The sequence below is a fragment of the Sardina pilchardus genome, chromosome 17 (genome assembly GCF_963854185.1).
Source record: "Sardina pilchardus chromosome 17, fSarPil1.1, whole genome shotgun sequence".
NCBI lineage: Eukaryota > Metazoa > Chordata > Actinopteri > Clupeiformes > Clupeidae > Sardina > Sardina pilchardus.
In genome coordinates, this window is record NC_085010.1 from 29,510,659 (window position 1) to 29,580,441 (window position 69,783).

Sequence of the window (69,783 nt, forward strand, 5' to 3'; positions counted from 1 at the left end):
TACCCGATCCCTAAGCCTCCCTGTTAGAAATACAATTTCTAAGCTTTCCTGGTTATGTGCTAACATTATGTTCAGGCTACGTCAGACATGAAATGGCATTTACAGCATCCAATCACAAGAGAGAAACAGTAACGAATGTTGGTTCAAACCAATCAGACTTGGAGGCGTTGGTGGAGGTCGGCTGATAGTCAACCTATGAAGTTGCGTGCTATTTCATCTTAGGCTACTATTATTATTTTTCGTTAATAAAATTTGGAAAATAGGAGAAAGGTTCAGTTTTCCACGAATATCTAAATGGAAGTTTGAAATCGAGAGGCACCTAAAAACAACAAATAGGCTAGGTGACTATCAAACATTGTATGCGCATTTGTTTGCAAAAAAAGAAGAATATAATTATCATGAGAGATGGCTTTACTTGGATTTTATGAAGGCCTAGCCAAGGGCCAATACTTTTTTTTCAAATTTCAAATTGTTTTCTATAAGTTAATACAATAAACATAAACCTAGTCCATCCCAATCATTAGTTTATGGTTGTCTGAAAACACCTTTTACATATTTTATAGTGACTGAAAGAGAGCGACTGATGAAATACAGAAGCCTGCTATTTTGGCACAGGGTTGTTTCCCAAATGTCTGTGCTTGTCCTAGCCTTATAGGGACTGCTCCTATTGCCTTGGGTTGTTCCATTCCATGGATGAGGTCACTCATGCCAAGGCAATAGGTCTATGCCCAACTAATACACTGGGTGTGCCTGCCTTTCCCCCCTCTTTTCCCTGTCTTTTTTTCCTGTTTTGAACCTCCTGATTCACACTGACCATTATTAGCATGACTAGAGAAAAGCAATGACACTGTTGCTATATTTAGAATCTGAGAGAGCCGTCTCTGAGGGCAAGGCGTGCTAGGGTGACGTAAATGTTGGGCTTTTCTCAATGTTGTAGGATTTGTTTTTCTCCCAACATGAGTACTTGAATTATACTCAGCAGGTGGATAAACAACAACATTATGACCAATGACCAAGAAAGAGGGACAGAGAGAGAGAGAGAGAGAACAGCAGTGTTCGATAGACACTTTTACCTGCACTTGCTTCAGTGCAACATAAAAAATATAATTTCATCAATATTATTACAGTAGCATTATTCTGTCTAACGATATCAAATATTAAACAGATCTTGAATATCAAATATCTTAAGTTCTACAGTACTAGCATACAATCAATTTTGAACAGACCTTAGACAATCAGTACAATTGCTGTCAAAGCAGGGCATCAGGTCAACTTTGGGTCATGCAAATTTCGGCAGTGACCAGTCATCAAAAGTACATTTTGCATTTTGACTGGTCTCACGCCCACTCTGTCTCTCCATGATTGTTCATCTTACACAACGCTACATCCTCATATCCCGTTTCAATATATCTGGACATTTTGTGGGTGTGAGGGACATGCGGAGTGCCTGGTTTACCTGCAGGCCATGTGGGATTTCCTTCCTGGTCCTCACGTAGCTTTGGCTCTCAAATGAGCAGTTACGACACACACATGACAGTCAGATTGGAAAACTCTGTTCTGGATGGGTACAAGAATATGGCAAAGGTCAGCTTTTTAAACGACCCACATCAGAGGTACAGCATCACAGGGGTCTACCACAAAGGACTTTACAGAAGACGTCACTGACAACAAATACATAACTAATATTTCCTTTAAATAAGGAAAAATATTTTGTCCAATATTTTTTAATAACTTTGATAGCTTTTTAAAGCTATAAACAAAGTAACTACTTTTTACATGTGTCCTCCATACAGAAAACAATTGAGCAAAGTAATAAAATCATTGCCAAGAAGACTTTGTGGTATGCTGTACCTCATTACTTCAAAGGCATTTAAAAATACTAGATAAAAAGACTTGAAAAAAAACTTTTATGCAAAACATTACATGCGAAATAGAGGTAATAGGCTTTAAAAAAAAAAATCACATCTGTATGAGACCTTCAGTCAAGGCCTGAATAAACATAGTGTGTGTGGTGATGAAACACATACATCTAGGGAGTCGGTGCAAAAGAATGGCAATAAATATGTTATAAGCTTCAGTGAAGGTGTCTAAACATCTGTCGCCGGTAGAAGTGGGTGGCAACAATAAAACCTTTATTGAACAGTTGGCACTTCTTCACATTCCTCAAAGCAAACAGCTCACCAGATAGAAGCTGTGAGTTTGACAGCAGCACTTCAGTTTGCCGTTCAGTTTCAGCTACTCATGGAATGGCACAGGCTGAGAAGAACACTATAAGGGTCATACATTCACTCAACTGACTTACTCTGATTTGAAAATGTGGGTTGACACATGATGCTCTTTCTTTGAAGACATTCACAAAGTAGCACATCTACAGAAGTGTATTAATAACTGTCCTATACTCTACATCCTTTGATCTTTCTGTCTATATATACCAAACATCGCACTTCAGATTCACCTCTTGAATGGAGTCGGAAATGTTCAAGGGGCTCCAGCTACTGATCTAAAGGAGATTACTGCCCTCTAGTGGAGACGGGAAGTCCACTCAAGGCACAAGGCCTGATTTTATTCTTGTGCATGGGCATTACAATGCAGGTCTACATGTGATTAAGATGATAATAGCTATGGCGGCAACTGCAAAAAAAAAAAGGAAACGGTACACGTAGGACACAAACAACTGTTTTTACAATTTTATTTCTCTCGCAATTGCTCCTAAATTGCAGGAGGTTCAGTAATGACATGATCATTCAGTGAATGTGAAGATCAAATTATTCACAAAATGACAGTCCTGTGTTGTGTGTGCACACACACACATACACACACAAACAGGTGATGGCAACAATGATTTTCCATGACTGTAAACCAAAAGGCAAATAAGTACAAAAATCCAAAGATACGCTATATTTTACAAACTGTACAAATTACAGAAGGGCACACATCATTCAACCCAAAAGAAGAGTCCCTGATAGACCTCCTCAGTCCCCCTGTAGTCATGACTCTGGTGGCGAGGGCTGGCTGGGAGCTCCACTCCGGGTGCGGAGCTGGGACTGAGCGATGTCCGCCAAGGCGCTCTGGATCTTCTCAAGCAGCACGTCCCCGCGGTACACAACCTCCTCCAGCCGTGCGGCCGCGTCGTGGTTCTCCTCCTCCAGCTGACGGAGGCTGGCTGCCTACAGGGCAGAAGGCGGGAAAAGTCAACAGGAGGGAGAAGAATGCAGAGGACAAGAGAGTGTCAGTGCTGGGGAATACTGGAGATGCCATTCATGGACTATTTATACAAATCCAGAATAGAATAGAATAGAATAGAATATATACTTTTTTGATCCCGTGAGGGAAATTCGTTTCTCTGCATTTAACCCAATTTAACCGAATTAGTGAACACACACAGCACACACACAGTGAGGTGAATCACACACTAACCCAGAGCAGTGAGCTGCCTGCCCAACCAGCGGCGCTCAGGGAGCAGTGAGGGGTTTGGTGCCTTGCTCAAGGGCACTTCAGCCGTGGTGGACTGGTCGGGGATCAAACCCCTGGTCGGGCAATTCTCCGGTTACAAGCCCGAAGCCCTAACCAGTACACCACGGCTGCCCCAAATCCAACAGACAACAACAAAAAACAAAAAAAACTGACAAGAATCAATGGAAATGGAAAAATGGAAAATGAACTTGCAATGGAAAATGTAGCAGTAAGGACAACTAAGATTGATGTCATTAAACAGAAGACAGCTAAGGTACGGGGAGTAGCTGACTGACCACAGATAACAAATTCCCAACATGCCACGATGGCTGGCAACGATCTCATGAGCTGGACTAGGAACTAGGTGTGTGCAAAAATCCAATTCACATTTGTATTGCGATTCAAGCTATCGATTCAAAGTCGATTAATAGAATTCCAAAAATCGATTCATTTCCTGCGTTTAAACTATTATCCTAAAATGAGTTTAGCTCGCCATTGCCATAGATGGTGCCGTGTATATTTCACCCTCTTGACGCCTGGGCACTCTTTACTTGACATAATGAAAAGAGTGAGGTCAGCAGAGGTAGCCCAGAGCTCACTAGAGAATCCTATTGAGCACATCTGGGACATCATCAGAGAGGGTTAAAGCGGAGCGAGAGGCGCAAACGTTCGATCATTTCCGCATTCTGTCTTCGCAAAGGGGAGGGGGGCTAAATCCCCCTTTAAGCAGACCTGTTAACATTCGAACTGAACTGCTTGCCAATCTGACAGAGATCGATATCCCACTATGACGTCTTTGCGACACGCCTCTTTAAACAGACAGGAACTGTTCGAATTTTTCTTCCATAGAGATGCATTATGTTGCTCTATCTTGTCAGTAATTAAGGATCTTTGACATCATGTCTCGTTCCATACACCAACGCCACTGCACCACGGACTGTCCAGGAGCTGACTGATGCTTTCATCCAGGTCTGGGAGGGGATCCCTCGGGAGACAATTCATCCGTCTCATCAGGAGCATGCCCAGGTGTTGTAGGGAGGTCATACAGGCACGAGGAGACCATACACACTACTGAGGAATTTCCACTGAAGTTGGATCAGCCTGTATTCTGAGTTTCCACTTTTATTTTTAATAGGATTCCAAATCCAGGCCCCTATGGGCTTATTTTCTTCTCAACACATCAACATTTCATTAATTGATGTCTAGGATTATGTATTATTTTAGTGTTCCCTTTATCTTTTTGAGCAGTGTATTATCATCAAGTAGGCCTATAGTAAATGATGTAGGCCTAGTCAAAATTATAACTTTATGTTGGCCATCCTTATGAGTGGACAGAATGAGAAATCTTACTCAAAACGAACACTGAGTAGTACTAAACTATATTTAATTTGTGTTTGTTTTCTTTTAAATTGTATGTCTACTGCAATCCTATGGGGAAAGTAATTATATACAGCAAATAGTTTTTGTAAATCGAAAATCAATTTTGAATCTAATCTTAAGCCTAAAAATCAATATTGAATCGGATCGTGACGTTTTCTTAATCGTGCACCCCTACTGTAGACTGGGTAAGACCCACCTGATCTGCCAGCGATTGGATTTCACCCTGCAGTTCTGACTGGAAAACTGCACCTTTCTCTCTCCTGCTTCCTGTCCACATTTGCTGACAACAGTCACAAACAACCTTATCAACCAGCTCGTTGGTCTGATTGGATGATGCGTATAATCATTTTAACTATGCCCATTGATCATGCCTCTTGTAGAGCAGAAATACAGCACAGACTCCTCAGACTAATGTTCAATCTAAAACGATTGGGCTTAGTCTGGTGATAGCCAAACTATCCCTACTAGGAACACTAACTGAAGTGGTCTTGTGAGCTGTATGTAGGTCCTATGATGGTGGTAAGATCACAATCATTGATTTGGTGAAATAAATATGTTTTAACTTGACATACCTGGAGTGCAGCAGTAGATTCTTCACTAGGTAGAGAATCAATCAACACATCCACGTCTTTGGCTGTCCTTGCGATCAGAGCAGCAAAAAGCTGTGCATACTCTGCAAATGCATAACATCCACTTTAAAACTGAACATTGCAGAATGACCAAACTGGCAATCCAAATTCATTTATTTTTCGAGCTAACGCAGAGCTATTCAGCAGGCTTAATCATTGTCAACACATTTACTTTAACGAGGTAACATATCTTACCTTCAGTAGGGTTCGATGGTTGGTCTCTATTGATGGCTGTTTGAATATTGCTAAAAGATGCTGGGGGAGCGCACTGCTGTAACACCCCGATTGCGTTGCAGAACTGATCAGCAAGCTAGAGACAAGGGTGTAAACAAGAGTATGAGTGCCATAACCTGAAGTGTGGGATGGAAGTATGCCCAATAATAGTATGTAACACAGTATGGTGCTAAAATAGCTATAAAGGTTGATGTTAGCCATAATCCAAAATTCACTTTAACTTAGCTTCTCAGTGAGTTGACTAATGATAGAGGACATAATTAGTTTTCAAGGCCATCCATACGGAACAAATTTTTATATGCAGATGCGCTTTGCTCGTGAATATCAGAATCATTACTCTATGAAAATGTATTTCAATCAAAATTGTAGATTTATCTTACTGAGTTGACAGCATCTTGTAACTGCGTTAGCCTGTCCGCCATCTTCAACGTCGTCAATCAGCCAAGCAACATCACGCTTTTCTATTGGCTTCACCCAGTAACAATATGACCAATAGAAAGAAAGCTACAATATAGCGCATTTTCCATATTTTGTTGTTTCTAATCCACCATGAAAGAAATTCTACATTGTTAAATAGCTCATTAATTTACATTTGCCATTACCGAATTTCCCAGGCCTGTCTGATGTCAATCTTTATGTAAAATAATAAGTCAGTCCGCCGATCACATGCACTGAGAATGTATCTATTTTTTTTTATTTTTTTTAACTAAATTAAATACATACAAATAAACAAAAGTCAGACGTGTGAAATACAGACGTAAAAAAAGATTAAAATACACAAAAAAAATCCCCCATCACCAAATATTTGATGGGGAAAATGCAGGAAGAAAAGACGGAAGTAGTGCAAGTTCTGACAGTTCACGAGGGGTGGTGGTGGAGGTGAAGGGGGGAGTTGCAGTTCGTCTTCAGCTGTGTTTACCGCGCGGCTGCGAAGGGAGAAGACAAGGAACAGACGGACCTCACGCTATCAACATACACGTCAAATATCTACTTCTCTTTAAGCTTCTTTATGGCAGTAGTATGTGATTTGCGGCGGAAAATTCGTCGGAGAACGGCCCACAATGGGAAACCAAGAGGCATTTGCACATAGAGGAACCGTAAGGAATTACACCGTGGGCCCTAAGAAAATGCCTCATTTTTGGACGTTTGTTTTCTTCATCTTCTCCCTCCTATGTGATGGGTTCTTTGCGCAAGACGAAAGTAAGTACTTTTGTTTTGGTTATCTGCGCTAGAGTAGACCACAGTTTGTCAGCAGTGATCTAACTTTACAGTTTTGCGGCGGATTTAATCAAGATGTGACAATGAGATAGCTAGCAATTGGCTAACATAAATATACTTTAAATAGGCCTACAAGAAGAGTTGCACACCTTCTAAATCTCATTATTTACAGTTACACCAAGCGTGGGCAATGCCTTGTATAATGCCTTTTCGACCACCGATGCTACCAAAACGAAAACACATTGATAGGCTAGCCTACCTGTTTTCTTTAAAACTCCACTGTTATAACCTGTGAAATCGTGCAACCTCTCAAAGTTAGTAGGCTAGTCTACAGCACACTAATTGGCAAGGAGCTGCCATTCTGCGATTTTCCATAAATCGTGCACGTTTTAGGGAGCCATAAAGATAGTAGGCTATGGACCGAGAGCTGATATTTTCTTCACGAGTTAATGGTTTTGTGTGTTTTTTTTCCTCATACATTTTACATTTTTATCCGAGGTTTCTTTTACTCCTTTATGATGGCATGGCAACAAAAACTTGACCCCTTTACAGTGTGAGTAATCAATGCCACATAGGTCAGTGTCTCAATTTGATATGTATAGACACTAGGGATGTAACGATACACTCAACTCACGACTCGATATGGATCACGATTTTTTGTTCACGATACGATTTTATCACGATTTTTTTTTTATATTGATGCTGTTTGAAGAGGTTGCTCTAAAGAAAATCAAATTGCACCACTCCCTCTCCCTCCAAAGTATTACGTACACCTCTCCTCTTAAAATAAATGGCAGGCCCTACTCTGCCCTGCAAAGCAAAAAGGCAGTAACTATACAGAGTGCAAACTGAAAAAAAAAAAAAACATTTTAAAGTTATGCTGTTGCTTAGCCTTATGGTTGTAGTTAATGTAGCAGTTATTGGAGGTTTATTTATTTTTTTTACTTTACATTAGCTTATTTTTACTTATCAGTCTTCATAACAACTTTAATGTCATGAAAATTATAATAACTAATTTTCGACCAAAAATGCAGTTAGGCCCTACTGCCTTTCTGCTTTGTAGGGCAGTACTGTTATATGCTACATCATTATAGTTGTTCAAGTGCACACACTAAATGGAGAGAATAAAATTCAGACTGTGCCTTTAAATAGGCAACTTTTCCCATCCATCAGCACAATGCTACAGTAAGCCATTTCCACTAAAAAATCAGCTCAATATTATGTGCAAGACTGATGTTTACCAAGCATGCAAACGTGTTAATCTGCACGTATGACGATAGTGCACGTGTTAATGCACTATCGTCATACGTTTTCTCATAGTGACATGGCTATCCCGACATATGTTCTGATGTAGCCTAATGGGGCGCACGGAGGTGACCGGCGGGACAAACGCGAAATTACAAGGTGTTAACTAAACAATTGAGTAGACCTAAGGTCGACAGGCTTTGTGGTTAAAACGATGAAACCAGTAGGTTAGTCTGTCACAGCTAACTTCGTTCAAGCACAGTAGCTTAGACTAGTTTACACGCGCAGAAATTAAAAGTCAATATCAGCATCACAAGATTGCTGTCATTATCGGAAAATCCAGACACGTCAAACTGGACGCGAACGCGTGGCAAAAACAAAACAACTTCATAAATTATGTCTTTTTCAAACCTTGAAAACACCACATTAAAATCCAAGCATTTTCAAGGATTTCAAGCACCCATACGAACCCTGACACACACACTCTAGTTCAAAGTTGTTGCCTACCGTCGTCTTCCCTCGTTCTGTGCCCCGTACCAAGTGACATAAGTCACGTGACTTATCGCGATTCATTTTTTCTATCAACCGGTGCGAATCGTCACGCATTTGTATCGATTTTTATTCGTGTCACGATGCATCGTTACATCCCTAATAGACACTGTTATCTATTGACAGTGTTTTGCTACAGTATCAGCAGTCTGCCCCATATTCTGTAAAATGATAACTTTCCACTTTACCCTGGCAATTCTCATGGTGAGGAGGGCAGTTTCAAGTATTTGGGAATTTGGCCATTGTCGAGGACCAATGTTGTCCTTCTAAGCTTTGACCGTGCTTATGTGTGATATCAAGATAATGATCTATATTACCCTATTAACATGGCGTGAGGTACTGATTGGGGAAGAATTGTGGCATCAAGGATGGCATGGAATCTTTTGGTCAAAGGCCTGTAGAACCGGCTTGGTAATCTCTGTGTTCGATCAACTACCAAATTTAAAACTGTGTTTTATTTTGGAGACAACTAATGTATACAACATGAATATTGGTCTTGTGCACATCTTGAGAGGGTGGATGGATGGAAGAACTGTGTTGAATGAATCCCATGCATGCGGTGAGAGAGACCTCTTATTACAAAGAACTACCCATGACCCTAGGAGAGCTACGGTTGAGCTGTAGGCCTAATGGATGGTCATAACAGGCAGTAACAGTTTCAGAGCTACGGTTGAGCTGTAATGGATGGTCATAACAGGCAGTAACAGTTTCAGAGCAAGGAATTCTGACCTGCAAGGACAAGTCATGAGATGTAAAAAACGTCAGTCTGTTGAAGATCTAATAAATTCCTTGAGGAATACTCATCTTCAAAACCTGGCCCCCTTCTATTAAGACCGGTGTGTTCAAATGGGCGGAGGAGTCGCCTGATCGCCTGATAGGTTAAATGTTGGGTGGTTAGATTACAGGTCTTGCTGGATGAACAACCAAAGCAAAGAAATGTAGAGAATTCCATCGTGTAGCCTCATCATTATAGGCCATTATAATGATACAAGACGTGCAGTATTCCGTTCATTTGTTATGGCCGGTGAGCATGTGACAAGAACAATAGTTCTCAGAGTTGCATGCTACAAACAAGCATTTTTTCACTCGCACAAGACTGCAGAAAAAAATCATAATGGATCAAGTTTGTCCAAGCAGTTGGCATTTGCCACGCATGAGCTGAGCCTTCCGAAAGCGCTGTGTGTTTGGCTTATGATCATGATGTTGCCGTAATCATATTAGCTCGTGAGCTGGTGCTTTTCTTGGTCGTTACAACTGCCTGGATTTGAGAGGTTTGCAAATTCCTTCAGGTTACCCCTGCGTTTCTACTCCACACACACACACACACACACACACACACACACACACACACACACACACACACACAGATTGCACACACACATACAGAGACACACAGTCTGCATTAGTTTGTTCAGGAATTTTCTGCTCAATTTCCTCCCCACACTAGGACTTATAGAGCAAGACAAAAGCACTGTTGTGTCTCACACAAGCTGAGCTCACACTGTTGAGATCCAGTATTGAATTGAAACCATTTTAAAAGCTATCCCTGTCACACATTCGACATTGTGATGAAGTCATTTCTTTTAATATTTAGGTGGGTGAATCTGATCAAGTACCGGTAATTAACGAGTTTCACATCCCCTATCAGCAATAAACGTCCATTTTAAAAAGGAAGTTCTGAGATTCTCTCAAACGAAAGTGTGTCCTAGCTGCCTCCCATCATCCCTCATTTGTATCCCTTTAAAATGTCGCTCATTAATCGTAAGTAAGTAAAATACTTTCTAAAGCACATTTGTACACAGCTTACTCTGACCAAAGTGCAGTCTACCTTGCCTGGAATTTGTCCAGACATCACACTCAAGTGTACCAGATCTAATGCCACTTGAGATGGCTTAATGGCCGCTGCAACACACTCTATGTGAACACACGTTTGACATTTCTGGTGACTGTAGTGGAAACTTCGCATCAATATTCTAGGCCTACAGCAGCTCTTCCCCAGGTTGGGAAACCTCAACCTGTGTCTTTGTGTCTCTTGACAGCCAACATTGAACAGAGTGCATGTCCTGCGGCAGGAAGCAATTAGATCATGATGTGCGTAATATACAATACTCTTATAATTGTACAATGGCAACCACTTTTCTGAACAAATGACTGGGCTGTGGAAAAGTGATGGCCTGACTAATTATGGTGAAAGAGGAAAAGCTGAGTCACCAGTATAAAGCAGAGAGTCTTCTAATGAACGAGAAGGTGTGAAGAGCCTTGACCACATATGTGGTTCAGTAAGCTATGTGTAATCACAGCCACAGAACGGCAGTAGTCATTGCTGAGGTCTGAGGATACCCCAGATTCACTGAGTCAGAATCAACTTCCTGTTTCACCAGTGAGTCCCTGTGAGCAGTTACTCTTGCGACACGCTTTTTTTTAAACAGGTCTCGCACATGACAAAATCAGGGTCAATACCCATGTCATGCCAGAAGACTCAGTGAAAACTCAGAGAATCAGAGAATCTAGGCATCCCAACTTTAGCCTCTTCCCTGTGCTAAGGTCTGGGAAATATTGCCGGTACTGAGAGACTGAGGATCAGCTTCTGCTTCTCTAGCAGAATCTAGCCACCTCACGAATGAGGACAGTACCACTCTATAACACTTGTCTTCTATTTCATTTTTCCCCTTTATTTATTTATGTCTACATTGATATTAATATTGCACATTTAAGTCAGACGACTAAGCATTTTATCACTGCATGCTATATCTTCTATAAATGTATGTGACAAATAAATGCCTTGAATCTGATGTGAAGTATGCATTCTGTATGATAGTATCTTTGCATGTGACTGTATCTTTACAGTTGCTTGACATTGGTCCTCTCTGTCCTCCTCAGATCGCGTGGTGTTCTCCTTCGGAACCTTCCAGAACGTGAGTGTCCCTGAGAACGGGACGGTGCAAGCGGTGGTGTCCAGGATCCCCGTCGACGTCTCCTTCATCACGCTGCAGTTCCACACGCAGCACCGCAACGCTACGCTGTCCTACACCAGGGTAGGAGGACGCGCCGCGCCGCACGTGTCTGTTGCAGGCTAGACGGAGGCTGTTCACACCACCTCCCACACATGCATGCGCTACACAGACACATAGCCGCATCACCTGTGTTTTGTGTGACCAGTGTCTCTCGCTGTTGTGTTGTTTTTCCTGTTGTGATCACAGTTGTGTGAATCTTAGTATCCATTACCTAAAACCTTAAAGTCTTAAAGCCACACAATGAACTTTTCAAAAGCAACGGAAATGATAAACAGTAATGTTGTTGATTTCATATTATTCCATTCTTAATATTCCAGTCCACCACTCTAAATGTTAGTGAGCGCTGTCATTTTTGGCTTTTTCCTGTGTCACCCCAATCAAAACAGCAAAGTACCCTTAACAGTTAAATGCCATTGCTCTTTTATAGCACCCAATCCAGTATTTGATGTACTGTGGAACTAATGGAGGGCTGATATAATGGGTGACCTATTATTAGCCAAATGTCATGAGTTTTACTGTTGCCAAACACCCCCAATATATTTGATTCTGACTCAGAGAGATTGTCCCTTTTTGTGTAATTGTGAAAGGGATGAAGACAAGAGGAAATGAAGTGATCGAGTCTTTTTGAAGCTATTGAGAAATGTAGCGTGTGTGTGTGTGAGAGTGTGTGTGATGAGTTGTAGGGAGGATATGAGCCTGGTAGCACATGGTCAGCCACAGTCTTGTGTAGGGCACATGCTGAGGATGAAAGCCTTTACGCTCCAGGGCACTGCTTCTTGTGATCAGCCATGACGGAAGGTCTTACGTGACTCGGCTCTTTTGTGTGAGGGAGAGGCAGATGTAGGTAGTGTTTACACACACACACACACACACACACACACACACACACACACACACACACACACACACAGGCTCGCTCCCTCAGAAACAGACAGTGGCACAGCTGACCCACTTGTGATGGAGTCTTCTGACGAGGGCTCCGGATGGCAGACTCAGTTAAAGCCGTCATGTGAGGGTGAGATCACAAGTTCCCGCTCAGAGAGGGCAAGAGAACTCAAAGGCTGGTCACGCTCCTGAGAGGGCAACAGAACTCAAAGGCTGGTCATGCTCCTGAGCGGCCACTCTAACGTGAACACAAGCTCTCTGTGTCCACCAGCAGGAATGTGGACTAGCGCTTTATGACCATACCTAGGCTAGCCCACATACTGTATGGTTAGAATGCAAATATGTCAAAATCATGAGAACATTTAGGTTCCCTCCAGACGTATTGGAGCAAACAAAAAAGGCACTGAAAAGGAAAAGAATTTGAGTGGTAGGCCTAATTTCTCTAAATGAGAAACCACACAGAGTATATTTTTTCCTTTTCTGCAGTGCTGTGCTAGTGAGCTGGTTTGTGAAGTAAGCTATTGAAATGCCTGTCTGTTTAAGACTGCTTGAAACAGTGGCTGGCAAGTATAGGTCAGGTGTTGATTTAATAATATTGTTTACACTGGCATAACAGATCAAGTACTGCTGTGTCTGCGCAGGTTCCCTTGCCAGGATTCTCCACCACCGCTGCTGATACAGGCCTGCTGTCCCCGCTCACGCCCATGCAGTCCTCGCTGTCCTGGTTCCTGCTCTCGCCCGACGGAGACACGGTGGCCGGGACCGGCGTCATCCTCCCCTACAGGAGCGGAGGTCAGAGCAGCCCGCGGTCGCTCAGCAACGCCGATTCATCACTAATGACCACGATGCGGTTTCAAATCACGTACCCCTAGGTGTCTCGAGTAGGCAGAAATTCTGTTCAATCAATTAGATCAGAGATTCGCTGATTGAAGTCACTCAGTAGAAATAGCTGATGGAGAGAACGGTTGAAGCTAAAACCTGCTCAGACACCAGTAATCTGAAGCATAACACTACAGCTGCAAATACATACATAGTAGTAGGCTTAGCTGCCATAATGGCTTCAGTATGTGTTGACACATGTGTTTTTCACTCACGTTATTTCACACAGTTGGTAGAAGTTGTGTTGCCTAAAGATATAGGGCTCGGGCACACGCGTTGCGTTCTAGGAATATTGCCGCCATGTTGGTAGCGCACCGAACGTAATTATCCATTCATTCAGATGCAGAAGACAAGAAGCAGAAAATTGATAGTATTAGCGATTCTTTTCCTCTTGCGATCGTGGGTTGCGCTGTTACACCCCACTACACAGCAACATACGACCAAGAAGGCAAACATTAAGTAACAGGAACACACTAACGGGAGTAAATCCATAGTAATCCATAGTAAACTAAGGAGTGAGGCTGCCAGTATGGCTGCCTGCGAAGTTTTCACATCACGACCCCAAGCCCTATTGCTGGTGTATGTGATTTGTTAATCTCTTACAGATTGCTGTTATCATGGAAGTGGTTGCAGCTGAGGTCAGAGGGTAGACCCTTAGTCATGTCCTGCAATCTGAGATCCATTTCTCTTCTTCCGCAGACCCTGTGCCTGGAGCCTGTAACATGGAATTTGCCCTGGACATTGACCCAAACGTCTATGTGCGCTACAACCTCTTTGAGACCATCGTCACTTTCGCTCCAGCAAATGTTGGATATGATCGGTAATGACTTGCAGTTGATATACAAGCTGTAGAGAGAATGTTGCCATGTCAGTTTTGAGTGTGGGAAGCTTTGATTACAGTAGAAGCTCCGGGCCGGGTTTCCCAGATTCGTTAAGAAGCTCTTAAATAATAATAATAATAATAATAATACATTTTATTTATATAGCGACTTTCTAGACACCCAAGGTCGCTTAAGTGCTAAGATCTTCCCAGGAGCATTCTTAGAACATTCTTAGAGCGCCCCTAAGAAGTTCCTAGCACTTAAGAGCTTCTTAACGAATCTGGGAAACCTGGCCCTGAGCTCCAAGTGAATACCGGTAAACTTTGAAAGGATTTCCATATGGCAAACAACAACCAGCAGCTCCTATCTAAAGAGATGGCCTACATTGCAGGTTACACGTGAGTGGTTAAGGCTAGGCCTATCTGTCGTAGGCTGTATCACGTTCTTGTGGTGATTAGGAGGGCGTCGGTGACCAGACTGGTTGGGTTTGTTGGGACAGTTGAGTTTGTAATCTTGTGTGGTGTTACTATAGGTCAGTGAGAGTAAAGCCAAACAAAAACAATGGCAGAGTTCACCTAAGGTCAGTAGTGGAGCCATCCAGCCTGCCTTTCTACAGATGTAGGAACGGGTCATGGGAAAGGGCAGATTAGGGACCGGAATATCCTAAAGAAACAACCAAGGACTACATTTGCTTGCATGAGACTGGCTAATGACATTGGTTTAGTTATGACAAACATAAAGCAAACATAGCAACAGGTCACATGGAATAACTTGATGTCACTCATCATGAGCTGGTGATGGGAATAGCTTGCTAGACAGCTCTGGTAAAATACTACATTTAGCCTCTGGCTGTTTTTGGATTCCTTTCTCCGTTTTTTTAGAGGGTCCAGTCCACCTGAGTGTGACGTGTCCACGGGAGCAGGGACGCGCTGGCGCCTGGTGTACGACATCTACCAGTACTTCCTCCCAGAGAGCGACCTCTCGGAGCAGAGCCTCATTGTGAGCCTGGAGCGCGTGGCCAACGTCCCCAGCCTCAGGGAGCATGGGAAAAAGGTAGGACCCCCGCTCCCACACGTCCCCCAAAGATCGTTACGGGCGTAGCAAGATGCTTCATGAGAAGCCACTTCCTGGAACCCGAATCGCAAGAGGGGGGGGGGCAAAATCCCCCTTTATGCAGAGCTGTTCCATTGAAGTCTATGGGCATGACACACCCCTTTATGCAGAGGAAGTGATCCCCGTTTTGCACCCATAGACATGAGCTACGACAGAGTATCGTGCTCCGCCTTAAGGATCTTTGCAGCCCCTTACCAGCGATGGGTTGGTAGGGCCAATAAAAGAGCCACCTACAGTATATTTAACGCACCAATGGGAACGTTTCACGTTGGGTCATGTGGGTCAGCGCTCCTGAATACCAAAAGACTAAATTATTTTATCACCAAAATGCTGTGGTGGATGTTTTTCGCAAGGTCCCACCAGTTTTAAAATATCTTACTAGCATAGATTTGCTCTACAATGCTCTGACCATTGAATAGCCTGCTGAAATGGCTTTAAATTAAACAAACAATCAAACACCATGTGGGCCAGTAAAATAAGTTTAGTGTGTGTGTCCATCATGACTGTCTTCATCTTTCCTCTAAATATGTCTTACACCCTCCTATGATTTCTTGGGCTTATTTTTGGCCTCCAACCTAAAATGGCTAATAACCGTGCATTTCTATCTCACTGTGTAATTGTAATTGTCATACTTTGTCAGTCGATTTGAAAGGTTTTCCCTCTTTCATTCACGTCTTTATGCCTTCCAGGTTGCTTCTCTTACCTCCAACGACAAAACCGCCATGTCCTTCTCCTCTATCCCGGGTCAAGGGGTCATCTACTCGGTCATCGTGAGGGACCCTGTAAACAACACCTCAGCCTCCTACATTCCAGCACACACGTACGCCTGCAGCTTTGCCTCCAAACTAGACGACTGCAAAACTTTAGGTGAGTCTCTATCACATATCGCAGGTATTTCAGGACCGCAGGGAAACAGTTGCAGAGGAGAGCACATAAACAGTTAAGAATGGCTAAGCGTTGTTTTATGTCACAGATGCATGATTCACTTCCTGATTAGTGTCCTACTGATTTGATCTGAGATCTCCTTTTTTGTGATCAAGTGTACGTTGAGTTCATAAACTGGTTGATGGGGGTGGTGGGGGGTCTGAGATCTCTTGTGGCCTTTTCTGAAAATAATTATTTTGTTTTAACCTTTCCAGGGAAAATATCGACCAAAGTGTTCTTCACCTTTGCCGGCATGGCAGGACTTTTTGTCTGCTTTTTTGGCCACCGTTTCTTCAAGTGTGGTGAGTAGTCCTCTCATTTTTATATTGTTTCATTTTATTTCAAAATGTCTCAGATGTTTTGTTCTAGATCCTTAAATTGAGCCCACTGGTTCTTTCAGTTCATCTACTCTCTATACTGTAGGTGCTGACCATTGTCTGTAGATTATTAATGGGCCTTGTGGTTCGCCAGACAACAATGATTTGTGGTAATTGGGAGCAACAATATGAGGAGTTTGTATGAAATTATGCTACGTACAAAACTCCCCTTTGTCTTTCCCCTTGGGATTGTTTCACTGTTGGTGTCATTGGAGTCACAGTTTTAACCTGATGAAATGTTTTTGCCTTTTGCCTGATGAAATGACCTGCATTCATCACAAATACATTGTTTTGGGGAACCTTTTTAAGGGGCCTCGGTGGAAGTTGTGTTGTGTTGCCAAACTCGGTTGCCTCTTGCATGAAACCAAACTCTGGTATTGCGTGTGAATGAAACCTCTTCTCCCTTTTTCCCCTCCAACAGAGCTGTTCTGCATGGGGTTCGCCTTTTCTGCTTTCTTCTTCTTCGTCCTCATCACTCGGACCACCACACTGGACTATGACAGTAAGTGCTGCCGCGAGATATTTTAGAGGAGCTTCTCTCCTCTCTGATCTGTTTTCAGTGACAATCCTGAATGTGGTCTATTCATTTTACCCTCTTTATAACTGCCAAACGACATCAGTCTTGGTCAGTGGAAGGCCATTGATCTGTCACTTTTTAATTAGAATTCATGTGGTCATGCTTGCCCATTTATGTCTTGTTGCCATAATATTTCCAAAGCAGATTTGAAATGAAATTAGTTGCGCAAACTGGTTTTGCATGCACCCAATCACATTATTTGTCACGGGATGTAGATATTTGTGACCAGAAACATCCAGACATGCTTGTAAATGATTTTTACGATTGTCCCTTTTTGTGACTCCAAAACCCTGACTCCGACTCCCATGTGCAGTTTGGTTGTTTCGTCAGATCTGGGAAAAGGTCAGCACTTTTCGGTTGATACATCCTGACCTGCTTGCAAAGAGCAAATGAGGACTTGCAAAAACCTGTCTCCGCGTGTATTCGATTGTGCGGGCGGGCTCGGAAAAGATCAGATACGCTCTTTCAGTTGCTGCACACAGCTCGTACCCAGATCAATTGCACAGCTGGTGATGCTCATTTCCAAATGCAAGGCCTTCAATCAGATAACAATCTCCTCTGCTCTGCTATTCTGAGCTCAGGCTCCCAAAGATGCCATCTGAACAGTGCGTGTGAAGGAGTCTGGCTGTGTAGACGATGGTAGCAGTATTAGATACGCTGGGCAGATTATCTGGATGTGTTTCTGTTTAAAGTAGGCTGCACAAAATCAGGTATGTGACTAGCAGCCTCAGCTGTGGGGAGTTGGCTGTACGCCACATCAGTAATCCGGCCCAAATTCAAGGCCCAGAGTCTACGCAGATAGTAGTTATGTAACTAAAACTGATCTTGTTTAGTGGTATCAGCGACTAAGTAAATCCTCATCCCCAGTAGTTAGCGGTTCATTTGTGAACATTCAGCCATCCATACTGTACTGTATACTGTGCATGCAGTCATTCAAGTGAGTCCAATTTGGCCTTGTTTGTGAAGGAGCAGGAGGGGATTGGAAGGACCTCCTAATGTGATTTGTTTTTGAGACAAGCCAGGCCAAAAGCCACTGGCGAGGGATGGCAGCAAACCCTCCCCACCATCTCATTGAGAACTTCCTCTGATTTTCCATCTGAAAAGGCTCTCTGAGATTCGGGCGGTTGTGATTGTATCAATGCCCAGTCATTTCCGTAATTCGAATGAGCCTTAAAGACTCGACTGCTTGCACACAGCATGCAAGCACATTTCATTCGTCACAGTTTGATTAGACGCCTCCAGAGATTGTTGCTCAATATTAAACATAAATGTTGCCAAGTTGGTCTTTATCAAAGGAACTATGGACCTGTTGTGTAAGGCAGATGGACATAAATGATTACTAGAGTATTTCAAGTCATAACCAGCATACTGTGTATTATATGGTAAGATACCTGTAAGAACACGGATAAATGAAAGCCTTGGACTGATTAAAAGCATAAAATAATCAAGTTGTTATTCTAGATCACCAATTGAAAGTGAGAACTAATGGTCCATTTCAATATGATTTTACATTCTTACTGACTTTGGTACTCTGATGGACAACATTTGGATCTATTGTTGACAGCATATTCACCCCTCTGTAGCAAATATCCAGTCCTTTTATCTAATATAATTATTGTGATTAAAGGCAGCTATGACGCACACAGAGCTGAACTCCATTTGATCTCTCTCTCTCTCTCTCTCTCTCTCTCTCTCTCTCAGTTCGCCTGGCCCTGGCGGCCCTGATTGGCACGGTGGGCGGTGTGTTCCTGGTGATGTGCTGGTGGCGCTTCGGCTCCGTGATGGCCTGTGTCATGGTGGTGGGACTCCTCCTGGGCTTCCTGCTGGCCTCCACCATTTTCTTCACTCCGCTGGGTAAGAGAGGAAACAGAAGCCCACTCTTCGTTTAGACAAATGCTGCTTAATCGCCAGAAGCTATCCTCTTGTGCAATTACTTATTCCTATATTGAGTGGATTTGTAGATGAGACCTAGGCATTTTAGGATGGAGCCCGAGGCATCTATATTAGGTGAACTAAAGTATTACCACCACAAGTCTGTTGTAGTGAAGAACAAGCATAATTCAAACCTTAAAGGTGCTCTAAGCAATGTTATGCTATGTTATGCAGTTTCTAAGCTAAAACATTTTTTGTTACATACAACAAACATCACCTCACTATCCACTAACTGCCTGTCCCCTGACTACACTATAAAAAAAACGGGGTGCCTGTGGACAGTCCAGGCAACAAAAACAGCCTGGTCCAGCCTGGAGTGGACCATGACACATGAACTGTTCCCTGTTCCGACGAGTTGCACGTTCAGGAGAGTTTCAGTTGCAGGGAAGGGATCTGGAGAGAGGGAGAGGGAGGGAGAGGGAGGGAGAGGGAGGGAGGGAGAGGGAGGGAGGGAGGGGCGAGCTAGCTCTCTGTTTTGTTTGAACGTCAGTAGAAGTGACGTTGCCCAACATCGCTTAGCTCACCTTTATTTTTGCAGATGTTGGGTTTTTAATTGTCACTTGATCAGAAGTCCCTATGATGCTCTCTGATTGATACCACCGATAACAAGCAGAACACAATTCTGCTCTCCACCCACCACGTTGCCTGGGTGCGATTTGATTTGCTTGTTGACTGAGCGAGACAATGGACCGTGGCCCTTAAGTCACATGCACTGTCCCATTCATGGGTCATCTGGTCAGCCTGTTGTAGCTGCTGCATTGTGACCTGTGTGAGTGAGTAGCTGCCACTCAGAGGAGCCTCACTCTGCCCCACCCTGCTCCCCCCACTCTACTAATGACATTACACGGCCCCACTTCAACACTCAAACACACACTACATCAGCTCATGCTACACTTGCCCCCCCCTGCTTGCTATACCGTCATGCCGCTTTGACCCAGATATTATGGTCTGTCACCAAATTGAGATTTTGTACAGTAGTAGAGGAATGCATTCATGCTGCCATGATGGACACGGTGAGAGAATCACTGGGGCCACATTTATTTATTTATTTTTCTGTCTCCTAGGTGACCTGGAGGTGTTCCGCTCTGATGTGGTCTTCTGGGTGACGTTCGGCTGCATCGTGGTCATAGTGCCCATCCTCTTTGTGCGCTGGCCAAGAGAGGTAGCCATCTTGCGCCATTTCAATTCCCTTTTTTTCCCCTCTTGCTTTCAGTTTCTCACGGAAACGAGTTGATGTGCTTTATGAGAGCAAACAGAATAGTGAGTGGATTTGAACGAGCAGCGATTGATTGTGTTTGTTCCGTGCCCCTGTGTTTGTCCCCCCCCCCCCCCCCCCCCCACAGGGTAATATCGTCACGTGTGGGGTGGCGGGCGGCTACGCCGTGGTGCTGGCCGTTAACGCCTACATCTACACCAGCCTGTCCTACATCACCCTGGACATCCTGAAGCGCTTCCTCAACAACAACTTCAGCCGAGCCTTCGTCTCCGTGCCCTTCCAAGACATCGGTGGGTGAAATAATCCCGCAGGAATTCATCTGTTATGGAGGGCCAAAGGCCACGTTCCCACAGACAGTGTGACATTGTGTTTTATTCATGCCGTGATAAAGCAGCCTCACTGTGCTAGGAATGTAGCAGTTTAGCTGCTATTTGTTTGGTAGTGAACATGGTATAGACTGCTAGTAGGTTAACAAAGCGGGTTGTTGGTAACGAGATAAATAAAAAAGAATGTAGACAACTGTGAATCATGTCTTTTAGATGTAAACACTTAACACTGTAACTGTGCATTCAGACTGAAACCGTCAAAAGCGTCAAAATCACTGGTGAAGCTCATAGCGCGATGCTCAACCCAGTTCAGCGCCGAAAGCCAGGACGTCAAACATTCGAACAAACCACAAGCAGCAATCCTGAGAGTTCGACATTCTGATTGGTTTACGCCGAACTGTGTCATAGCTCATTACCGTACAGTTAAGTGAGGCTCAACTTTTGTTTGACGCCCGTGACGCCCATGAAGCCATGCTCTTGACGCTTTTGACGCCAGTAATGCCAACTCTCTATAGAAAATGAATGATTTCCGGCACTCTTGACTCTTGACGGTTTCGGTCTGAATGCACAGTAAGGATTTTGAGTTGACTAAGAGTTTGCGTTCCCCTTGCAGACTTCATCCTGCTGACGGTGTGGGTGGTGCTGGGGGCGTCGGGCGTCGTGCTGCAGCTGTACCGCGAGCGCAGCCGGCCCTTCTTCCCGCCCAGCCCGTACCTGATGTGGCGGCAGGAGCGCGAGCGCCGCAAGACCAACGTGCTGGACCCCAGCCACCACACGCCCTCCTTCCCCGCCCGCTTCCTGTCCCGCGTCCGCCAGCTCACCTGCCGCCCCGAGCCGGCCGGAGAGCGCACGCCGCTCCTGCTGTGACGAGCGCCGGTGTGGGGATAAAAAAACACGTCTGCGTTGTAGCAGCCTGTCCAGTCGTCGGCCCCCTCCAGTCTCTCCTCCACTAGCCTCGGGGCCCTGCTGATGCTGCCCCTGTTTCAGTCCGCAGAGGTCCGAACCAGCCCCTCGGCTCTGGGAAATATGGGCCACGTTCAAGATGGTGCTGATAGTCCGTCTCCTTCTGTGTAGAGAAAGGGATGAAGATGAGGACCCATGTTTGTACCGCAGAATCTGCTCCAGACAAACTTGTACCCGGCCCCGTGTGTTCCTGTGTCACAGGCCACAGACAAGACTCAGAGTGGAAGAAAAACCTCAACAACAACAAGTCGGCAGGAAGTCACAGGCCATTCCTGTGTGCGCTGGAACTTTCGTTTTGACAGTGCGTCGTCGTGTGCTGTGCCGCGTTGGGTTGTCACAACCGAGGTCTGTCCTTCGAGCGGTGCCAAGTTTCGCTGCGCCTCAGCTTGGGTTTCTGGTGCTCTGCCTACTCTGTCTTTTGTACAGGCCTCCAGGGTCATCTTGCAGTCAGCCATCAAATCTGCCTAGGCAGCAGAGTTTGATCTGAGGGCAGCCCTGACAAAAAGCCTGTGCGTCTGCTCTGTTTTAGCGCCATCTAGTGGACACTGCCATGAAACACTTCATCTTGGCACTAGTGCTGGCATTGCAACATGAAGCCACTAGTCCACCATGACTCCAGTTATTGGGAATAGGAGGAGGCATTTTGACACTCTGTCAATCTTAGAACTCGGACTAATTATCTAGCTGGTAATTAATTAACATGTACCCTCAGAGTTTTAAAAAGTGCTGTGTGTATCTGGGGCCCTTCTCTGCCAAAGACGACGGTTGGTTTTGAATTGACAGTACCTTACTTTTTTTAACTAGATGTGGTGAGAGTGAAATGAAAGTCTTGTTAACCAAAACTCCATAGCCACATCACACAGGATGTGTGTGTATATATGGCAGGAGCCAGTGTACGTTTAAGAGAATGTGAGGTGATTAGGTAGTGAAGGCATCATTAATGCAAAAACTAGCCATCAGTATGTACATGAACACGTACATTCATCATGGTACAACAATAGTGATCAGTGTAGCATAAGCAAAACTTCAAAAAGGGTTTCACTTTCTAACAGATGATCACTTGAAATCACAGAAAAAGCCTAGGCTTTTGAATTGAGGTTGTTTTAGTGAAAGGTCAGTATGTTTCTAGTTCACATCACTACTATGCCTAATTTTGTTTCATGATGTGAGGCTTTGAAGGGTCAAAGTTTTCCCCTGTGTGGCACTGTTCAATTGCAATTCACCATGTCCACTGTGACTACCAGTTCTAATGTGTCAAGCACAGGCATTTGACAAATATTTTTTAAAACGTCTGGTGTGATTTTTAATGTTCTGCAGATCCACTTTTTTAAAGCATCATGTTTTTACAAGGCCTTGTGCGCACTATAAAGTGCCGTTATTTTGATGATCGTCATGAATTCTTCTCTCTAGTCTAACAGTATTTTCAAACCAGTAGAGCAAATCCACAATGTTAACCTTTTCAAGGTCTTCAGTAACTCTCAGTAACTTCAGTCCTCTTGAGGAAGTGTGGTGCACTAGACTTGTGGTGTAATCAAAACCCCTGATTTCAGTCTATAGATCGTCATCAAGATCGTTTGCCCTGTGGAGAGGGAGAAACATGTTATTACTACAATACTGAAATCACGCCTGCAAGGTTGTTGCTGCTGGGACTTGATCTATACTCCTTTAGCACTAATGTGTGTAAATGTGCTACTCAGGGATGTGGCCTTCGCTCTCCTCTCTAACGCCTTTAAACAGAGATGTGCTGTCCGGCACAGCTGGACTTTTCTCCCAACAGGATGTGCCACTATGTTTGTGTAACTTGCCACCAGCTCAGGCGTGAAGCCACCTAGTTATCTTCATCAGTCCAAAAAGGAGCTGTAGTCCTGAGTCATAGTACACTGCACCCCACCTACACAGGAACAATTCAGCGTGTATGTTGCATCACGTAAGCCTGCGTACAGTCATACAGTGGTGCGTTTAGTAAATGTTGCACTTTTTAGAACTTTCATGACAAAAAAAAATTGTGAAAAGTAGCAACTCCTTCCCACTTTTTGAAAGGGGCTCCTTAGCTCAAAAGTGCCTTTAACCCCTCTTTCAGTGTTTCCTCACAGTTTGTGTTCACTATTCGTTTGTGCCCCTTAACTTAATAATTTACCACTTATATTGTTTCTTTGCACCTAAATAGATTCTGACAGAGTCTTTAAAGGCATTTCCTGTACGTCAAGCAGTTCTCCGAGTCCCATTCAAAACATAACATTTTTAATGAAGTGTTTTACTTCTTTGTGTCTTTGTAACTTAGCCATTTTACAGTGTTTTTCAATAAAGGTGTAACTGTTTTCTGTATGCATGGGAATTTAATGTTTCTTTTCCTGAGAGTTTGGCACCAAGGAGAACATTCACTGGCACATAGAGCCGCAACATGCTAATATTGACAGATATTCAATGAATCCCCAGCTATTCTGAACTCAATCACTGTGAGTAATTTTTTTAACAAAGAAAAAAACAAAACAGTTCAACATCTGATTCTTGCTTTTTGAAATTGATTATTGTCTGGTTTCTTTACTCTAAATAACTGAGTATCTTCAGTTGAACAACACAAGACACTTGAGCAGATGGTATTGGTCTTTGGGAAGCAATATGTTTCAACTTGTTCTGTCATTTTCTATTTCAAACATCAAATCAATGAATCAAAAAAAATAATGTGAAAATAACTGTTAATTCTATCCTTATGGTTACATTATGACCACACCTTTTAGATTCAATAGCAACATATGGGGCAGGTAGAGCCATCTACAGGACCACTTATACTCAAATACATAATTAAGATGCAATACATTCTAGATGTAGAATCTCAACAATACTACAGTAAATGCTGGTTAACAAGATACTGCTACTACTACTACTACTACTACTAAATACAAATAAGTGAAAAACTGCCTGCACTGATCATATACTGTGGCGCCCCCCTCCCCCCTCTATTCATTGCAAATTGCTTCAGACATCACTTCTATCAGTGTTTACTGTAGTTAAACATTACCTTAATCAAATAACACTGAAGACTAAGACTTGTGATAACATCATCCTAGAAGGCTTTATTGACAAATCAGAACCAAAATTCATTCATTCACAATCAAACAATTAAACAAAAACAAACCAAGCATGGTGCCTGACTAAAGAGCCAAGGAACAGGTCACTGAGAGACATTGTTGCGACTGCACCACCTACCACTCCGATGTCTGTTGTGCGTTTGCTCAGCGAGAGCGATGGGAACTCAAACACAGCACACATGCACACACATTGACTTTACTTATCCTTGGCTCCATAGGTGAATGTTGCAATGGAGGAGGTGATTGTGTCCATGCTGAGATGTGGTATCTGCAAACTAGGCTCCACAACTAGCCTTGCAAAAGACATTTTAAGGCCAGACACTTGTGCAAGGGATACGTGATTGACATCCTGTTCCATGCTTATGTCACATTCTACTGAGCACGTTCTTTGGGATAAACACCCCCCCCCCTCCTCCCATCGCCATCACCACCACCCTGATTCAGCTTGAAGCTGTCCTCCCACTCCACATAACGTAAAAGGCAGTTTGGAGCGCAGCTCTTCTGCAACTCCTAATACTATAGGGAGGAGAACACGGAGGTGGGAAAGATCATGAAATGTGCACAGGGATGGGTGGTATACATTTGTGGAGGTTGGCCGTTGCCATGGCATTGTGCAGTTGACGTGGTAGGGCTTTTTGTGTGTGTGTGTGTGTGAGGGTGGCCAGTCTCCCGGTTCATGGCTGTGGTCAAGGGAGACTGGGAGACTGCGAGGAAGCGCCTCACCACCACCCCCCCCCCCCCCGGCTAAAGTGTCTCAGTAAAAGCGGAACGTCCAGCGGTCCCGGTCCTCTGCGGCCTCCCTCCAGGGGAGAGACTTAGCTCTTCCTCAGGCTGAGGTCGGCGCTGGTCACTAGCGGCGAGAGCGACGTGCTGTCCGAGCCCTCGTCCCTCTTCAGCACCTGGAAGGCCTCGCGGCTGATGCCCAGCAGCTCACGCAGGCCCTGGTTCTCCAGCTGGGCACAAGCACCGGAGAACAAACACACAGTCAGATACACGCAGAGGAGAACGTCGGAGAACACATCAGATGCACACACCAGAGAACGCTGAAAAAGCACATAGTAGGCACACACACACATGCATGTACGCGCACTCATACACACTTCTGTACATACACACACCAGAGAACGCTGAAAAAGCACACAGGCACACACACATGCATGTACGCGCACTCATACACACTACTGTACATACACTACACTAAACACTACACATACACTAAATGCGAGCTTACAGTATGTACACAATGTGGTTTGCTCTAGTGATGCATTTAGCATATCCTGTGAGATGTTTAGTTTCTGTTTTGGTTTTTACAGGCATCATAGCTGAACTTGTGTGTGTGTGAAACGTTCAGAAGATCTCTCCATCGTGACCCGTGCGTCAGTCTGTCTCACCTCCAGCTGTTTAATCCTCTCCTCGTCTTCACACACTTTGCCCTCGTCCACCTCGATGGCCTTCCGCATCACACTGGCCATCTCATTGATCTTGTCTAGGTGAGCCTGCATTTCCTAAGAGAAAAAGGGAGGGGGTGGGATCTTCCATTAGTTTATTGTACACAATGCACATTTACGCAATATTTGAACATGGACTGAATCAGAAGGCAGGCATCCAAACTGAATGTGAAAAAACAGGTTTAGAGAAGGTGAGGTCACGATAGTAAGTGCACCAAAAAGAAAGGAAGAGAACAAGAGCACAATTATGCACAAAATACTTCACATAATGAGTCAGTCAGCACCACAGGGCAAACCAGAAGTGAAAAGGGCACATCATTACAATACTAGGTGTGCTGTGAACTGGAAAGATGAAACCATGACGATAACACACAAAACACAATCATGCTGACAGACCTAATTATTCAGTAAGCAGTTGTTTTAGTCAAAGGAAAGAGCTACCTACAATAATATTTCCCACAAAGGATGATGACACTAACTCTTTCTATGTGATATTCACTAATTGTGCATCTGTCTGATACCGCCTTCTGATTATGGCTATGGTTGAAACAGTAGTATAATTATTCTGCCAGAATGTAACTAGAAGGCATTCTCAAACCTCCTGAGAATAGGAAGCACTTGCTTCCCTAGATCACTTCTGCTATCTGCTCGCGGCACACAATACATTTGGGTGGGAACGAGCGCATCTGCTTTCCATCTTCTCTCATGATATTTTTAACTTGGCTCCAGGGGTGAACTCTGCCTGAATTTCTGGCGAATTTGGATTTCGCCCGGCAGCTCAGGCTGGAAACCTGCAGATCTATCCCCTTGTTCCCTGCCAGAACCTTTGGCTCCAATCAGAAACTAGCCAATCCAAAAGACGCACCGGATCGGTCTGATTGGTTGAAGGACTATCCAAGAGTCATCTGAACGATGCCCACTGATCACGCCTCTTGTGCAATAGAAACAAAGCGCAGCCTCCCCATACTAATGTTCAATCTCAAAAGATTGAGCTTAGTATGGTGATAGCCAGACTACTTTTTAACAGCAGTTGGAACATGAATCTTTCAGGAGCGCTGTATAAGGGCAGAGGCCCAGAGCCACTCACGCTGGTGTGCTGCTCTTTGAGCTGGGTCACAATGGCAGGGTCATCTCTCTTGCTGGCCATCAGCAGCCTGAACACCTGCTCTCTGTATTTACTCATGATCAGCTCCAGAGCCGACTGGTGCTCCTCAAGGGACGTCCTTAATTCTGGGAGAATGAGACAAGTAGAAAAGCTGTTACATTTCACTCGTAATGGATACCATCCTGTTCTATTATTTATTGGGTGCATTGAAAAGTAGCAGCTGGACATCACCAGGCAATTGCCATGAGATCTCAGAGTTCTGGTTAGTTTCATGTATCCACCACTGCCATGGCAAGTTCTTGTCTTTCTACCATCAAATTTTAAACAGTGATTAGCAGCCAACAGATGTTCACATAAACAGAGAGGGTATACACTTACCTTTGTTTTCATGCTGCAATTCTCGGATCTGACGATTTTCCTGTTGGATTCCCATTACTAGAGTGGAGCGAGGCCGATGCCTGGCCACAAGGTTAAGGGCTTCAATCTCTTCCTGATACTATATGAATTCCCAAGCACAGGATACAATTAATATCAGACAGACAAAACAGTGTTGGTTGCAATAAATATCAACCTACTACTCTTCAAATATCTAATATCTTTTAGCATGTTGACAGGCACAACTACGAACTTATTCGTCACCTACCTGTTTCATGGCCTCCACTCGTTTGTTTAGAGAGGTGGTCTGCTCAATTAACACTTCAGCTGCATTGTCATGGTCGCGAAGCCGCTCCACCAGCGATTTGGCATCTGCCAAAACTTTCTCAAGAGTGCACGCCATTCCTGACAAATACAAATAGGCATCAAGCTTATACGTTTGCATTAAACAAACTGCTTTACAGATATGCTATACTTTAGTTATATGATGATGATAATAAACCTGACTATCTTTAGTTAAATCATTAACAAGTCACATATTACAGATTAGGGAGAACAGTCGGATACAAAACAAAATCAACTGTTTGACAAGAACAAAACAGATGGAAGTAATACATCCAAGGAATCGATATGGCCATTACATGACCCAAACATCTACAGGTAGCCTGTAAACTTGCAGCTGTCACTCATGTCAGAACAAGTGGAGCTGTCATTCGAACACCTAATCTTGGCTGTCTCCGCCAGGCCGATTATACCAAGACACCTCGGTGAAAAAAAATGCACCAATAGCAACGCTTACCTTCTCATTTCCAAATGAATATTTGTTACCAGTTATGCTAGCTAACCATTCGAATTTTTTGGCCTTCTAGTAACTGCTATTACTAGCTGCTAAATGACAATCAAGGCGTCAACAACAACTTGGCATGAGATAGTAACGTTAGCTAACTAACATTAGCTTGCTGATTTTGTGCAAACTAAGTGTGACTTGTTAGTAATACTCCTTTAGCTAAACGGTCTTGGGCTGCCTTATCAAGCTTCAATGAACAGTGATGACTTTAGATGCTACTACACCCCAAGGTACCGTTAGTCTTATTAACAAACTACTCAGCCAAGCTAGCTAACAACCTGTTCTTAGCCACATAATAACTAGCTAACGTTAGCTAACGTTAGCTTGCCTGTTATAACTGTAGACGTCAACTTTACACCTTCGCCAACCTAAGACCGTCTTGTGAGCTGTTCTTATGGATGTGCAGAACACTAAAAAAGGATGTTCTCAAAAGTATGCTCTCAAATGAACTTACCTTCAATACATCAAACACAATTGTAGAATTAATTGTTTCCCAGCAAAGATAAGATTCATGTACCCAACTCTTCCTGTTGTTACTGCTGTAGACGTCATTCTACGAAGAGCATGATGGGAAACGTCATTCAAATTGAAGGAGCTCCATGTATGGGGCAAATAGGCTTATTATTGTAGGAAATTTGTCATGATACACATAAACACAATATAGGTATTACATATATTTACTAAGTGACATGACATTTTGACAGGGAAATAATTTCATGTGAAATGTAAGTACCTGAACTTACACAAGGTGGAGCTATTGTAAATAACCTACAACATTCTGGATGCACAGCACAACGTCTCTGTAACTCCTTTTATTATCGGCAATGGTAACTGTGTGTGTTGTGGGGTATGTAGACATATGAAACAATAAAGAACAGTTGTATTGTCACAGTATCCCTATTGGCAAACTCAATGGCAATTGAGAAAAGGAGTAAGCAAAATATGAATAAATAAAATATGTAGTGTTTAGTGAGTTGTTATCAATAATATTCAGAGCCTGAGTCATCTAAATTACCATGGACATTGGACAAGTCATTTCGGTGGATAATTTCCACTGTGGCCTATGCAGGATCATAATCAAAGCATTATACAATCACAAGTCATATAGCTACTGATGTACACCTCTACAGTATGTTAGGCTAACCATATAACTGATGTGTGTGTATTGTAAAGTAGTGAATAGACATCTTATCACAGATGTCTTACCAATGTCTAAATCTCGACTGGCTTTCCTCCTGATCTAATGGCCTTGTTTTACCTTGTGGGTTGCCAATTTACACATTTAGTTAAAGTAAGATGGTTGCTGCAACAGTTATCAAGTAGGTGTTATATCTCCCACAGGAATGTGCATAGGGTATGTATAATCCTACGTATGACCCTCATACAGAACTAATCAGATTGTTTTAATCGTTGAGGGGCAAAATCTCTGTTATGACTTAACATGCAGTTCTTATAAGAAGGCTGAGGGTCTTAGCAAGCCCCAGCTGCCCAAAGGAACATGGCATCCTAAGCTAATTTTCTTAAAGCTAATTTATAGCTAAGTTAATTTTTTTTCAATCATTGAAAGCTGAGGGTAGGGATGAACTTCATACTGAATCTCACTCACTTCAATGATGGAATCACTTATCATGTCTAAACAGGCTAAATAAGGATATATTTAAGTGCATCAATAACAGAAGGGTATAGGGGTAATTGAACTGACTGTGATCCATGAGTTCATCTCCTTGCATAACATGTCTATACTGTATTACTGTCCACATATAAACACACAGAAATGTATTTAATCATGGTGACATGTAAGCCTCACTTTCTGAAAGCAGGTTTTCCAGGTGGAATCATGCAGAGCTGCCCTCAGAAACACAGCAGAGAGAGAAATAATTAGGCCTACCATAACAATGACCTGGACAGACTCCTCCAGCTAAATCAATCTGATGTTGATGCTGGTTTTAGTCCATCTTAAGCTGGGATCCAGTGAGGTTTGATAGACCTAGTAATTGGCCACAATGCTGACTGACAGTTATCTTCCGTGGATACTCGAGGAAAACAAATGCAGGGATTTCAAACTGAAGTTGATTCTAGTTGATTCTAATTGAGAAGAACATTAAATCTCCCTCTACAGCCTATTCCAATCAGACAAAATAGTTTTTTTTTTTACTCTAGAGGCTTTCTTTGGGCCTAGCCAACTCTCTGATTTTATAGGCTATAAAGAAACAGCAGGCCTATCAAATCAAGTGACTAGATATTTTGACAGCCTATAACAGAAACAGTCTATGGTCAAATGTCCATCAACTCTGCCTCTCTTTAGTGTTCAAAATCATTGTAACTCTGGTAGGCCTAGACATAGGCCTAGACCTGCGGGCTCAGATTCAGAATAATTTAAAAGTTGAACAAAATGATGAGACAATTACAGTTTTGTCCCCAGACCGTTGGTCCTAGCCCCTGGCATCGTTACTGGACAGAATGATGTGATGCTCTTGCTAACTGAAAAAAAAAAAAAAAAAAGTACTCTCAACAAGGCATGGTTTGCTTTGGTTAGCTGGCGACGCCCACCTGCACTTGCCACTTGGCAAAGATGAGGGAAAACCTCCCTCATTTCCCGCCCTTGTTCCATTGAGAGTTCTGCGTGTGCCCTCTGATTGGTTGTTTCGAACAGCGCTGCTTGCCCAGCAGTAGTTACATTCCATGGCGCTGAGGAACAACAACTTTGGAGAATGCTGGTTAACTGACATCCCACACTACAGCGTTACTTTTCGACAACTTTGTGTCTGTTTCTGGTTCAACTGGATGCCTAAACTATCCGCTTGACAACGCCATAAAGCTCTGGAGACTTCTTCTATGACCGCTGGTAAGTTCTATTTTTTCGTCTTTTTACACGCGTTTCCCTTGCATTTTCTTCTGAAGCAACGAGAAAAATGAATGCAACAAGTCGTCAGCACGCGTTGATGCTGTTAGCTAGCCTACTGTAGATGAGGAGTGTCTTTCTGGAGATGGACAACATGCTACAAAATAACTTGTGTGAATATTTTGATTCAGTGTAGCAGCTATCCACACGAGCTATTGTTTTAATTATTTATTTCCTCCGTTAGCTCGCGTGGGCATCTATCTGTAAAAGGTTGTGAAAAATGCCACGCGATTTGGAAGTCTGCACGCCTTACACTTTTCCTAATTTTTCACGTGGACATAAATTAACTTTCTCTTTTTTCTTTTTTGAAAGTTTGACTTTGGTTGAAATTGGGGAAAAACGTCATGACAACAAATGCATCTCAAACATATTTGGTTTTGGACCCTTTGACTAGCATGCTCATGCCGACCTTATTTTAACTGAATAATTCTTCAGAATTGTTGCAAAACCTGCTGTAAAGTAATTAAAGAATGCTTTAATGTTCAGCCTTTGTAGCAAACACATGTTAATCGTGTCGCTGAATATTTAGCAATTGGGTGTTTTAGATGAAAATCCCTTGTGTATTTAATTTTTAATGCCAACATCCTCAAGGTCTCCCTGTGTCTCCTGTTTCCTCTCAGGAGGAAAGGGTTGCAGGTGTTTCCCTACAGTGTGTGCCACACCACCGCAGGGTAAAGTGTGTCAGGGCCATGAAAGGGGTTTTAAAAAACCCTTCCTCGCCTTTCAATGGTGACCACAGGAGAGCTTAATATGCATTTTGAAGGCTCTCCTGTGGTCCTTATCTAGCAAGGCACAGCTTGCCTGGCTGGCGGTCAGATCCACAAATATGGAAATCCCTATTTTTTATGAACATCAACCCTGAAAGACAGAGGGCTAGTGCAGTGTTTGTGTATAAACATTATGGCACACTTTTTCACTGATTACTAATGAGCACACGCTTGCAGACAGAGACTGTGCCCCTAAAAATGGCCTAGATTTTGCTGCCAACCTCAAAGACCATCTGTCCAAAATAAACTGGCATTAGATTGGGAAACATCATGGAGCACGGGTGCCTCCTGGCCGAGAAGGGGAAAGACCCAAAAGAGCCCATATGAAAAGAAGGGGATAAGGCTTAATGGCCTAACCCTAGCTCTGAGCCATATGGGGCGTGATCTCCACACGGCACAATAGCGATCATAATGACTCTTAGATTACCCAGTTCATTAGAGGGTCCAGCTGATGGGCAGGCGAGAGGCACAGCACTGGACGGTCTTCCCCCATGGTCCCAGATGCATCGCTGGTCCGATGCCAGGAGTTTGTTGTTGGCCATCTTTTTTTTTTCTCTTTTTTTTTTTTATCAATCATGGTGCTCAGATGACAAGCCCCCAAGCATCTCCAAGGCAACTGTATCTGTTTGCGTTACGCCACCAAGCTGGAACCAAACAGCATGGCACTGATGCTTTCTAATGAGCCGTTCTTTGTCTGTTCTGCACTATTTGAGCAGGAACATGCAAAAGTACTCAAGGAATGGAAAAATTAGTTAAAAACTGATTTCTCATACAGTAAATCTCTTGCTAGTAATATATCAAAGAAATATTAGAGAGTTGAAGAACCTAGTGGTAAATCCTTTGGAGAATATAGACAACTGAAATTACTGGATCCTCGGAAACATTTTTTGTAACAAAAAGTTTGGTAAAAGATCATATGAAGATGTTTTTGTTATATATGTGTGCAAAACATTGCCAGTGCCGTAACCTCCTCTCCGTGATGTCTTGTCATAGTCAAAGGCTGACATCTATTGGCTTGACCCAGAGCCATATAAAGAGAGAGTTGCGACAACTCGGGTACAGAAAATTTGGTTTGTGACGTGGTTCGTGTAACTTCAAATAGTTCAAAATAGTTCCCGGAAGCGATTGACTGTTCGTTAGAATAACCGTGTTTTACTGTCTGTTAACGAGAACGCTATTAGTGTTCGATCCTAACTTCCAGGAACTATTGTTGAGAAAATATGGAACATTAGCGTCAATGGAGTTGTCGCAACTCTCTCTTTATATGGCTCTGGCTTGACCCTGAGCTGGAGTAAGGTCACAAAGGTCAGTCAGAGCGCCAGGAGGGGGCAGTTAGTCCGATGAAAGTTTACCCATTTTCCCTCGGCACCTTTCCCTCCCCTTCCTCTCTGTCCTTTGGCCCACTACCCTGTCCCATCTCTATCCCCCGGATTATCATACAACACGCCTTGTCTGGCTGAACCTCCAAAGCCCCAATGCTCTTTGTGTTTCTAAACCGGGTGAACCCACTATCCATTCACCTTGTCTCTCCTTGACCCGACCGGCCTATTTGGTCAGTTAAGAGTAAACCTCTCAGAAAATCAGGCTGGGCTTACCTTTGCATTGGCAGGACTTTAGTGGACTGTAGTGCTTGTCATTAGTCAAGGATAAGGTAAACGACCCCCATGGCAAACAGCGGGGGCCTCGTATGCTCTCGTCAACAATGACACCATTTGAAGTCAATATATCAGGCCTATTGAATATTAGTCTGGTAGGGAGACATTATTGTTTAGAGAGCTTCTCTAAAGGATTGGTTTAAATTGCAGCTCAGCATTGAAGGTTGTGTTTTAGTTGCCTTGGTAATTGCAAAGGACAATTGGCATGATGGTCTCTTTCACAGCCTAGTGCAGAGTTTAACATTTTAATTAGCTCTCAGAGGACGGTGGCAGAGACGACTAAAACACCATCAACATACCCTTTAGAATTCAAATGTTTACATTCTGGGCCAAGTTCACTTGTACAGATGACCACAGTAAAGACCAGAGTCTATTTTCACTATTCAGATGGCTAAAAAAGAGTGGAGCAAAGGTGATCTTACAGAATGGGGGAAAAAAACAGTTCTCTGGTTAAGAAAACGGTCCATTTCTATGGCTGTTAATCCTTGTATGTTTTAACACACACCGTCTTTGAGTTTTGAATGATGCACAGTGCCATGTTATTTAGAGTGATGAGATCATTGGCTGGCAAATGCATGCACGCTTGTACTCTTTGGCAGTCAGCCAGTCCTCTGCAGGTCCAAGCTTGATGACTAATACCTTTTAACTTCATTGGGCTGTCTTTCGCCAGCAGTGGCATTTATTAAGATGACTAGTCATTCATTTTCAAGTAGTACTGCTCATATCCCAGTCTCGCAATTGTGCTAATAGACTATGCATTGACCAAGACACTCCAATCAAATGCACATCCAGCACTGTGGCATCAGGTGTGGCTCTGCATCAATGAGCCACTCCTCAGGGAATAGGATTGGCAGGTGGAGAGATTGGGTCAGCCACGCTCTGGTCCGTTAGAGGGGCTTCCCTTTTGGGGGGAGGAGAGGTGGCTGTGGACCCACGGATGCTTTATGGGCCTCCCAGGGTCTCGGGGACCGCACTAATCTCCAGAGCCTTTGTGGAGCGTCTCGCTGATCGATGACAAGAGGACCCTAATGAAACTAACCGACAGGCCAATTAAGTCCAGGGACAAAGAACTCATCAGCGACAAAGGGACTTGCATAATATTGTGCGTGCGGGGGGTATTCCCTCAGGGCAGAGTGTTTGGTGGGGGGTGGGGGTGGGGGTGTGGGAGGGGGTGTTTAGGATGTGGCCCCACGTGCAGACCACTGGTGCCCATAAATGAACACACACACAGACACACACACACACACACACACATTTGTGTGTTTACATTTACACACGCATGCATGCATGCGCCACGTGCCCCCTCTCACGGCTGGAGGAGAGAAGGCGTCTCATTGGGGGAAGCCGTGTCTGGGATGGATGTGATCCTCTTAGGCGATTAGGGCAGGCTGTAAGATGACCTGCGTGATGGAACATGTGGGCATCCCTCCTCTGTCTCTGTCTCTCTCTCTCCCTCTCCATCCTGTGTTTATTCTCCGGGCTACGCACAGACATCTCCCAGGATGTAATTAAAGCCTCAAATCTACTGTGTTCATGCCGAGATTCATTATCGTGGGATTATTATATCAAACCACAGACCGTGCATCTGGCTTTGACGTACAATGGCAAGACGTTGGCAACCCCTGAAATTACTTTTCCACTGTTTTTGTTTTTTTGTTTGTTTGTTTATTTGGGTGTTCCTGGTTTGTTACGTTCCAAATAAGTCAGTGTTATATATCCTTAATCCCTCGTTGTTCCAGTTCTAAAAACAGGGACATATTTCCATTGATAGAATAATTCCACTCTTGCTTTTTTTAATCTTTTGCTTTTTTATTTACGTCATGAACTTTGCATGAGTCATGGTCTCCGATGCTTATTGCACAGTTCCATCGGAGGACATTTGTGCTAGGTCATGCACAAGCACAGATGCAACCACGAGCTGAGGCAGCCAGTGCAACGGGGACAAGGCTGCATCCTCCCCCTCCTCCTCCATCAGCCTTCAGCAGCAAGATGTTCATTACCGCCCGTGGAAAACGTGCAGCCAGAGTGTCGTCATGCAGCAGAGCCATAGCGCCAAAGATTCTAGAACAGAGCTCTGTTCTAGAATCTTTGCATAGTGCCATGGCTCTTCTTTTTATGATGCTTGGGCACAATGCATGGATGGTGCCCGTGTGGAATTTCCACTTAATATGCCAGTGACTTCTGGAGAATGTGGCACGGCCTCCTTCCCCCCCCCCCCCCCCCCCGGGGTCGGTGTCATGTCGTGTCCTTTCCCTCTTTCCTCCGGCCAAATTGTGCAATAGCTGGGCACATAAAACACGTTTTTGTTGTTTTCCCTCCTCGTTGACTTTGTTTCATCCCTCTGTTCCTGCCTTCATGCTGACATTTAGTGGAGCGGCCCATCAGGCTGTGCTGTCATGCTCTCTGCCAAGAGGCTCAGATGCTGATCATTCTGCAGAAGGACTTTGCCCTTTCCGCACTATTGTTTCCCCCCACAGTGCGCCACACTCAATTAAGTTTCATGGGGCTCTCGCTCACCCTCTCCTGCGTGCTCTCTCTCTCTCTCCTTTTTCTCTCTCCCCCCCCCCTCCGTTTCTGTCTCTCCATAGATCCCCTTGTCTTGCCTCCCCCGTCTTTTCTGTGGCATCTCCGCCAACAGAAGTATGCATAAAAGGCGTATTGTGGTCTTATTCTCTCTCGGCCCACCCCAAACTTTCCCAACACTGTTGTATTTTTCAAAGGGGGAGGCTCCTTTGTTTGAACTTGAGTCTGTCCATTGGCTGTACTGTTTAGGGCTTACTTGATGTGTGTGTGCGTGTGTGCGTGTGTGTGTGTGTGTGTGTGTGTGTGTGAGCAAGCAGGAGAGAGACTAGCCTGGTGGGGGGTGTAACAATGGGTGTATTGTGAGATGGCTTGGGCAGGATCAGGGGGTTTGAGCACCAAGCACAGCGGAGCTGCTTCATTAGGCAAGCCGCTGCTCCCTGCCCCCCATCCCATCCCACCCCCTCCCCTCCTCTATCCCTCCCTCGCTCTCTCTCCCTCTCCCTCTCCCTCTCTCTCCATCTCCCGTTCTCTCGCTTGCTTGCTGACACAGTCACACACTCACACACTCACACTGGCGTTCAGGACCATCACTGGCCGCTCTGCCCGGATGCTCAGCTGCCTCCTGCACTGTTCCGCTGCCGTGTCCTGCTTTGCGTGCCCTCTCCACACTAACGCCAGCCCTCCGAGGGGATTCCACGCTCTAACCGGATTTTGTTTTCAAATCAAGCAGGCTTGCTATTGTGGTCTTTTGTTTTGTCCCGTCCTTCTATAATCTGAACAGGACTCTTTTGTTCAGTGAGGTAGGTGTCATTTCCTGCTGTCATTGTCACTGTAATGTGTTTTTGTTTTGCGTGGCAGAACGAGCATTTTTGCTTACATGGCATGCCCTGGTACTGGTTCCGAAATCTAAAAAACAAAAAAAAGCGCATGCATGGTTTGGATAGCCCTGACGGAGGCGATTTATTGAGAGAATTTCAATTTAGCCTTCTGTGGGACAGATGAGAAAGCTATTGATTCACAGTCTCTCTCAACTTCTTCGATTCCCAGTGACAATCCATATGGATGCGCCGTCACTGAAGTGAGAATTGAAAGCGAGCGTTTGTGCAGGACTGGGTGCACTCTGGTTTTTTGTTTCCTCAGCTGCGCTGGGTGCGTTAACGGGACAGCCTGAATCCTGCATGCTGGTCCACAGGGAAGACGCAGCTTGCTCTGCTGCACACACACACACACACACACACACACACAAACACTGCTGTTGGGTGGCTGGGGGGATGAATATCAGGGTAATCCCTAACATCCTGTAAGAAGTCTGGGCTCAGGCCCATGCTCCCCATGAGAAAAGTAAGGCTCAGCCACTGACTCACTCCCAGATGTTTCACTCGCCCAACTGAGAATAATGGAGTGCTGCTGTCAGTGGACTCTCTCCATATCCATGGTTAGTCATCAGCATATTTTTCTCTCCACAACAACAACAGTGAGTTTCTGCTCACAGTCACAGCCTACATGTGGACTTCATTGGCTTGGAAGGAACATTTAGCAACTTCGTTCCTTTTTTTAGATATGCAAGCATGGAAAACATTTGACTGTGATGGCTGTGTGATATTTTTGACATGTAAATATCTTGAAGGCTATATCTGCTCTGATGTTGACCACAGGATTTGTTTTCTGTTCCATTTGTGTATTTTTCTGTCTTCTCTAGAAAGTGGCTTCCGGCTCAATACAGTTTTTTTTTTCTTTTTTTTATTAATGTTTTGTCTGTAGTTTTCTAACAGCTAGCAGGACACTTGGTTTGACGGAATCCAGATCAGGGCCTGTCTTCTCAAAGCACGTTAAGACTAAAAGTAGTTCCTAACTTAGGAGAACAATTTTAAAGGAAGAACTAGTTGTAACATAGGGACTCTTAATTGTTTTTGACTAAGTCAAAGTCCCTTAGCACAGAGTCTGTGAGAACTAAGAGGAAGTTGAAATGGCTCCTCGCTAAGACCATCTCCCAAATGCAAAATGGCAGTTCAGTCATTCCATATTACAATATTTTTGATTGCTGTACAGAATTATTGAAAAGATAGTGTCTCAGTCGTGAGGGAGCAATTATGAAGTTCCTCTCAAAGACACTTTCTGTGGGCATGTTCTACTGTTAATTCCTAGCCAATAGTACATTATTTTCTGTATTTCTTAATTGAATGATTGATGTAACACGTGCCTACCCACTGGCAAATACCTGTCACTCATCAAGAATTACCAAGGTTATTGCAGCTCTTACTCTTAAATGGTGATTTGAGTGAAAAGATAAAAATGCTATGTAAATATGGCCTCTGGTCTTTTTACACGTGATCTGTTTCCAAAGCTCAACCACTGTGAGGGGAAAAACAAGTATGACTACCCCACAAGATGAGTCAAACTCGACTCAAGAAAATGTCCTGAAGGTACTAGTGCATCCTGTGTGACCGAAAAAGCCAGTAAAGTGTACAGTGTGTAGGCCGAGTGGTTGAAGGGCTGTGTGGAGGGCACAGCGCTTAATATAGCCTGATTGCACTGCCATTGGCATGGCTCAGGCACACTAATTAAGACTGACCATTGTTGAGAGAGAGAATAGCTGAAAGGGTTTTGGTAAGGACATGGCTAATGCCCTGTTCAGACGGCTCAGTCTTACCATGGAGACTTTTTTTCCCTAACTTCACTCCCCCTCTGTTAAAACCAGTTTGTTTTGTCTGCTGCACAAACCACCACAATTGTGCAATTTCGAAGTGTGGTCTGGATGAAATAAACATGACAAGTAACCGCTCTTTCTCTTTTGCCTGCAGAATGAAGAGGTGAACGTCTCTTGAGCTCAATGATGGCAGTTCAGGCCGGGCTTCAGGTAAAGATTACATACTACATTTTCTCAAAGTTTTTTTGCTTGACTCGATCTCAAATGTAGATGTACAGATGTAGGGCTGCACATGACGTGACGAATGATGGAGAAATATACGAGTCATATTTTTTACCCACTGGTAACCTTTATTCGCAGTGATTTATGGTCACCTGAAACTAAACTGAGATGCAGCTTCAAAGTTTGTCCAAATGTCACCACCTTGGTGGGGGGCGGGGAGAGTAAATGTGCCTGACATTCTGCAATGCACCTGTGTTTTTGTTACATAACATCTTATTATGTACCACGTGAAGCATAGCATGAACAGTTATATGGAAAATGCAATTCCTGACTCATAGCCTCAAAGGCTGTACTCTTGGTGTTCACATGTATTGTATGCTAATGAAAACCTTGGCCATGTTTTTTTTCCAGCAGCTTGCACACATGACTAATCAGTATGCAAAAGCTGTGCACGATGTTCCCGGACAGTCATGCAACACATTTCATGACCCTCAAGGGCCACCATCATTTTTTTAGTCTCTTTAGACTTATATTTCGTAACTGTGGAGGTTCACAGTACCGTATGCACACACATGCTAAAGTCAGAGGAGCTTCAGACCCAGAGTTGAGTTGTCCAGGTGGTCTCCATGGTCACACAAGGTCAGGGGGCATTTGAAAGGCGACCCCCTCAGGTAAATTACAGGATCAAAGATGAACTGGGATGAGTGGGAGCTTTAGGAAGTTAGGCAGCATAAGCCACAAGGAAGATCTTGTCTGTCATGCAAATATCTTTCCCACAGATGGACATCTGAAGCACTTATCCGCCATGACGAGCAATTTCATGAACCCGAGCGAGCGGGGAGTTCCTCCCAATTCCCACGTTGTGCAGAGCCAAGCTTCTGTTTTGACACGGTTGTAAAATATTTTTAGATTTCGTTCAGCTGAAACTTTAGTTTCTTCTCCACACGCGGCCTGCATCTGGTCAGGTGACGGGCTCGCACCGTAATCTGCCGTGGTGTGGTAATCAGGCGTGCTTGTGTAAGCCCCAGCTCCTTCCACTCCATTTTGTATTTTCATGTCTAATTAGCTGACCTTTGTGCAAGAGAGGGAAACGGTACATATGTGTCGGATTTGCCTGGAGCCAGTGGCTCACGCTCGCTCACTCTCTCCCTCGCTCGCTCGCTCGCTCGCTCACTCTCTCTGCCCTCGTTCCTCCCTCTTTCGCTTGCTCATCTGGGGATCATGGTTACATGCGTGGGAGTCACGGGAAACATGTGCAGAAGCAAGCAAAGAGGTCATGTGATCTCCCTGAGAACCCCGTCCAGTTCGCTGCGTCTGATTTGACGGAGGAAAAGCAGAGGGGGCTTTCACTTGCCATGACCAGATGTGCTTTTTAGCTCTGCGGAGTGAGCGCTATGACAAACAAAGTCATTCTAATGAGAAACTTCCTCCAATATCCTCTCCATCTTCAGGCTACCACAGCAGTGGGGGGGATTTGGGGGGGTTTGGGGGGTGGGGTCGCAGTGATCCACACGTTGAAGTGTGTAATTTGATACCACCCAGACAATAAGCAAACCCACCATTCTTTTGGGGGTAGAGGAGGTCAGAAGAGCAGGTCACTGAAACATTCCTGTGTGTGTGACCAGTGCTTCGTTTGTGTTGGGATGCGCTTGTTCAGCTCTCTGTTTAAAGAACCCTCCTTGCCCCCTTGACCTCTCGAAGCCAGCGTCCATGAAAATTCAACCCCCACCAAACAGTTTACTCATTTTTGCAGAGGCAAAATAGGATGGCTCATTACCCCGTTTCAAGCCCACTGCCTTTGTATTTGGGCAGATTGGTATAATTTCCCTGTTTCCAGTTTTCCTGGGCTCTTAATATAAGGCAAACAAAACCAATCATTGTCATCAGGAATCATCCGGTTTCACCCCAACTGGAAGTGATCTCGTGCCCTTGTGTCTTTCATAGTGCTCAAGTTCAAAACAGGAAAGGGAATATCTCCAGTCTCCATGTGAGGGGCCCATTGTTGGGCTGACAGGGAGGCTTATGTGTGCGAGCTGTGAGCACTGCACTGCTGCTAGGCTGGGCCGGGGAGATAAATCTGACACGACTCTGGGAGCGGACAGCCACAGCCAGCCTCCCTGGACGGGATGAGGGGCTTGCTCCAGGCACTCTCACCCACCGTGAAAGAACCCCTTTACAGTCGAGCCAAGCTCGCCCAGCTTCGCCTGATCTGCGGAATATCAGTTGGCACTCTCGCCGGCCTGACTTCTAAACGGGCGAGTTATATTACTTCATTATACCCTCTTTGTCACCAGAGCAGCAAGTTGACCTTTTTGTTCCTGTGTGCGGGAAAGATGGGCTTTCATCCTGAGAGTTCCACTCGGCCGTTTCCTCGTAGCCCACAGTGAGGTGGATTTGAGGATGATGATGATGATGAAGATGCAGCGAGGGAGGTGGCCGTGGGTCTGGTCCCAGTGGCCTCTGTGGGCTGTGGAGCATGTCCTGATATTCCCACTTGCTTCCCGCTCCCACTGGATGTTCTCAGTGCAAATCCGCCCTGACAGGACACCGTAAAGGCACTGCAGTGTAGCCCCTTTGACCCAATCATTTCTCTCCATATCCCAGGTCCCGAGCCTCAACATGTCCGCTCAGAGCCTTTCACTGCTATATTAAGGTTGTGAGCAAGTCATGAGTACAAGCCTAGAGGGTTTGAATTGCGTGGTGTTTTTTTGTTGGAGTAGTCCAAGGGATAAAAATGAGATGTAGACCTGTGTTTGTGTTTTGCCAAATAGGGTTAGGGGTGAGGTAAACATGCAGTCTGTGTTTAAGTGTTGCCAAAGGTCGGTTTTTGAATTCAACATCCATTCGAATGACGCACCTCCCATCCCTGCTCCTAAAGCACAGTCAGTGTGGTTACCTGCAAGCATACAAATCCGATTTCAGTCTGATTATACTCTTTACTCATGTAAATTGTGTAATTGGATTGAATCGGAATAAATAACCTTTTAATATTTGTTTTTTAATCTGATTTACATCGGTCATGTAACCAATAGTATATGGATAATATATGGTGCCTAAATCAGTTCAGAATGTTCTCCACTGAGTGTTGATTGGCTAGGGTGGTCTGTGGCTGAGCCACTATGTTTGTTTACCCTTCACAGAGCCAGGACTGTGTATGAACGCTGGACGTTGTCCTCAGCATGAATACTGAACAGAGAGCTAGAGGACTGAAGAGCAATTCACAGAACTTGACATAGTGAATGGGAATCAACTGAAACCTTTATTTCAACCGTATGGTATCGAGGGCACTTATGAGAAAATGCATCTGAATGCCTAGCAAGCTTAGGTTTGGTATTCTAATACCAGAAAATCTTGTTTGTGGCCTCAGAGAAGGCATGCAAAGCTTTTAAGCTGCTCCTAAGGCTCTCAAATATGAGGTTGCTTCAAGGAAGAACACTTATTTGCATTGTGAAACTGCTTAGTAGCAATTAAACCTGCTCAGCCACCAAAACCTGTAAATTATAGCCCTACTGATTAGTTTCTAAAACTAGTTCTGTGTTGGTATCAACAAAATCCCTCTTCATCCTCAACCTCCCCCGCACGCTCTTATCTCTAAGGCTCAACTTCATTGAACACTTTCCTATGAAATTGGTTGAGGTACAGTATCTCTTTGCTTATACAAACAAACAATTGAAGATTCCATTTTCTGGTTCATTGTCCAGCTAGTTGCATCAGCTATGAGGTTACGCTGTGCCATTTTGCTACTGAACCCAAATCAGCTTGGACACAAGACAAATAGCATTTTGTGTGATATTTGCACAAACTCATTGACTTTCTCTCCGTCTCCATCCAGCACTTTCATTTAGTCTCACACACACTCACTGACCATGTTTTTTTGTGTGTGTTGTATTCTCTCCCTGCAGTCTTGGTTCGAGAGGTTCGACTCTCCCGTCCAGAGACCGCGTAGCCCCCTGACCGGGCGCCATGGCCCGGGTCTGGCAGACGTCAACCAGTTCGACCAGTGGCTGGCCGTGCGGCACGAGGCCACCCTGGTGCCCATGCAAGAGGACTTGGCCATATGGCTGACCGGCATGCTGGGTAGGTCTCCTCCACAAGCAGTGTTCCTCTGGTCACGTGCCTATTTGATATCGTTGGCTTGCTTATAAAACATGATAAAGGTTGTTTTCAATTGTCAGTTGTTCAGTTGCTGATGGGTTAGCTTTTTGTTCTTATAGCTTAATATATTATTATATTTTTTCCAGCACACTAAAGAACCACTTGCTTTTAAGTCCAAATAGTTTAATTTACTTGCTATTTCTCAAAAGCGAATCAACCGTTTGGTGTTTCTAAAGCCATGCCACCTTGAATTCCAGTTTTCTTTTTGTCGTATCGAGTGTTGCATTTCAAAGAGTGTGGATTTCTAAGCCAAACCAAACCAAGCCCCAGACACTTTGCTGCTTCCTAGCCAAATTTGCATTCTGTTTGTACAGCTGCGCCTGGAGTCTTCGTCTCGTATCAGTCTATCGGTAGGGTGGGAGAAGTTCACGTTCACACAGCCTGAAGCCCCTAAGACGGCGCAGAAGTAGTAGCATAGGACTCTGTATCTTAATTTCTAACAAAAGGGAAATTTGAGCCAGCTTTTTATGTTCATGGCATTGAGGGTAAGGGGAGAAGACCTTATTATGGGAAGGATTTGTAAACAATTGAGGGTGTTTCTTCTGGAGAGAATTGACTCTTGCTGAATGCTGGCCTCTAAATATAGGCTGGTGAAATTCAGCATACCAAAAAAAAAAAAGGTGGACTGAAAGGCAAGCCATCCGTAACCTTAGATTTCCCCAGGGGCTCAGCCGAAACTCTGCTTCAAGGGCACGTGGAGCTCTAATCTGCACCCCAGCAACATTTCAGTATACTGTCCCATTTTGACCTGCCTGTCTTTTGGGTTCTCCTCTGTCAATCTTCATTTGATTTTTTTTTCTCTCCCCTCTCTCTCACCTGCCACATTAAATCCTTTACACTCACACTCTCTCACACTCTCTCTCTCTCACACACACACACACACACACACACACACACACACACACACAGGAGATGAGGTGCGCGCAGAGCACTTCATGGAGGAGCTGCAGAACGGTGTGAAGCTGTGCCGCTTGATCGGAGTGCTTCAGACCAAAATCTCCCAGAGCTGCCCCTCGGACAAGTGGCAGGTGAGATAAAGGCACCGCTGGAGGAGCGCGGGGGTGGGGGGGGGGCGGTGGGGGGGCAGCGTGGGCCACTCCATGGCCAACAATCGCTCATCTGAAGTGCCTTTGTGTTGCTCTGTGAGCCATTCATTTCTCCCTTTCTGCTCCTCTCCTTTGTGCCCTCTGCAGCACTTTCCCATGAAAAAGGTGCCATTCAAGGCGGTCGCCTCTCCCGGGTCCTTCTTCGCCCGCGACAACACCGCCAACTTCCTGAGCTGGTGCCGCCAGATCGGAGTGGACGAGACCTACATGTTTGAGTCTGAGGGCCTCGGTAAGGGGGAAGGGGGAAGGGGGAAGGGGGGGGGGGGACTTTTAAATAACATCGGCAAGTTTTGTCCCAAAAGGAGCAGAAAATTGCATTTTAAAAATTATGTTCTTTTTTACTGATATGGGAAGCGTCAATTTAATTAAAAGTCATATTCGTGCCTGTTGAAAAATAAGTAATTGTTTGCCTCATTTGGGTGCCTCAGTTGCCATATTTGGGTGAAATTGGTACAGAGCATTAGAGTTTTATCTTCGTTGTGACCCTTCTAGCTGTCAGACAGAGAGGGTAGTCTTAGCATGTTGCGTTGCCCATGGAAACGGCAACCATGTGTGTGCTAGGATTCGACTCAAGGATTGCTCCCACACACACAAAGCCCCATTTATCCCCAATTCATCCAAGAACTTGTATAGCCACACCGATGGCTCCAGCTTTAGGTGACCTGCTCACTGAAAGGATCTGACCTGAAAAACAGCCGTGAATGCCTCTCCACGACAGATTAGTGTGCAAATATTGGGGCGGACCCTCAGTATTCAGGCCAGAGGCCCGGCGTGAACCCCATGACTGTGCCAGCGGAGCAGACTCTGTGGCACGAACACAGTCAGACTGAGAGTCAACGCTAAGAGGATGGAGAGGCCAAACCGTACCTGGCTGTGCCATACCAAGACGTCCTTCAGATATCATGCCAAACCTCATAGTGCTGCTCTGGTGTAATCTGAGAAATTCTTATGACATAAACGCTCAAGATTTTATATAACATTTCAAGTATTCGTTACAGTGAGAAAAAGATGTTAAATTCCTTATGCTATTGGTTGGGGACTTCCCACAGCAACCTATCAATGACCTAATTATAATACTACAGTATATACAACATGGTGTAGAATACATTGTCTTTTTCCCCTTTATCTATACTTTGGTATTTTATGTTTTATAGTTTTCTTATCTTTTTTAAAGTTGATAAAGTAATTATTTGGGCAAAATAAGTCAGGTTATAAGGGTTTCTTTGGCTCTTTTCAATTCATTTGACCCTTAAGTGATAGAAATCTCGGAAACTGTTTTGTTCCAGCAGCCCTTTAGTCTGAAGGTAAACATCTCTGGCAGTCACTAGAGTAGGTGGTTAGGGCAGCCCTCAGGTTTACGTGCTCTTGTCAGTGCCGTCGGCTGAGCTAATTAACGTGCTCTAATTGGAGTAGTAATCAGTTCAAATGAGCATGGGGCTAAAGGTAAAGCCTGCGTTGCCAGCGTGTGGCGTAGCAGGTCGCACACTAGAGCCACATGTCACTGGCATTAGTTTAATCCAAAACCAAGTGGCTTCTTGGGATCCATTGTGCAGACCAATTAACCAGAGTGCATTGTGCCGTCACCATGGCCACCAGAGAATAAGAGGCTTGCCCACCTGATCCTCAGTGTTGCAACAAACCAAAATTATACCACAAAGATATGGATAATTATACTAACAGGGTTAAATTGGGTACTCTTGTGAAATGGCCTAAATTGCTCCAGAATGGTTAAGTCTGGGTAAACATTGCTTAAATGCAAATTGCCTATAATTGCTCTTTTTTCCCCCCGTAGTTCTGCATAAGAACCCTCGGCAGGTATGCCTGTGTCTACTGGAGATTGGCCGCATCGTATCCAAGTAAGTGATGAAGTTGCGCAACAGAGTGTAGGCCTGGGCACCAGGGGGTTGTGGGTAGTCGGATAATCTTGTGATTTATTTTTTTTAAGAGCGGGTTCGGCAAAAGGTCTGATAAAGCTTGGTGCTGTAGTCTTTAACCGCAGAATTGGGATAGGCAGGGGGGTGAGGGCTTAAATGTGTGCTTTGCCTGTCCAGAATGTGCACCAGATAATTCTACTGTAAGTATCGCTTAATCGGTAAATTCTAAGAGGATTCTAGGGGTGAATCTGTATTCATCTGTGGTTCTAGAGCTATTTTCTTTTCTTTTTTTAAGTCTTCCCTCATTCCCTCTGCATGTGGCGTGCAGTTGAGATGTGTGGTTAAGTGACGCGTCGCTCCTCTCGTCCCTTATTCTCTCTGATGTTCTCGCAGGTACGGAGTGGAGCCGCCGGTTCTGGTGAAACTGGAGAAAGAGATCGAGCTGGAGGAGACTCTGCTCATGACGGGAGAACCGGCCCCAGCTGTCAAGACCTTCACCGTCTGCTGTCAGCACGGCAGCCTTTACCAAGGCGTGAGTACAACGCCCCTGCCTCCCCCCCTACACACACACACACACACACACTCCTCACAGCCCTACCAAACCACACACCTGAGTGAGACCTGGAGCCGACGGAGTCTGGTGGATCCTCTGGGACACGCTGAGGCCCGTGGGACCATTGTGTTTGTATTGTGTTTCTGAAACGTGACTTGCGGGAGGACAGGGAGATAGAATGGCACTCTTGTGCTACTCTTCTCTTTGTCCCACAACTGGCCCGTCTTGTAACGTCAGTAAGAGGAGATGGCCCCTCATTGTCTGTGTGTAGTTTTGGGGGCCTGACTGTTTAGATGTCTATTTTCCTCAGTCTTTATCTCCCTCTCTCTGTTCTCTCTGTGTTTGCTGGTAAACAGTCCCCCGTTTCCTTGAGCTGTGCTGAGTTCCTGTGACCGTGCGGTGCAGTGTCAGGCCTGTGGCCCACGGGGTCCGCCGTGTTAACGGCCCTCGCTCAGTAGAGTCAATAAACACACTGTCCCCGCTCCCAGAGCTCTGTCAGCACGACCCACATAGCTCGTCCTTGAAGTGCTGAAACACACACACACACACACACACACACACACACACACTCACACACACAAGATGCTGAGTCGGCCTGGCTCTGCTTCTGACTTTCCTGAGCCCAAAACACAACACCCAGCCCCCCTCGCGCACTCTTTCTCACGCTGCCTCTGCACCCCGCCTGTAGCAGCAGCAGTCCCTCACTTCCTGTTCACCTCAGCTCGTTTCATCACTTCCTCTTCACCTCAGCTCGTTTCATCACTTCCTGTTCACCTCGGCTCGTTTCATCAGTGGTCAGTCTCACTGACTTGCCCTTCCCATCCCTCCCCTCCTCTCTCCTGCAGGACCATGACCTGAGCGATGACCCCCCCTGTAACTGTGCCCAGAAGGTGTCCATCGAGTACCTCTCAGAGGGCCGTTACCGACTCGGAGACAAGATCCTCTTCATCAGGGTGAGTTGCTCAACCCCCACACCACACACACACACACACACACAAACACACACACACTCTTTCCCCTCTGCTCTTCTGCTTGAGAGCAATACCATCTGTGAAGACGAGCTGGGCCGCCGCAGCTGTTCCTGCCGCCCTCGCTGGACAAGAGCGGCGTGAGGAGAGCCAGCGTTCCGTCTGCGCTCTCAATCACACTGGAACACAAGAGGCGTAGCGTAGCGTAGCACATTGAGCGCCTCGTGCACAGCCCCCCCCCCCACACACACACACACACTTACCAGAAAAGCACAATCACCATCTCGCCATTTGCTATTTCTCGTAATCGCACGTGCTCCTCCTGCTGTTTACGGGTCCATTTGCTCACTGGAGATGGTGATTATTGACAACAGGAATGATAATCTCAGATGACTCGGTTGGCTGGCCGAGTGGAGTGGGGAATCTGTGCCTGTAATGACTCGGCTGGCTGGACGAGTGGGGAATCTGTGCCTGTAATGCAAGTCTGAGCTGTCTGATAGAGTTGACCAAAAAAAAACCCGCCGAGAGTCCAAATGAACGGCCGCGCCGGCGATTCAGTCGGCAATCCCATTCACAAGCAGCCGCTAATCCAGCCTCTCTCACCGGGAGATCTTGGAACGCACGTGGGTTTTGGTTTAAAGAGTGCCAATCAGGTCCTCAGCCAACACCTCTGCGCCCACACAAGTGTACCATACGCATGTGCGCGCGCACACACACACACACACACACACACACACACACCCGCTCACCTTAGATCCCACCACACGTGCCGGAGCGGTACAAGGATGATGATATGATATCAGGCTTGTCTAATCACGCTCACCACGTACACCCCCTATTCGGTCAGAGCGTCCACTCTTGGCCAGCGGTGGTTTTCATGCCCACCTGGGCATGGCTGTGAAACTGTTGTTGTGCACAGTGTGTGACCGGCGCACAGATGGGGGTCTAAGCTGTGTGTGTCAAAATAGAGATTCCCTCCGCACTGAGGCATTAACAAAGCCTGGAGCGGAGGTTACATAATCAATTACATCAGCAAGCCGATGGGATAGGGAACCTGTCTATATGGGTGTTTATTTAACAGGACATGAAGCTAAAGATAGTTCTCACTCACAGATGGACACGGTAATCAACCTCATCTAAGTTGGAACATTGCACTTAGAGACTCGTGCCCTGTGTGTTGAATTAATGTGATTATGTCATGTTTGGCAGGTGCACATGTCTCTATATGTTTGCCGTGCAGTGACAGGACTGTGAGCTGACCAATTATCTAGTTAAATGAATTCATTTGGTTATGTAAATGTAATGGTCTAGAAATGTATATATAGATGATGTAGTGCATGATCCAATATAGTACTTTTTTGAAAAGTTAGATCGAATGTTTACATTTGTATTGACGGTTTAAAACTGGACAACTGGTTATCTATTGGCATTTTTAAAGTAAATTCAAAAGAAGTGCTGGCACTGATACATGGGTTTTTTTTTAGGTTAAAAAAGGTTAATTGTAACGAAGTGTTAGACTTCCACTTATTTATTGCTTTTAATTCAAATGTAAAATTACTGTACTTACTTTTAATTCAATTTGTTTATACCATTTACTGTACTCCCAGGGCAATCTTTGTTGTAAATACATATTCCGGTTTTACTAACTAGTTTTTGTCCCCAATGAAACTTTACTGTCGGTATCATTCAAAAACACACCCTAGATTGTTCTTGGAGCAGAGTTGCCCTTTAAGATGGGGATGACTGAGAGAGGAGTTGTTGTTGTTTGAGATGAAGGCCAAGAGAAGACTAGTTTGTTTACTCCAGTTCTTTACTGCTTGCCCCGTATTCATTGCTTTTAATTCAGGCTAAGATGGAGATGATTGAAAAGCCTTGAAATTGACATTAGCCCAACTGGACCCGGTTACTCGTGTTTACGTAAGATCTGGTGTTATGTAACTTGAGTGATCTTTTCTTCTCTCCTTCGCTTTCTCTCCTTCCTCTCTGGCGCTCACACTTTCTCTGCTCAACTCTCCCTCTCACTCACTCCCTCTCTCTCACTCTCTTACTCACTCACTCCCTCTCTCTCACTCTCTTACTCGCTCCCTCCCTCGCTCGCTCTCGCTCACACAGATGCTGCACGGGAAGCACGTGATGGTGCGGGTGGGTGGGGGCTGGGACACGCTCAAGGGGTTCCTGCTCAAGTACGACCCGGGCCGCGTGCTGCAGTTCACCACCCTGGAGCAGAAGATCCTGGCCTACCAGAAGGGGCCAGCAGGGCCAGCCCTGACCACTCAGCAGGTCCAGCCCCCCACCATGGACCCGCTGGCCGCTGTCACGCTCTCGGACGCCTCGTCCACGACCTCCACTTCCTCGGCCTCGTCTTCCTGCTCGTCGTCGAAGGCGCCCACGCCCGGTCACTGCACGCCGCGCTCCTACGCCGCGTCCCCGGCGTCCACTCCCACCCTGCCCAGGAAGGCGGCGGTCCCCAAGAAGGTGTTCCAGGGGACTCCGTCGTCGCCCAAGAGAGCCCCGCAGTCTCCCGCGCTCGTCCCCAAGAAAGCGGCCGCGCCTCAGCCGTCCCCGGCGACACCAGGAGTGACCACGCCGAAGCTCGCGGCCCCGTCCAAGCTGAAGCTGCGCCAGACGCCCAACGGGACCCCGCCGATGCCGCGCAGCCCCGTGTGCGCCGAGCCCACCCTCAAGCACCCCAAGTCGGCCCCGGTGACGCGCCGCGCTGCCGTCATCACCCAGCGGCCCGGGAACGGCCAGAAGGACGGGAAGCCCCCGGTGGCCCCCCTGCGCTCGCGGCTGGACCAGCGGCGCGGCTCGTCCCCCGTTTCCCGGCTCCGGCTGGACGGCCGCGCGCGCCGGCCCCTCTCGCCGCGGCCCATCACCTCGCGGCCCGCCAGCCCGGCCAGCTGCGCCTCCTCCTACGACTCCAAGTCCTCGTCCTCGTCCCCCGCCCCGCGGCCCCGAGCGCAGACCCCTACCTCACGGACTCGCATCCCCACCGCCCGGCCCTCGCCGCTCACCAAGGCCAAAGAACCCGCCGTTGGCAAGAGCCCGGCCTCGTCCCGGCCCGGCACCCCCGTCCTGGCCGCTGTGGCGCGCCCGTCCCCCAGGCAGACGCCGGTCAACTCGCCGCGGCTGCCCGTCAGAAAGGCCGCGCAGCCTCTGGCCAACCGGGCCGCTCAGAAGCCCGAAGCGCAGCAGAGCGCGGCGGTGGCCAAACCGGGCCTCAAAACGCCGCCGCCCGTCTCCCAGAAGGTCACGCAGCGGGCGAGGCCGGCGAAGAAGGACGAGCCTTACTTTGAGATGAACGGCAGGAGGAGGCAGCAGCAGAAGTGCTAAGCGCAGGCACAATCTCTGTACTACAGGCAGACCACTCCTCTGGCTTCATGGGGATCCGTAAGGTTAGCCAACCAGGTAGTGAACGAGCACTTGTGAGAGACGCTGAAGTGTTTTCTCACACTCACACCACATTAGCAACTTTTTGAAGCGACATTGTCTGTCTTTCTTTCTGTCTGTCTGTCTGTCTGTCCACTTGATTTTATATTTGTGTTTAATTTATTTTGTTATGATTTTATTTGTGCCATTATCAAAAGGGTCAAAGAGGTAAAACCTCTGCGTTTAATCTTTATTTGTTTGGACATAATCTTTACCAAGTGCAGGAGTGGGAATGCATGAACACAAACTTCTGATTTTTATATTAAAAGCACAATCGCCGTACTTTTCACAAGACCTTAACATTCCACTGAGATCTGTTACTGAAAGAACATCAGAGACTGCTAGAGACTGTTTTTGTAGTTCTGTGCGTATGCTAGTGAACAACAGCTAAACAGATTTTGCTGTCCATGTGTGCATTTTTTTTACAACTTCTCTCAGCCCGACTGTTTCAAAATGGAAATCAAGTCCAGCCTGTACGGAACATACCCTGCTCAGTGGTTGTGTAAAACGTTACGACACTATCAGAAGCAATACTCAAATCCATGGTTGGTGAGCAAGGAACTCGACTAGCCCGTGGTCACAGAAACGTTTTATACATGCCAAAGACTTCATGAATCAAATCTGTATTTTTAAACCGTTTATTTGGTGTTGACTCAGTATTTCCCTGTCAACATACGTATGAGTATAATATGAGTATGTTCTATCTATACTGGTCTTCCTGTCAGTGACTTTGCTAACGTGTTTTTGCTAGAGTGATTAGGAAGTTCATGGTGTGCCTTTTTTCGAAATGGTAGGAGAAGGGGTAGTAGAGTGTTTCCAGGGGGTAATGGGGTGAGATGGTACCTTTTATAACCTACAAACATGTTACGATGTCAGTTGTCTTGTCAGTAGCCAACACTAACCCTCACAAAGTAGCCTACCTTGACGGATCGTTTTAACCTTTTCTACTTAAAATGTGTAAGTTTGGCTTGCTAGCAAACGTGGTCAGGAGTGGTGGGGATTGATATCCATAGAGTACTTTTGTGTATGTTTTATATATGAAGCTCTTTGTCATGATATTTGCAGTTGGTCAAGTTTGTTTCTCTGTGAGGTAGTATTAAAGCTAAGGGAGAAAGTGGCACAAAACGGAAGCATCCATCAGCATTTGAAGACAGCAGGACTGCTTTACTTTTATTGAGGACATACTACTGATTTGACACATTAAAAGTTTAACAAATAGCCTACATGGATAGTATCCGTTCATGCCAAACGCTAAACTAATAAATATATATCGTCCAGTATCACAGAGCTGAAATTTATTTATGAAACCGATTTCTCAAGATCTTTTATTTTTAATTTTATTGTTTTTATCTGTGTTGTGTGTATGTGTGCGTGGAAGTGGAAGTGGATGTTGACTGTTTGGTTATCTCTACACTTGTGTGTGGTCTTTTTTTTATGTAGCGTCATTGAAATAGTCTTGAGTATGTCAACCTTTTCCAGCACTTTAAGAAAACCCCTTGTCATGAATGTAGAGTACTGTCTCTCTCTCTCCAACATTTGTGTGTTTGAGTGTGCGTGATGTCAAATAAAAGAGCTGATTTTATCAGATGGTGTCTGTGCTGTTCTTTCAGCCATTGCAAATATGGCATGTCCCTTTGAAATGGACCATGATGGTTCAGTGTGTGCTTTCTCACTAAAGCTTTCAACAAAGAGCCCTCCATGTACCCAACTGGTGGTATAGGCATTATGTAAGATTCATGTAACAGTGGGCCTCCTGCTACAAACATGCAGCCATGCTGTGTATACTGTACAGAGTGTGGTCAGCTGTACTGGACATCGCAGCTTATAAATGCACATGACCAAATTGTCCAGTTGACTCAGCAGAATTAACAATGATGCATTATATTGCATATGTAAATGGATGGATTACATTTGAGGATTTGTCTACCACTTTGCATTAGAAAAAGGGTGATCCAACTTGTCTCTTCAATTGCTCACTGAAGATCAACGGTGTTATTCAGCAACACAACACCGTGAACATGACTATGCCCGTATCCGTGTTGAGATGGCTCCACACACATGGGCAGCGCTGATTAGGCGATGTGAGTGAGACGTACGAGGATGAGTGCCGTGCTCACTGGCCAGTCTCATGCCCTGAGGGCAGAGAGAGGCTTTTGTTAAGCTGTGCTGGGCAGGAAGACCTCGATTGACTCGCTCCGTGATGAGGAATGGATTTGATGGTCCTATAGTACACGGACATCTCCACATGCATAGCATTTAGGATGACTGAGGTTGCAATAGGATGCAATGATTGGCTATGAAAACCAGTCTGTGTGAGACAGTATGACGAGGGCAGCATGTTTGAAGCCCAAAAGCAAGGATTCCAAAGATATGGATGACTCAACAATTTTAAACCAAGAGTCGTTTTTGGTGTTGGGTGTATGACCATCTCAATGCAGTTGAAAAGGCTTATAGGCTTCATGTCTGGGGCTTTCTTTGGATGCGATCATCCTGGCCTGCCTTGGCCTACGTTAGACTGTGCACTAGGCCCACAGTCTAGCATACTACTGTTGGTTTATTGCTGCCCCCTACTGGGTGAAATAAGAATGACAAAACTTTGTGGTCCAGGCTTGATTAGTTTTGGTTCATCCTCAAGACATAAGAAAAAAAAAACAAATACACTTTGACACACAGATTTCATACTCAATTCAATCTTATTTACAGTCTCCAAAGATCTGAAATTGTCTCAAGAGCCCAGAGCCTAGGTGTTACTGAAGCAGGGAAAACTCCACTTCCAGACCCCTCTGGAAGTCATGCAGTCCCAGGGATGATTTCAACAAATTTAATTGAAATGTTTGCCGTTTATTGGCAGACAACTGCACTTAGTAATAACCATCTCAGGATGGGAAATTCAATATATAAAGGGATAACATATCAATATGTAGGCCCACAAAGGGTGAACGCCCACACACAGAATTTCACACAAATTCACCCAACTAATCAACATTAGTTCAGCAGAAATAGATCATGCTCAGATATGAAAATACAGGGTCTATGAGCAGTTCAATCTACATAATAATAGGCTGGAGCAGACATCACACCAGAAACAAACAACAAACAAAATTGCCCTCCCCTAACGGGTCCTAAGCATAGATAAGGACTTTTTCTAATAACTATAGGGCCTATGCCTCATAGCAGAGAAAGTTGAGCTTCTCCCGGCAGTCTCTGTTCTCCCAGCGGCGATCGTTCGGACTCCGAGCCCCACAGCTGTAGGGCTGGACGGGGCAGCTGGGCAGGGAGCCCTGGGTGAACTCCTGCTGGGTCTGGTTGGTCTCACTCACCCACAGCCACTCATCGACCAGGAAGCGCAGGCTGGTCCACACATGGGCGGCTTGGGCGGCGCGGGCCATTTCGTCCGCCCGGGCCACCTTGTTGTCGGTGAGCAGGCTAGCCAGGTCAGTGTACCTCTCCCTGCAGTAGAGAAGTGCGTCCTCCCAGGTCATCTTCTCGGTCACCAGGACGATCTTCCCAGAGATCTGCTGCGACCCGGAACAGAAGAACGTCCATGAGTAGTCACAACCCCTGTTGTTCCATAGCCCATCCTGCCGCATCTCTGCACAGTATTCACCAAAGTTAGGCTCCCCAGGGGCCCAGTTCCGATAATCAGACCAATCTCCGTCTGCCCATTTCCAGAGGAGACCTGGTCCTGGCCAAAGCAGATCAGGGTGGAGACTTATGAATTTGTGTAGACCAATCCAGCTGAAACCGACACCATGCGTCTCCATTAAACCCTGCAGAATATCATTTTCCTGAGCGCTTGTTATGGTGGATAGGTCATGGTACGTCTCTCTGCAGTATTCCAGAGCCTCCATCCAAGACATCGGATTGTTAACAAAGAAATGTGTCTGGACTGTTCCGTGGGCTAGTCCGCTGAGGACCCAGAGGACAACAACCGGTATCTCCCACATCTTCGCTGGAGTGTTTGAACTGAGAGCATTAGTTGCCCACTGAGACCAGCCACTGGACACCTGTAGGGAAATCTGGACTGCATTCAAATAACTATTTTTCATTTTTACAATGCAAAGAAATTGCAAAGGAACACACAAGCCAGCACATGCACACACACACACACACACACACATTCTAAATATATAATGTTAGTAACCTCATTGTCACACAAACCACATATAAAAATGTATTATCAAACAAAAAAAAAGCTGTGGACCAAATGCAAACATGGATTGATCTCACTGTGTAATGTAACTAGACAAATCTATCAAATATTACTACTGAATGAAGAAAAAGTAATAAAGAGTATCAAAGAGAAATGGGAGGATGAGTTCAAAATGTCCCTATCCGAAAAAGAATGGGAGCAGAGTTTTAAAGATATAATGACTTACACAAGATCTTCATATTGGCGGGAATATGCTTGGAAGATAGACATTAGATATTTCAGAACACCATCAACTCTAAAATACACTCAGACAAACACTAAATGTTGGAGGGAATGTGATACAAATGATGCAGACCATGCACATGTATTCTATGCATGTGAGAAAACACAAACTTATTGGAAAAATGTCCTACTCATGACAAAACAAATACTGAAAAAAGTGGTTGCTATAAAGGAACACAACATACTGCTAGGCATACGACCCCAAACATTGGAAAAAGAACATCTCCTCCTCTGGGTCTTGAGAATAACAGCTCTTAAGCACATAACCAAAAATGGGGAAAAAATGTAACCATCTAGGATAAGTAAATTTGGAAAATATAGAAGAAATGGTAGGTAACCCATAATATAGTTAAAAAGGATAATATAAATATATAAAATATATGGGAACTTTATCATATAAGTAGAATAGAACTTTGTCAGACATATTGAACGAAGGAAAGGGAGGGGGGGGGGTCAAATGGTCTGATATAGTTGTTGATAGAAGTAACAAAGCCAGTATTTCAGTATTTTGGTTATTGTTTGTATGAGTGAGCGAGCGAGTGTGCGTGCATGGATTTTCTTATTGTCCTGTTTTCTTGTTCCTTTCATTTATTCACACTTGCACTTACAAGCTTTATTTATTTATTGTATTTATTATTATTATTATTATTATTATTATAATTATTATTTTCTATTATTAGTTACAAATATTTGTTCCCTTGAACATTTATATTTTTGGAGAATGAATTAGGAGAGGTTGAGCATAACCAAAGAGCTATCATGAACATGAGGCATGGTTGTGCCCTCCTTCATATGAAAATCTTGAACTTAGAAATAGCCACTAAAAAATGAACGAATTAGAACAAAGCCTGCTTGTGATCTCCCAAAGCCATGGTAGTAAAACGGACCATTTCAACACCCAGCCTAAATGTAAGGTTTTCATTGGGATTGTAAACATGCAATTTAGTTTATTTTTTATAAATCAAAGTAGAATATATAATATTTTAACATCAGAGAACATTCTATGTCCTCTTTAAGATAAGGTTCTCATATCAACAGCCTAGTTCACTGTTGTAATTTCCCTTCCAGAGTGCCTATAACCTACAGTAGCAGTGTTTCCCAACCTTTTATCCTTGAAGGCCCCCTTGCCTGTGTTTACAGTAAGACAAGCCAGGGCCCCTATACCCGAACTAGCCTAGCCCGACCTGATGGTTGCTTATGCAAGTTCAGAGGTCAGAGGTAATGAATAGCAACATGAATTTAGATGTGGAATAAACATATGTTTTAATTACACAGTTTTGATTATCCAATTGGGTGTGTTATTGGGGCCGCATACATTTAATGTGCACAAATATAATTATGGTAACCTCACAACCTCAGCCCAGACAACATTGTGCGGACCCCCTGCAATCTCTAGCGGCCCCTAATGGGGTCCCTGGACCCCAGGTTGGGAACCACTACCTATAGTGTGAGACATTGGATTTCAGTTGGGCCGATGCTGATGGCCTGAGTGTGGGGGTGGAGTTGGTGGAGGGGGAGGTGGCGGCATGAACATCCCTGGGAAGGGGTAAGGGGGCCAGGGCATGTGTGCCAGGGGTGGCCCGGGGTACATGGACATATATGGCGGTGGAGCCTGGAAGGGAGGGGGATACGGCGGGTGGAGGTTTTATTTCTTTTGTGATTAACTTTTTATTGAAAGTTTCACAACAAAACTACACACACAAACATTGACCGTCACCACAGTAAAAAAAAAAAAGTCAAAACCAAAGAAAACAGTTGTACACCACGTAATAAAAGTAAAATAAAAAGACAAAAGAGAAGATGGGCCCATGAAAAATAAAAATGTACAGAAATAAACAATATTTTACAGACACATGTGTTATCTGAGGGTGGAGGTTGTAACCACCACCCATGGGTGGAGGCGGGCGAAAGTGTGGGTTGGGGAGGTGGTGTTGATAGCTGGCTCTGGGGCTGTCTTTGGATGCGATCATCCCGGCCTGTCTTGGCACGTTAGACTGTGCACTACTATAGAACACAGTCTAGCATATTGATTGATTGATTGATTGATTGAAATTCTTTATTGCCATGTGCACAGGGGTACAGTAGGCAGCCTATACAAAAGTGCAGCAAGACAAAAGGAAAACACAAAAGAGCCCAAGGGCTTATTTCCATTGTGGTCCCTTCGTAGTGTATGCATTTGTAAGTGTGTGTGTGTGAGAGAGTAATGTGTGAGAGTGTGAGTGTGAGTGTGAGTGCGAGTGCGAGTGTGAGTGTGTGTGTGTGTGTGTGTGTGTGTGTGTGTGTGTGTGTGTGTGTGTGTGTGTGTGTGTGTGTGTGTGTGTGTGTGTGAAATGCAATGTATATGATAGTGCACTAAGAAGAAAATAAAACAACACAATTCAATCAAGCACATACTGTACATACTGTAGCCTACATATGCACACATACACATACATATACACATATACGGTACATATATACTGTACACATACATATACGCAGATACACATACATAAATGAAAAGACTCCAATAATACCACCATCTTATGACTGTCTGATACTCAACCATTGTTTTTAAGGCTGTTTTGAAACTCACTAGAGAACCTATTGTCTTCAGATTGGTAGGTAACCCATTCCTTAAAACTGTAGCTGAACACAAAAAAGAGCCCTTTCCCAAGCAACTTTTAAATCTGAACACCACTAAGTCAGTAGCACTTCCCCTTGTGGAGTAGCTGTGTGTGTTCAGTATTCTAAAAAATATTTATATAGATATTTAGGTACCTATTTTTTTTATGTATATAATTCTATGCACCATACACAGTTGTATAATTGACCCTGTTCTTTACTTTCAGCCACTTAAGGCTACTAAAATGAGCAGGAGTGAGATGAGTGAGAGGTTGAAGCTTGAGAATCAGCCTTACTTGTTTGTTTTGTGATCTTTGTAATTTAGTTTTTAGACATTTTGGGAGGTGTCATGAGGTGCAGGCATGTCAAAAGGACCTTGAATTAGGGCCCCAGCCAGTGTTTTTAAATTTTTCATAGTACTACCTACAACTAGACCCAGCTCTCCAGAGAACATCTCCTCTAACACCACCTACAACTAGACCCAGCTCTCCAGAGAACATCTCCTCTCATAGCACTATACTTACAACTAGTGTTGCTGATCCTGTAGTACTAACTGACACTCGACTGTTTAAAAACAGCACTCACTGATGCACTTATTCTTATTGTCATTGCTGGGATTTATAGTAAGTAGGCTACTACATAACACAGGCTACTACATAACACAGTCATGTAAGATCACTCAATATGTTTGAGAATGAGAACAGATCAGGGTCAGAGAAGCCATTGGTGCTGTGGTAGCAACAGGGATTAGCATCCCCAAGGTTGCAGGTTTGATTCCCATCTTTAACTAAAGCCCAGTTACTCCCGCCAATCATAATATTTCTCCTTTAACCTCAATCGCTGCTGGGATTTCTAGTAGACACAACAGTATATCGCACACGGTTATGTAAGATTTAGAGCAGACTCTCTTCCTCTGACCAGCCTTTGTAGGAGTCACTAGATATGTCTGAGAATGTGAGCTGCCAGCAGCCGGAGGAGCCATTGGTGCAGCGGTTGCATCCAGGATTACCATCCTCAGGATTGCAGGTTCAATCCCCAGTTCTGCCAGGAGCGGACTTGTGGTGAAAGCTCCATGGAGGCAGAGAGCAGGAAGGAGCCAAAGAAGAATCCCAGGAGTGTGGCCGATGATGGACCTTCAAGGAGAAAGAGATTGGGGGGCTTACTTGGCCCCCCGAAGAATCCCAACTCCCACATAGGGGGTTATATGTTTTTTCACGTGTTCCAACTTTACAGGGTTGCCACACATCATTTAACATGACCAATATGTTAGTCACAGACAACACTAGCTACTATTCTAAGGTGAGAGTTGAACCTTTGAGACAATACCAGCTCCCATCCTATCGTGGGATTTGAACCTTGCACCTCTGACACTCCACACACATCAACATACCTGTACTTACCCATTGGACCACTTGCTGGATGGTGCTCATAAGGGCATGAAGTATATTTGATGCAAGCTTCCCATAAGGATATTAATAACAGAAGTAGTAGAACTTTATCCCAGCTTACCGCATGTTTAGTTTTCCTTCTACTTCATGATGATACTGTACACATTATATTGTCTTACAAAATAGACCGATCACCAACTTGTTCAATCTTGAGGTTAGATATGAACCATCAACCCCCTCATTGCCACACCTGCACCTTTCCACTCACCCACCAAGATTGGCTCTCATTGTGTTATTGTCTACCAATTTCTTACTACCACCAAGCATGTGTGGAGTCTGTCAAAGCCAATGAATATATGGATTCACACATATAAACTTGAGAACAGACTGTTACCCCAATCACAATGTTTCAAATGTTAAACTTTAAATCAAAGGTTTCTTCTGTTCATGTTGAAATTTGTCTCTGTAGAATCCTACTTCCTGCTGTGTCCCTCGCCCACAAGTTTGCTATACGTACACATACTCTAACCTTTAATAGCATACAAAGTACATTATGATTCCAAATGGTGTAACTTTCTAAGACTTAATTGAGGAGTCAAAATCAGAGCACTGAATTTTTTTTGTGACATCACAACAAATATTTGGGGGTTGAAATTTTTTTTGTAAGATTGTAAAATGACGACATTAGGAGACAGTTGTGCTTAAGGCTTTTCTATCAATATGATGGGAAATTATTGCCAGAAATGTTGTTTTCTGATTTATCTTGGTAATCAGAGGCGATTGCTCATTGAGTGCAGGGGAGGCTCAGCCTCCTCTAAAATATCACGGAAAATTGCATGAAATAATGCCTATTATGAGCTACATTAGCAAGCCTAATATTCCAACTAGAACATGCTAAAAACGTGTTCAACTTCATGGCTATATCGTTATAGTTTCGTTTTGCAACAAGGTTTTGCCTGTCATCTATCGCGATTTCGCACGTCTAATGCATTGCTGTGACGACACGATCCATTAAAATCCCCATAGAGGCTCGGCCTCACTGGACTTCGATGGCACTACGGAGTGGGCTGGTCTTAGTGCAGGAAAAGCTAGATTAATATTGGATAAACGCCGCAAAATCGTCATATCCAGGGAAGCCCGGCCTCTCTGGGGGTGAATGGGACAGTGGGATGGCTCGGATGCCGAGCTTCTGTATGATGATTGGAGGAACCGTCATTTTTTTTGATTGACAAGCATATTTCGCGATTGCACAGGAAGTTTCAACAGAGACGGGCTCTGGTTTCAGGGATGCGTGAAAGTTACGGAACCTGGCAGGTGAACTCGAGAAGCAAGGCTCAAATTTTTAATTCTGCATTGTTGTACACAACATATCCTATCAATAAAACCGTAATGTGGAGTTACAGAGTTCGTGATTTGCATTTGTTTCAGTTGTGTATTTAGGCTAAGTTGTAGGCTAGCCACATAGCTCGCTATAATAACTGTGTTGCTTGGCTAAATTGCTAATGTTTACTTGAATTTTATAAGCTATTTGATAGCATTCCCCACCATGGGAGATTCCAAATAAAACAGCAAGGCATATGAACGTAGAATAGTCACGCACTATAACTCTAGTAGGCTACCAAATAGCATATTTAACCCCCCAAAATGAACTGGTAAAATGTAAGCTTAGTTCTAATCTAACCAAGCCAGCTGCAATGTCTACGTATCTGACGAATCCAGCGCCGGATTCGTCTATAGGCTACTGTTTGGTCTATTCTATTTTAGGATATACCCCCCCCCCCCCCCCCCCCCCCCCCCCCCCCAAATAACAATATAGCAGCAATAATATTAATTTAATAGTTGACCATTTTTATCAGAGCTTCCCCTATTCCAATGAGCAGCAACCGCCACTGTTGGTAATAACGTTCACCGCCATGCTCTCCCCAGTAAGTTTATTATCAAGAACGCCCCCTAAATAAGTTACAGTGTGTTTGGCTGTTGGTTTATTGCTGCCCCCTACTGGGTGAAATAAGAATGTCAAAACTTTGTGGCCCAAACTTGATTAGTTTTGGTTCATCCTCAAGACAGGTAAAAATAAATAAAGACACAGATTTCATACTCAGTTCAATCTTATTTACAGTCTCCAAAGATCTGAAATTGTCTCAAGAGCCCAGAGCCTAGGTGTTAACGTGACTGAAGTAGGGAAAACTCCACTTCCAGACCCCTCCGGAAGTCATGCAGTCCCAGGGATGATTTCAACAAATGTAATTGAAATATTTGCTGTTTATTGGCTGACAACTGCACTTAGTAATAACCATCTCAGGGTGGGAAATTCATTAAATAAAGGGATAACATATGAATATGTAGGCCTACAAAGGGTGAATGCCTACGTACACAGAATTTCACACAAATTCATCCAACTAATCAACATTAGTAGGCTACAGCAGAAATACTGTAGATCATGCTCAGATATGAAATACAGGGTCTATGAGCAGTTCAATCTACATAATAATAGGCTGGAGCAGACATCACACCAGAAACAAACTCACTAGCCTACATCCTGCAGGAAATTGGCCTCCCCTAACGGGTCCTAAGCATAGATAAGGACGTTTTCTAATAACTAGGCCCTATGCTATAGCAGAGAAAGTTCAACTTCTCCTGGCAGTCTCTGTTCTCCCAGCGGCCATCGTTTGGACTCCGAGCCCCACAGCTGTACGGCTGGACGGGGCAGCTGGGCAGGGAGCCCTGGGTGAACTCCTGCTGGGTCTGGTTGGTCTCACTCACCCACAGCCACGCACCGGCCAGGAAGCGCAGGCTGGTCCACACATGGGCGGCTTGGGCGGCGCGGGCCATTTCGTCCGCCCGGGCCGCCTTGTTGTCGGTGAGCAGGCTAGCCAGGTATGTGTACCTCTCCCTGCAGTAGAGAAGTGCGTCCTCCCAGGTCATCTTCTCGGTCACCAGGACGATCTTCCCAGAGATCTGCTGCGACCTGGAACAGAATGTATTTGAGGATTGACAACCCCTGTTATTCCATAGCCCATCCTGCCGCATCTCTGTGCAATCTCCACCAGGGTTAGGCTCTCCAGGGGCCCAGTTCTGATAATCAGTCCAATCCCCATCCGCCCATTTCCAGGAGAGACCTGGAAACAGCACAGCAGGGTCGAGACTTGTGTAATGGTGTAGACCGATCCAGCTGGAACTACGACTATAATCATCCATTAAACCCTGCAGGATATCATTTTCCTGAGCGCTTGTTATGGTGGATAGGTCATGGTACGTCTCTCTGCAGTATTCCAGAGCCTCCATCCAAGACATCCGAATGTTCACAAAGACATGTGTCCGGACCGCTCCGTGGGCTAGTCCGCTGAGGACCACCCAGAGAACAACGACCGGTGTCTCCCACATCTTCGCTGGAGTGTTTGAACTAGTTTGAATTAGTTGGCCACTGTATAGACCAGCCACTGGACACCTGTAGGGAAATCTGGACTGCATTCAAATAACTATTTTTCCTTTTTACAATGCAAAGAAATTGCAAAGGAACACACAAGCATGCACATGCACGGACATCGTGCACACACATACATACACACTCATTCTAAAGATAAAAGTAACTTCATTGTCACTCAAACCACATATATGAAAATGTATTATCAAACAAAAAAAGCTGTGGATCAATGCAAACATGATTCAATCTCACTGTGTAATGTAATTTACAAGCCATCTGTGTTCGCATTATTTACACGTCTGCTGAAACTATTGATTTTACTTCACCTTTTTCTGAAAAGAAAAAAAAACAAAACCTTCACAAAAATGGATGATTATCATGCTTTCCGATAAAACTTAAGATAAGGCTCTCATATCAATAGCCTTGTTCACTGTTGCAATTTCCCTCCCAAACTGTTCCCACAAAGTCGGGAGCATGGGATTGTCCAAAACCTCTTGGTTAATGCTGTAGCATTCAGAGTTCCTTTCACTGGAACTAAGTGGCCAAACCCAGCTCGGGGATGGCCACTTCCTCTTCCAACATCACTATGCACCAGTGCACAAAGCAAGGTCCATAAAGACATGGATGACATGAGTTTGGTGTGGATGAACTTGATTGGCCTGAGTCCTGACCTAAACCCAACAGAACACCTTTGAGATTAATTAGAGCTCAGACTGAGAGCCAGGGTGCCTCTCAACATGCCTCCTCGATCCTCGATGCTCGATCCTCGAGGGGCGTTCCCAGTGATCTATAACTAACACTGGATAGACTATCCCATTGTTTCCCCCCCATCATGCTTTATGTAGATCAGTGAGGATCGAGGCATCGAGGAGCGAGGGAGGACGTATAAACGCTGCATGAGAGGCACCCCCAGTCTCCCATCCAACATCAGTGTGTGACCTCACAAATGCGCTTCTGGCAGAGTGGTCAAAAATTCCCATAAACACACTCCTAAATCTTCCCAGAAGAGTTCAAGCTGTTATAGCTAGTGGACCGACATCATATTAAACCCTATGGATTAAGGATGGGATGTGGCTGAAGTTCATATAGGGGTCAAGGCAGGTGACCCAATACATTTGCCAATACAGTGTACGTGCACACTCATTTTTAAAGATAAAAGTAACTTCATCGTCACACAAACCACATATATAAAAAATTTATTATCAAACAAAAAAAGCTGTGGATCAATGCAAACATGATTCAATCTCACTGTGTAATGTAATTTACAAGCCATCTGTGTTCGCATTATTTACACGTCTGCTGAAACTATTGATTTTACTTCACCTTTTTCTGAAAAGAAAAAAAAACAAAACCTTCACAAAAGTCAGACTGGCATTAAAAAAAAATAGAAATATGGATGATCATCTCCAGGTGGTATTTATTATGCTTTCTGATAAAACTTAAGATAAGGCTCTCGTATCAATAGTCAGTCTATTTAGCTGTTGTAATTTCCCCTTCCCCTTCCTCGTCAGCTACAATGTCTTTGATTACTTGATACTACAATGTCTTTGACATATCATATCTCAAAGTGCCTATAACCTATAGCTGTGCGAGACATTGGATTTCAGTTGGGCCGATGCTGATGGCCTGAGTGTGGGGGTGGAGTTGGTGGAGGGGGAGGTGGCGGCATGAACATCCCTGGGAAGGGGTAAGGGGGCCAGGGCATGTGTGCCGGGGGTGGCCCGGGGTACATGGACATATATGGAGGCGGAGCCTGGAAGGGAGGGGGATACGGCGGGTGGAGGTTGTAACCACCGCCCATGGGTGGAGGCGGGCGGAAGTGTGGGTTGGGGAGGTGGTGTGGATAGCTGGCTCTGGGGTTGGGTGGCCCGGCACGGGGGTTGGGAGGCCCCCGCGGTCTCGGGCCCAAGGCCTGGCGTGGCTCTCGTCTGGGGGGCTTCTTGTTGCCTGGTTTCTGTTTGTCCTTATCGCCATCTGTGGAGGAGGAATGCAAATATCCTCAAGACATGGGTATGGTGGACAAGACATGGGTATAGTAGACATGGGTATAGTGGACAAGACATGGGTATAGTGGACAAGACATGGGTATAGTGGACAAGACATGGGTATAGTAGACATGGGTATAGTGGACAAGACATGGGTATAGTGGACCAGACATGGGTATGGTGGACAAGACATGGGTATGGTGGACAAGGTCCACTTGTAGGACTCTTCAGAAAACAGAAAACAGTGGTGTGCTTGGGTGCACTAGTCTTACCAGCCTCAGCCCTCTCTTCTCTCCTCTGTTCCTTGAGTCTCCGCTTGGCCAACGTCTCTTGCTCATCATCGCTGTAGTCCAAAGCCTGAAAGAGGGAGAGGCCTATTCGCATCTTCTCTACAGCACAGACCAGCAATAGACCTGCACAGCACTAACCCTGTCTAAAACCAAGTGGGAAGAAAGTGAATCATGACGACTAACCTCTGCTGGCGGCTCCTGGTCGTTCTTCCAGGAGGCATCAGATCCTTTCAGCCTGAACAGACACAAGGGATAAAGTGAGACATTTGCAATCAATCATGTCCTCAGATGAAGGGTTAGATCAGTGCTGATCGAGTACGGAAGCATGATGTGCCATTTCCATGACTGCAGTGGATCTAAACAAACTTTTGAAGTGTCAACATTGCATTTACAGTATATGCAGGTCTCTTTTACAGAGGAAAACCATGCTAAAATAACAAACTCTGTAGTCACAAATTTGACTGTGTTGGTATATAAACGTTGTAGTATATGATTGCTACAGTGTAAAAAAAAAATCATACTAATGTCTTGGAAACGTTGTAAAATGATTTGAATAGATTAACAAACACTCCGCTATGGTCATCACCACTATGATTAGATCGATTTGTTTAGATCCAGTGAAATTGCTGCCTTAACAACGCTACGTCACGGCTTCTTCTCCTCTATAGGGAGAACACAGACCCACTCCAGTGGCGTTCCAGCTCATCTAGTGAACTGGTTGATTCTACTCGTATTCATATTAAGTTGTACTTTGTGAAACAGCTGCACCTGCAGTAATATTTGTGAAGGAGCAGTCTCCTCTCTGTCCTTTGTGGGACTATGTGCTTTGGAAACTGGGGGGCTTACTGTCTGAGCCGCTCAGCGAAGATGTAGGCAGTGAAGTCCTTCACCGCCGGGGCATAGTAGACTGTGGCCTTGTGCTTGAGCTCCTTCTCCGCAATGTCCTTGTCAGAGTTGAACCTGAGCACGTAAAAGGGCTGCACCACGGGCCCAAACACCTCAAACACCTGGGGAAGTACACAAGCTCATCAACTCTCAAACACCTGGGGAAGTACACAAGCTCATCAACTCTCAAACACCTGGGGAAGTACACAGGCTCATCAACACCTCAAACACCTGGGGAAGTAGACATAGACAAGCTCATCAACTCTCATGGATTGATTCGGCCATTTTCTATATTTAGCAGTTAATTTGATTATGAATCAATTACATATGGGCACACAGTTCATGCACATACAGTACATCATGTCATGTCAGGTTGACATTAGTGTCCCAGTTTTCATTAACAACATGTGTAAGACCACAGTTGACAACCTGCCCATAGCTACATAATACAATAGCCAGTTCAGCTGTAACATACACCATTCCGTTGATAAGCTTCTACGGCTGCGATAATTCCTAGCCATTCTATGCGGTACACTGTTACCTAAAGTACGATACTGTCGAAAAGGCTATGCAGATCAGGGTATAACAATTGATTTGTTTATTTTGTATTTGTTTGTTTATTTGTCTACTATCAAATGGGAGTGATTGGTTCCATTGATAGGGATCACACGGTCAGTTGTTGAGACTGAGACCATTATTGTAGTGAGACCATCAGAATGAATCAATCAAGACAAGCTATGATGACACCCATGAATACATTTGATTACATTTCCTGTTCCTAGTTAACTTCTCCTGTGGATATGTGACATGCCTGTGACAACAGACCCACACTTAAAGGTAATCAAAAGTCCACATACAGTATGATTGAAAGGATTATCAGCCTGGATATGTCAGGACCCTTAACACATGAAAGTTGGACCAACCAGACACTCAGCTGCGATTGAGGAGTGCTGTAAGTGAAAGAAGATGAACGATGACTTCTAAAACGTCAAAGATTTCATACTTTCTCACCTTGCCAATAGCCACCCTCTTCTCGCTGAATATCACGCTGTCATCGTTGAGAGGAGGGGCATCCTTGAATGACTCCACAATCACTAGAGAACAGAAAAGATGTGCTGTTGAGCTAAAATATGTATCTATCCACTGAGACGGCTAAAGACAAATAAATAAATCCTCCACATACCGAGCTTGTCGACGATACTGGAGATGAGTCCCATGGGCTTGAGCTCAGTGTCCTCTGGGAGACTGATGTGGAGGTCCTCCACCGCTGGCAGCTCCTACAGACACACACAGAGAGAGAGAGAGAGAGAGAGAGAGAGAGAGAGAGAGAGAGAGAGAGAGAGAGAGAGAGTCGAGTGAGCCAGACATCCCACCATACAGGACAAAAGCAATTGTTAGCAACACTAATATACAGTTAAACTGCATGGAATGGAGCTGTAACTGTATATGACGATGTTTTGGACTTGTAAAGTGGAGTACCAATTAAAGTGACGAGCAGAACAGATCTAGCTGTTTAGCAGCAGTAGATGTATTGTGGGGAAAGAAATGCTGCCGGTCTACAGTGTCTACGCAATGAGTGCAGTGCAGTACAGTGTGCTTCGGTATAGGTCTTTGGAACTGCTGCGTGCAGTTTTAGAGTGAATCAGAGGGTGCAGTCAGCAGTTCTGACGTGTCTCTCTTACATCCACAAGGACTTCATCTTGAGTCTTGAGAGGCGCTGGTCCCTTTCCTTTACCGAGACCTTCGTCTTGGTCGTCTTCTTCCAAAGCAACTAGTAGGGGTCCAGATGAGGAGGAAGAGGAGGAAGACGATGAGGATGACGAAGAGTCAGAGTCCGAATCACTGAAGGAAAGAACGGGAGAAATCTCAGTTAACCATCACAAACGATAACATATCATTTTGAATGATTCTGCCAGCTTTTTCCAAACTTACAACCTTGTTGGCTGCTTGCTTTCATTTGATAATGATGGAGCCTGCTTTCAGCAGCAATGTAACACAATATGATTACATTTACTGCTAATGGTCTTACGAAAACATCTTCACAGCAACACAATCAAATAGACAACGATAGTTTTGTACCCAAACTGGCTAGAAAAGTTTGTGTAGCCTGTTTTAATTAGGCTAATGATTTGAGAGGAAAATGTGATACCTGTAGCATAAAATTGGGCAATGCAAAATAACTATCCCCACTACATTGCTAGCCTGGGTGAACCCAGATTAACACATTCGATTTTGCTCTACAGGACAGTCTGAATAATACATTTTAAAATTAAATTTGCTGACAGGTTCGTTCTGGTTCACCCTGACCAGGTCAAGTCTGTATGGGACTTTGCATACCTGTCTGACGAGTGGTCATCCGAACTGTCCCCTCTGTACTGAGTGATGCTGCTCAGTCCCTCAGAATTCTGGAGGAACTCAAGATTCGTGACGGAGGCCACAGCAGACGGTGACACCATCTTCTTATGGTCAGTTGTTACTGGCGGAGTTGCTGTAACGTCCATGTCCTCTGTCGACACAGTCCGTTGATTCTCTTGTTCCGTTGTGTGCTCTGCTTGATTGGTGGCAACAGTTTCCTTTAATGCAACCGTTTGTTCGATACAGTCTGCAGTCTTTGGCATCAGCTCAGAATCCATTTGGTCCGTTGACAAGACACCCTGTGATGAGTCTACAATGACATTCTCCTGTTTAGTTCCAGGCTCTATGTGAATCTCACTGTTCACACTGTGACTTGTTGACTGTTTTACAGGCTCATGGTAAACACTTGTGGAACTGAACTCCATTGCTCCCAAAGTGGTGGAGGCGGTCGTGTCCATATCGTCTGATTTTGCAGGCTGAGTCTCCAAACTTATTGCCAGGTTAGTATCACTCTCATTACATGTGTTAGATGATGCCACAGATGTAGTTTCAACGGCTGGAGCACTGTAGTCGTTCACTGTGGTATCTTTCAAATTGTGGTGTTCAAAATCCCCGCGACCATCTTCATCCATTTTCAAATCTGTTCGAAAACAGCAACGTTAACTGGCTATGATTAAGACTGCCCGTTAATGTAACCCAGACATATTCCAGAATCAATGTTAGATGTCTCAACAAACATTTGCAACAATATCCACAACTGCCGACTTGCGGTCTAGCTATTACATACACAGACATTTAACATCTGCTAACACAACAATCGGCTGTGAAAGATAGCCTACATTATTATTACTCATGTGAAAAGTGGCAACTTACCTGATGTTAGCTTGCTAGCGGCTACGTGCCGAACATGAGTTGTGACTTATACTTATTAACTCACTATAACTGACAGAATGCCGTAAAAACAAACCGATAATTGTATTAATCGTAATGATGTGTCTAAGTATATCTGACGGTTAG

At 44.7% G+C, this 69,783-nt stretch overlaps 6 protein-coding genes across 8 annotated transcripts in view; 2 read left to right on the forward strand and 4 right to left on the reverse strand.

Annotated features, from left to right (window-relative positions):
• Nucleotides 1-40, reverse strand: part of LOC134062161 (serine/threonine-protein kinase 38-like) — a 13,247-nt gene extending 13,207 nt beyond the window's left edge. The window contains exon 1 of the mRNA XM_062518079.1: nt 1-40. This exon is cut by the window's left edge and continues 240 nt beyond it. The gene's annotated coding sequence lies outside the window, so the exon portion shown is untranslated.
• Nucleotides 41-2,675: 2,635 nt separating this feature from the next.
• med21 (mediator complex subunit 21) lies at nt 2,676-6,165 on the reverse strand. Its single transcript, XM_062518633.1, has 4 exons — nt 6,077-6,165; nt 5,658-5,772; nt 5,406-5,506; nt 2,676-3,167 (listed from the first exon to the last, which is right to left on the reverse strand). The coding sequence occupies exons 1-4, from the start codon at nt 6,116-6,118 to the stop codon at nt 2,988-2,990; spliced, it is 438 nt and encodes a 145-aa protein (XP_062374617.1). The 5' UTR covers nt 6,119-6,165; the 3' UTR covers nt 2,676-2,987.
• A 409-nt stretch (nt 6,166-6,574) lies between these two features.
• Nucleotides 6,575-24,060, forward strand: tm7sf3 (transmembrane 7 superfamily member 3). Its single transcript, XM_062517568.1, has 12 exons — nt 6,575-6,896; nt 11,589-11,743; nt 13,249-13,399; nt 14,186-14,306; nt 15,189-15,360; nt 16,110-16,287; nt 16,560-16,646; nt 17,143-17,223; nt 19,000-19,152; nt 20,295-20,392; nt 20,574-20,736; nt 21,386-24,060. Exons 1-12 carry the CDS (start codon nt 6,758-6,760, stop codon nt 21,637-21,639), a joined length of 1,752 nt encoding a protein of 583 aa, XP_062373552.1. The 5' UTR covers nt 6,575-6,757; the 3' UTR covers nt 21,640-24,060.
• Nucleotides 24,061-24,789: 729 nt separating this feature from the next.
• On the reverse strand, nt 24,790-29,151 carry fgfr1op2 (FGFR1 oncogene partner 2). 2 transcript variants are annotated; one of them, XM_062517571.1, is made up of 6 exons: nt 29,054-29,151; nt 28,021-28,157; nt 27,756-27,873; nt 27,360-27,502; nt 26,216-26,320; nt 24,790-25,777 (listed from the first exon to the last, which is right to left on the reverse strand). In XM_062517571.1, exons 2-6 carry the CDS (start codon nt 28,153-28,155, stop codon nt 25,640-25,642), a joined length of 639 nt encoding a protein of 212 aa, XP_062373555.1. In that variant the 5' UTR covers nt 28,156-28,157; nt 29,054-29,151; the 3' UTR covers nt 24,790-25,639. The 2 variants fall into 2 exon arrangements, with proteins under 2 accessions (XP_062373555.1, XP_062373553.1); XM_062517569.1 differs by having other exon boundaries at nt 26,216-26,329.
• A 2,062-nt stretch (nt 29,152-31,213) lies between these two features.
• Nucleotides 31,214-52,982, forward strand: gas2l3 (growth arrest-specific 2 like 3). Of its 2 annotated transcripts, none has more exons than XM_062518381.1 (9): nt 31,214-31,444; nt 39,248-39,303; nt 43,218-43,392; nt 44,380-44,498; nt 44,664-44,805; nt 46,369-46,432; nt 46,844-46,982; nt 47,849-47,956; nt 50,084-52,982. In XM_062518381.1, the coding sequence occupies exons 2-9, from the start codon at nt 39,277-39,279 to the stop codon at nt 51,302-51,304; spliced, it is 1,995 nt and encodes a 664-aa protein (XP_062374365.1). In that variant the 5' UTR covers nt 31,214-31,444; nt 39,248-39,276; the 3' UTR covers nt 51,305-52,982. The 2 variants fall into 2 exon arrangements, with proteins under 2 accessions (XP_062374365.1, XP_062374366.1); XM_062518382.1 differs by lacking the exon at nt 31,214-31,444 and adding an exon at nt 37,111-37,246.
• Nucleotides 52,983-64,431: 11,449 nt separating this feature from the next.
• Nucleotides 64,432-69,783, reverse strand: part of naf1 (nuclear assembly factor 1 homolog (S. cerevisiae)) — a 5,436-nt gene continuing 84 nt past the window's right edge. Inside the window, exons 1-9 of the mRNA XM_062517805.1 lie at nt 69,640-69,783; nt 68,749-69,406; nt 68,094-68,253; nt 67,595-67,688; nt 67,423-67,505; nt 66,373-66,533; nt 65,710-65,761; nt 65,509-65,593; nt 64,432-65,225 (exon numbers count right to left, since the gene is read on the reverse strand). The exon at nt 69,640-69,783 is cut by the window's right edge and continues 84 nt beyond it. Coding sequence (XP_062373789.1) covers nt 64,855-65,225; nt 65,509-65,593; nt 65,710-65,761; nt 66,373-66,533; nt 67,423-67,505; nt 67,595-67,688; nt 68,094-68,253; nt 68,749-69,398 — 1,656 coding nt within the window. The 5' untranslated portion in view covers nt 69,399-69,406; nt 69,640-69,783 and the 3' untranslated portion in view covers nt 64,432-64,854. The remainder of the gene's footprint in view (nt 65,226-65,508; nt 65,594-65,709; nt 65,762-66,372; nt 66,534-67,422; nt 67,506-67,594; nt 67,689-68,093; nt 68,254-68,748; nt 69,407-69,639) is intronic.

Bases quoted from the DNA above. Each gene is read 5' to 3' on its own strand.
- med21 (XM_062518633.1), bottom strand. From the start codon at position 6,118: ATGGCGGACAGGCTAACGCAGTTACAAGATGCTGTCAACTCA. The intron at 5,773-6,076 runs GTAAGATAAATC...CCTTGTCTCTAG, and splicing joins TACAAGATGCTGTCAACTCA to CTTGCTGATCAGTTCTGCAA. The intron at 5,507-5,657 runs GTAAGATATGTT...ATGCATTTGCAG, and splicing joins ACCATCGAACCCTACTGAAG to AGTATGCACAGCTTTTTGCT.
- tm7sf3 (XM_062517568.1), top strand. From the start codon at position 6,758: ATGGGAAACCAAGAGGCATTTGCACATAGAGGAACCGTAAGGAATTAC. The intron at 11,744-13,248 runs GTAGGAGGACGC...GTGTCTGCGCAG, and splicing joins CTACGCTGTCCTACACCAGG to GTTCCCTTGCCAGGATTCTC. The intron at 16,288-16,559 runs GTGAGTCTCTAT...TAACCTTTCCAG, and splicing joins AGACGACTGCAAAACTTTAG to GGAAAATATCGACCAAAGTG.
- fgfr1op2 (XM_062517569.1), bottom strand. From the start codon at position 28,155: ATGGCGTGCACTCTTGAGAAAGTTTTGGCAGATGCCAAATCGCTGGTG. The intron at 27,874-28,020 runs GTAGGTGACGAA...GAATTCATATAG, and splicing joins GAGTGGAGGCCATGAAACAG to TATCAGGAAGAGATTGAAGC. The intron at 25,778-26,215 runs GTGAGACAGACT...GCTTGTGCCCAG, and splicing joins AGAGGATTAAACAGCTGGAG to CTGGAGAACCAGGGCCTGCG.
- gas2l3 (XM_062518381.1), top strand. From the start codon at position 39,277: ATGATGGCAGTTCAGGCCGGGCTTCAG. The intron at 39,304-43,217 runs GTAAAGATTACA...CTCTCCCTGCAG, and splicing joins CAGTTCAGGCCGGGCTTCAG to TCTTGGTTCGAGAGGTTCGA. The intron at 47,957-50,083 runs GTGAGTTGCTCA...TCGCTCACACAG, and splicing joins ACAAGATCCTCTTCATCAGG to ATGCTGCACGGGAAGCACGT.